Consider the following 60,948-nt stretch of genomic DNA (forward strand, 5'->3'; position numbering starts at 1 on the left):
TAACCTAGTATACCAGTGTAAGGATCTATTTAATGACAAAAACTTGCAAGTAACTTTTGTAAGCATTTTTGTAAGTCGCTTCCTTGCAACAAAGTATATTGATCCAATTGTACATCATTGGAGGGAAAAAAGCCAAATACTATAAAGTAATTATGGACTGCACCCCAGACATTAGTCACAATGAGCAGCTTTTTCTTGTTCTAAGAGGCCTCAAAAGATATCTCCATTCATTAACATTTTATTGGATTCCTTCAGGCACATGACACAACTGGCAAAGGCTTATGTGAGGCATTTGTACTGTAGGGCTCTTAGAAACGCTTAGTTTGGACCCCTCCAACTCATAACTCCGTCATATGATAATGGGAGTGCAGGGAAAAACGCAAGGGCTCCAAAATTGAGTTGGTGATGCAGCCAAGTCATCTGTGACTTCTGTGAGGTTTTTTTTTTTTTGGTCTGTTACAGCGACTTGAAACTTTGTTTATTTCCTCAGTTCACTGCTGGGTCATTCTGAGAGAACATCTCAAGGACCTCGGAGTGAAAACACTATGAACAACGAGATGGGAGTGTCAAGTTGAAACTGTTAAAGCTGTTTGCTACCAGATGGCTGGTATGATGACATCATGAGAAGCACAGTGCTGCTCCAGACTGGAGAAAACATTTCAGGATGTTTATGCTTATGACCTGAAGCTGGAGATCCGAGTGCTTTCAGATCCTTTCCCACACACATCTCAATACCACCTGAGATGCTTGATCAAATATACAAAGAGAATATCCTGGACATCTATCCAAATTTGAGTAAAGCTCTCAGACTGTTACTCACTCTTCCTGTCACAGCTGCTTCAGATGAGAGATGTTTCTAATTTTTGGAACTTACTTTATTAAGAAATACCACAGGTCATCAATGTCACAAGAGAGGCTGTCTGCACTCAAAAGTCAGAAAATGAGTGGATATGGAATCAGTAATAACAACGTCTGCCAAAACTAAAGCTTGCAGGGTCTGATTTTTGTATCATGACCTACATTATTCACCCCAGCCATGCAAAAATTACTATTCTTTTTAATTAACATTATTTTTATATTATTCTTGAGCCACGCCCACCAGAGAAAGAGTATGCTATTTAAAAAGTTAATAATATCCAAAAAGCAGGGAAAAGGAATAAAATCTGGAGAAATGCAATGCCAAAGAAGAGAACGAAACACATGGAAATAACATATGAGAAGGAGAAAGCAAAAAGACAACATGGGACAGAGGAACAAAGAAGAAAAGAGAGAGAGAGAGAGAGAGAGAGAGAGAGAGAGAGAGAGAGAGAGAGAGATCCAAATATAATAAATAAAGGAGAAGGAAAGATATATGGAAAAAAAGAAAAGGAAACAAGGATGACAGAAAAGAAACAGTGAAATGCATAAAAAGATTGGAAGGAGAGAACGAAAGCAGTCAAGCAGCAGGAGAAATACATAAAACTAAAACATTTAAGGGAAAGAAGAAGAGAGCAGAAAGCCAAACAGATTGTATTGATGAATTAGACAAATATTCTTTGGAATTATTTGTGTCACTCCATTGACCTAGCATGGGTTTTTTTACTTTAGTACGGAGGCCAGTTATCAACTATTGTCCTGCTGAAATATAAAGGAGCTGATCTGTAATTTCATATATGTAAATTAACAATGATGTACATTCTAATTGTACAGAAATCAGTAGAAAGTTTTAAAGTGCATTAGTTAACCCGTTAATATGTTTTGTTGTTGTTGTTTTTCAATCTACAGCGCTGTTCTAGACATCCGGGTCACATTGCTGTGGGTTGATGAGTGAAGAGAAGTTTAAGGTAGGATGTAAAAAAAGCAGGACCTATGGAGTGATGATACCAAAATTCACTTTTATGTTTGGGGAGTTGCAACAAGGCCTATGGTGAGAAGTACACCATCCCCTTTGTAGAGGATGGTGGTGGATATCTTATAGTTTGCGGCTGTGTGAGTGTTATTGGCACGATAAATGCAGCATGTTGTCAGAAAATACTGGCAGACATTTTGCATTCTACAGCATGAAAGCTGCACTGGAATGCTCTTGGATGTTCCAACATGACAATGATCCGAAGCATAAGGCCTAGTTAGCTCTCCAATGGCTACGACAGAAACGCTGAAAGTTCTGGGGGTGTAGAAGAACTTTGGGAAGATCTCAAATGTGCAGTTTATGCAAAACAACCAAAAAATGTACAGGAACTGGAGGCATGCCATTGGTGCTAAAAGGGACAATACGTGATATGATGACCTGCACTTTTTTGAACACAGATTATTTCCCTTATTTTATTTGTCATTCTGTTACCGCTTTACATTTGAGCTTGAGTCCCATGTTTGCTTAAAAAAAAAGTCACACATCTTGCAAATTCGTCCAAGGCAAGCAAACTTTTGAGTACAGTTGTGTTACATATATATCACGGGTCTATATTTTGGAGTTTTTATAGACCCTTGCAGTCAGCTAAAGTAATCATTATCTGTAGCCACACATACTCCCTTATCCTGGAGCTAAGAAAGTCAGAGTGTGCCAGAGTTTTGAACCCAAATCTGAACCCATAGCATTCCAAAGCTAATACTCTCAGAATGGATTATGGCCATAACTGTGCACACAATGCTATTTTGCAATGGAGGAACAAAGAAGTTGAACAGAAGAAAGCCTTGCACACTGGAGAACTTGGAAGGTTTTTAGCAACATCCCAAACTACTCCCATAAAATCTTTCCATTACTTCCATTCATGGCTATTTGAGGAAACAGTTTGACACCACAGGTGCTTATGTTGAAATTGAAAAATTTGCTTTCATTTCCCTATGTAATAAAGTACATATTACAATTTGTTTCAGTAAATTTATATTAGAAATATGGACTTTATTACCAATTTTTGATGCCTAGTTACTTTTCACCCATCCTGTATACTGTTGGTGCTGCACTGGTGTAGCCCTGCCGTAGGTCTTCTAGGGCTAGCTACAACTTCCTGAATTTGACTGTGGAAGGCTGCAAATCACCACGAATTATCAGTAATGGGTCATATATTTGGAACTGGGACAAGATGATAGGCTGGGCCAGTCCTGTAAACAGTATCCTGACTCTTTTTGTACATTATTGTCCTTGCTATGTCACTTGCTTCACTTATGCTTTGTTTGTCCCAATATTTATCACAATGCAGGATTAGTCAAATCTGTACAATAAATAAATAACTTAAAAAATTAAATACATATTAATAGAGTGATAGAAACAAAGATGCATAGATTTAAAGCATTTAGAGGGAAAGCATTTTTTTTTCTTTAATCATGCATATTTATGATTCAATTCCCGGTGTTTACCAGATGCTTTTAGTTGTGATCATTTCCTGGTGTTTTCTAACTAATTTTTTTTTCAACAACAACAACAAAGATATTCATGGTCATAAATCAATACAAGAGTAAACATACTAGAGAAACATTTAAATAACATTTTACATCTGGCACCTTCCTGCTTATAATGGTTGCAAATTTGTTTACCACATCGCTTTTGGAGTATTGTGTTTTTGCTGCTGCTTTGACTGTAACTGATAATGTTTGTATTTAGTTTTTGGGGGAATTTTGTGTGTCTAGGCAGAAAACACAAGATAGCAAATTCCAAAAGATATCCATAGTCTTGGACAGACTGTGGGATAAAAAACAAGTGGGACTGAAGATCATTTAATGGTCAAGCCAGAATGCAGAAGAGAACGCTAGGACGCACTCATACTGTGACAGCAATAAGTAAATAATGTTTTTACTTATTGCCTAAACGTTTTGTTGGTCACAATGCCTACTGCCAGTCAAACAGTGTTTTGTATATTAAAAAGGGGGTAGAAAAGTAGAAACAATAATGAAACCTTGCTCTGAAGCATTTACCATTGGACCATTAATATTTTACATTTTATAAAATGTTTTTGCCTGTTTTTCCTATATTTTTGACCCTGGTGTACCTGTGTAAAAGCAGTTGTGTTCTGTTTGAAAGTTATAATTGCACTAGGCACTTACAACAACATAAAGATTAAATGCATATGAATGCTGGTATGCAACATTATTAAAAAATTAATTTATTTTATTTTAAGTTACTGCAATTTATTCATAAATTTTGGAACAAATATAAGTTTATTTGCCATTTGGCCTATGGAAGTACTGTATAATAGTGTCAAATTTCCTTGTGTTAAAGTGTTAAATTACATGAATTGGAAAAAAAACCTTTATGCCTTACAATTTGATCTGAATGGGAAGAAATCCCTACAGAACGTACAGTATAATGCTGCAATTTACTGTGGTTGTATATTTCAAATGAAAATGTAATTTAAGTATTTAAAATTCAAGATAAAAATATTCACCTTACTAAATTGATGCTCGAACATATACAGTATTTTATTGTTAAAACTAACATCTTTACCACGTTAGGAAGACCAGTGGATTGCTGATTGCTGTGGTCTATTCTGCAGTGTTCTTTAAAGCCTGCTCCCTTCCTTTTGTTCCCTGTGCCGTCTATTTGCCAATTAGAACCACTTGCCAATCAGAAAGCAGCTTTTTAATTTAAACGCATTAGGTTTAATGAAATTAGGTTTTTCTTTACGAGAAGGTGGTTGTATAAAAAGATTAAACAAAAGTAAAAGAATTAAAGAAAAATAAATACAGTATGTTAAAAGCAAATAAATATTGTTTTAAAAACAAATCTGACAATAGTCTTGTACAATAGAATTTAAATTCTTCTTCTTCAATGTTCCCCACTTTTTTTTCTATCCTTTCTCTTTCTTTTTCAAATGCCACACCCCTAAAATAAACCTTTTTTTTTAAAAGGAGCTGATGCTTAACAACTGTATCTATTTTGGCCATACACACACTCAGTGTGTCTGTTTCCACATCATTACCCAGGATCGCTGCCAAACAATTCCTTTCTGACTTATTCATTTTGACCTAATGTAATGCCCTGTAGCTACACGACTGATATGGCAAACAATACACACTGAAAATTCATGATGGTGTGTGTGCCTTGATGGCATCACTCCATTCTGTCCATCCATTCTGACATCAATTTATTTTCTCAGGTTTCCTGTTATCATGATGCTCTACTCTTTGTGTGTGACGTGATTCATCACTAGATGGCCCGGTGACCTGCCAAGGAGACTGTAGGCCAAAATAAATAAACTAAATAATGCAACTATTCCTGAACTTGTAGACTTGGGCGTCACTCTACTTCGCACAAAATTCTTTTATCATGTGCGCAATCTGCGACCACAGACTGAGCAAAACGGATGCTGGGCGACGCACTCATGCCTTTGTTCAGCTGATAGTGGCAACTTGGGATGTTTCTGGGTCGTATTCCGAGGAGAAGTTTGTGGACAGACCTCAGTTTTAGGGGAACTTTTTGGTTGAAAACCATTTTGCTCCTACTCCCCGCCCTGTTCGTGAACCGAGGTTAGAATCCTGAAGTTACTATGACTTACGGTATTTTATCATAGGACAAAGTGTAATAAAAAAAAAACTGTGATATTAAGTGTTCAATTAAATTGTAAAAAAAAAAAAAAAAAAAAATTAAGAACTTCATTACACTACTAGATAATATTATAATCTGTATAGTCTAACAGTTTAAATCCATCTACTATTTATCTTCTGTATTATATGTCAACTTTTTAACTTTCTTATTATTTATTTTATGACTAACTCAGAAAGCTTCTGCATAAAAATTTCAACGCACTCATACTTTGGGAATGTAGCTCCTGAAATTAAACACCTCAACAAAGTGTGTGTGTGTGTGTGTGTGTGTGTGTGTGTGTGTGTGTGTGTGTGTGTGTTTGTTTGTTTGTGTGTGTGTGTGTGTGTGTGTTTGTATATATATTATTATATATTATTTTTACACACATACATTAAATGTAGGCTGTGATAGTGGTGGCTAAGGCTTTAGTTGTTGGTTTTCAGATCTGAGGATTCTGGTTTGAGCCCTGTCGTTGGCAGGTTGCCACACCCCATACCATGCAGCCACTGCATGTACAGGTAGTACCAGTCCCATTTCATAGATTTTAAATTCAATATTTGATAAATGTTTAATGTTTAACATATTATAAAACTGCATAACCAGTTTCCTTATTTCAACATTGCACAATATAAGTAAATAGGAGTATATTTTAAACTTGTGATTAATCACAGACTGATTAACTACATTCAAAACCTTAATCGATTGACAGCACCAATAAAAATAGATAGATAGATAGATAGATAGATAGATAGATAGATAGATAGATAGATAGATAGATAGATAGATAGATAGATAGAATAAAATAGTCATGGTCATGGAGTCATAAAGATGAAACACCTAACCATGCAAATGCTTATCAGAAATTTATGAGCCCTTCAAAATATGTGTGTGTGTGTTTGAAAAATGTAATTCAGGCTGTAATTCCTGAATGGTTAATGCCAAACTTGTGTCAAACCTCCTCTTCTTCTCTTTCTTTTATTTATATGATAATAGTAGTAATAATATATTTCTATATGTTTTTAATATTGGTTGTGTCGGAGCTCATAAGTGTTTATATGCCACGCCCCCAAAAATCAACCTGTTTTTAGAATTAACTGCTGATCAACGACAGTATCACTTTCTGGTGTACACAAATTCGCTTTCTCATTATTACAACACATCTGCGGTCTAATCATTACTCAAGATCACTGCCAAAAAAATCTGCTAGTACCAACACAAGTTCCTCAAATGCATTGGATAATTATATGAAATTATATAATTATAAATCTGATCTTATAATATTATATACTTATATAAAATTATGCAACAGAAACCTAAACATGACTATGATGGTAAATGGCCAAACTTGGCAGTTTATGTTTTCAGGTTTCTTACAACGTTTGATGTAGTCCAGAGTCTAAAATGTTTTATTCATTTATTGTGTGCTTCCAACTTTGCGGCAACAGTTTGAATAAGGCTGAGATATGGATATGATGAGCCGGTGTTCCAATACTTTTGGGCCTTAAAGAAACAGAAAAAAAAGATTGATCTATTGATTGTTTTGTGCATGGCCAAATATATTCAGATATATGAAGAAGCAGAATTTTAATGCTGGAGATATGATAGTCAAACTGATAATTACCATACATAATGTAATTTGTAATTTTACTAATTTTTGGAAAAGGTAACAGCCCAAACCTAAAAAAAATAACACTTATGACCAGAACTATGGTTTTTAAAAAACTCTTTAAATATGTCCAGCAGATAACTTAACAAGGTATGACTTACAGTATTTCTGTACATTACATTATAAATGCCTGATATCCTGTATCACTATTACTCTTGATTTGTACCTATAAAAAAAGGACTTTGGGTGTACAGTATATGCAGAAATAGCACTTGTTAATCTTAAAACCAAAGATAAAGCAGTAACTGTATCAGGGAGGGGCCTAGGCTGAGAAATGCTATTAAGCTGGTTATTCTCAGCCACTGGGCTGGTTTTCAGGGTATAAATACTGCATACCTGGCACCCTTTAGTGCAGCAGTCTATCAAGCACTGGCTCTTCTTCAAGTCAGGTCAGTCTTGTGTTATGTTTTGCATGACACTCTCACATAAAATCTATTTTCAGAACATATAGCATGTTGGGTGCATTAATGTTATAAATTCTTTGTTGAGGTTTAAATCTTAAGTAATGTTATAAGCTGATTTTGGTGTAAAATATATGGAAATACAGATGTTTAATTTTACATCTTCTCATGGGGCAGAGAGAGAGAGAGAGCTTAATGCGATGCTCGCTCTTACATTTTAATGGGTCTGTTTGTCTTGCATTTCCAGCAAGACAATTTAAGTATTTCTTTTCACCTAACAAATAGTTTAGTTTCAAATGTAAAAAATTTAGTTTGGAGAGTCTTAATGTGTGTGCGAATGTTTAATATTAGTTTTTTAAGGTTTACAATTAGACTTTAAGAACAATTACATTTATTTAGATTTATTCATTTATTTATTTTTGCATTTGAACAGTGAAAGGGAGATTTTAATAAGTGCCCTTTGAACTTACAGAAGAAGTGCATAACAAAAATCTTGTTTCATAACAATAACTACATCTGCATGCTATAAGCCACAAGCAATTGCATGCTACAAAAATACAGTACTAAGCACTACATCACCATTTCATCACCCATGGTGTTGTTTTTCACAAGATTAAATTTAACCAGTCAATCAAACTACATTAATAGTATTTACATGTTAAGGCTCAGGTGTCAACTCAGTTACAGTTTACAAGTGACATTCAGACCCGAGTCTTGACACTATTCCCTAAAAAGCATATCCTTTCATTCCTAGTTCCCTTAAAATATGGGACCCACTCCTAAACCAGAGAGAATGAACGCGTACCTGGAGGTCAGCGGTGGAAAAACTGCCCACATTGAGCCAGTAAGAAAGACATCGCAAGGAAGAGCTTATCAAATAGTTTTTAAAAATTCACAGGTTCTAGTCTGTGACGGAAAGAAATCAAAGAGTAAGTTCGGACCCTATTTGTTTGTAAAAGGTATAAAGTATAATATCTGATATTTTGATATTGACAGTGATGTTGCATGTCTCTCTATGGTTCAGTGCATTTGTACAGAGTATTTAATAAACAAAGAAATATCCACATGGCATTCTGCTTTGAGCTGCAGGACAAGGAGTATTTTCTCGCCGTGGAGAGGGACTCGGAGCAAAAGGTCTATATCAAGGTAAATTAAAATAAACATAAACTGATTTGGTATTATTTAAAAATATATTTATATTAAGCAGACTTTTGTGTAGCACTGAAATTCATTTAGGTTTATGATTTTTAATGACACTTTTGCAGTTACAGCCGAGGGATAAGTCTGACATTTTCAGCAACAGATTCCTGTTCAAATGGGCTGAGGATAATGGAGAATATGGAAGCCTGTGTTTAGTGGAAGAACCTAATCTGTACCTGCATGTGCATGACGACAAGGTCACCCTGAGCTCTAAACCAAACCTTGGATTCAGAGTCCAGGTTCTTTAATCAAACAATGTTATAATCAGAAAGCTCAGCATGCACAACCGTGGTGTAGGAGAAGTGAGGTATGCAGTGCAGAAGAAGGCCTAAAGCATGTTTAGATTATAGTTACAAATGAAACACTTGAAACTCTTTTTATTTACAAATGTGGAAGCAGCTTTTATCAGGTAAAAAAATTTACAATTGGAGCAAATACAGTTTATGATCACTACAACATTTCTAACAACCCCTAAAAAAAGTGTTTTCAAATGTATATCTTTCAGCATCTATGAAGGCTGTCCTCAAATCACATGTATTCTTGATCTTTTACTTGTACACTACACATAATTTTATAAACTTATATTCAATATATGAAATATATTACACAGCATAAATGATGTATATATTTACAGTATTACACCGTATTTGTTTAGATTACATTAGTCTGCTAATATACATTACCTGCTAGTTTTCTGAAATGGATTTTTTTTGGAAAAAATATAACCGTCTCTTTTTTTATTGTTCATGTGTTTTATTAATCAGTGTTGGGTGTAAAGCGTTAGAGTACTTGGATTACTTTTTTGATGTAACGAGCAGTGGTGTCAAAAGTATTCACATTCATTACTTGGGTAGAAGTATAGACACTAGGGTTTAAAAAGACTTCTTTAAAAGTTGAAATATCAACTCAAGCATTTAACTCATGTAAAAGTGTAAAAGTACTGGTTTTAAAACTACTTAAAGTATAAAAGTAAAAGTAACGTGCGGGGGAAAAAAGCATTAAGGATAAAAGCTTAGGCTTTCTATACTGCATTATAAAAGCTTTATAAAAGCTTAGGCCTTATATACCCCGGGCCTATATACTGCACTAACACCTCATAAAAAAAAAGAAAAATGTGTTGTTTTTTTTGTTGTATTTTTTAATGGCCATAGTGATTTGGGGTACTGTACGGCAATTGTAAAAGAATGCATTTTAGTACAATGCAAATACATTAAAGAACCATATATGTGTACTACTGAGCATTAACATGTTTCATGGAGAAGAAGATATGAGAACTAGTTGCCTATAAGTATTTTAAAGGTGCAAAAAGTCAAACTTTAGAGGCATGTCATCGGTAACCTTTTTCGGAATGTAAATGTACATCCAAGCTTAGCTGCAGGAATCTGTGAGGGCAAGATACATGAAAATTAGTGCACCCAGGGCAGGCTTAGTAACAATTACCCCTGTATGGTTGTCTACAATAAACATAAGTGCTGTCAGAATGAATAATTTATCCAAGTGATTAATAAAAAAATATATATATATATATATCATTCCTGTTACCTTCCTGGTGCTGTTACCTTCCTCGCTGGTGTTTGACATTTCGCTCAAATCTTGAGTCTCTATCACGGACATCTTCGTCTAATTATCACAACCTTATCAACCGAAAATGCTATTTTATTCAAACGTCCCTGCTGGAGTGTGTGACGTGAAGTCATGTGCAGGGGCGATTAGTCGCGTACCAACCAATAAGGTGTCGAAATGGTATGTTTATACTTCTTATCCAACCACAATCAAATTCGCTTCATCCGGATGGTGCGATTTCTTTTTTGTTTTATTTTTGAATGACAAGCTGAAATAAAATAGGATTAACGAGGCTATTTTTAAAATGTAAGGAGTAGAAAGTACAGATAATTGCGTGAAAATGTAAGGAGTAGAAGTAAAAAGTCGGCTGAAAAATAATTACTTCAGTAAAGTATAGATACCCAAAATTTCTACTTAAGTAAGGTGACAAAGTATTTGTACTTCGTTACCTGACACTTCTGGTAACGAGTAACGAGTCCGCCATTTAAGTACTCAGTTACTTAATTACATTTTTACAAATGTAATCCATGAGCCACACAGCAGTCATTCCCAATCAGTTATTGTGTGGGTGTGTGTGTGTGCGTGTGTGAAAGTCGTTCTACAAGCCCCGCCCCCAATAACCCGCCCCCCTCTGTTATTCCTGCTGTTATACCTCTATCTCACCTATGCGGTTTGACTATGCCAGGACCGATGCGCGAAAAGATGGAAACCTAAACACAGCGGCAAAACTCACGGTAGGTGAGATGGGGTATTAGTAGTTAACAGATTAAAGGCCAAACTTCGCTGAGTAATGATAGGAGAATAATTATAAAGGTCTAGACTAAAACATCATGCATGAGGAATCACAAAGGAGTTTTCGTTTTCTGCAATGTAAAAGTACTCGAACTAGTTACTTTTATCAGAAAGTAACGCTGTAATGTAACTGATTACTTTTTTAAGACAGTTATTTTGTAATGTAATTAGTTACTATAAAAACACTACAGGGTGTCCCAGAAAATTACATCATTTCAAATATAAATATCTGAGTAACTACATATCGTAGACAAACGAAATTAAGAGCTTCATGTTGAAAAAAAAATATATTTATAAAAATTCCAATCACATATTCAAACGGATATAGATTTTATAACTGATTTCACAAATGTATAATATGCACACCGTCTGTGACGTGACACGTCAAGTGGGTAGTCCAGCTCCTGTCAAACACACTGTAGCACATTTTGTGTAACATTCTTCAGCACCTCAATGATTTACGTTGAATTGAATTGGCTGTGTTGTTAGACTACAAAAATGATGTCCAATTTTTTGGTACACCCTGTCCAAAATCTCTGGCTTACTATTGTCTTTATTTTCTTGTGCATTTAATATCCATGCTTATATCGAGACACTCTTAAGATCAGTTAGAAGAGATGTAATTTGTGCTGTATTATGAATTATGTATGTACCGGGCTATTTTTGATATAATAAAGCATTTATTATATTTTAATCATATTCTCTTTTGTACTGTAATGTCAGAATCACGTGACGTAAGTATTTATGGTTGATCACCAATTAATTAATTATCCTCTCTATACAATAGTCACAAAAAGTATTTGGACACCCAAACCCATTTCAAAATGTATGAATTTCAATTTTCACCAAAACAGATTTTGTTAAATAACTAAATAAATCAATCTAGGCAAAAAGTATCTGAGGACTAAATTGTGGCTTCATTAAAGATCATAGTTATAGTGTGATAGTATTTAGTTCATCCATCCTTTGTTGTATGCAGAACGTCTAGACAATGTCTGGGCATTATTTGAATCAACCAATCAATTAATAGTTTGGTTAAACTATTATATATATATATATATATATATATATATATATATATATATATATATATATATATATATATATATATATATATGGCCTTATCCACTGAGCTACCCCTGGCCATATATATATATATATATATATATATATATATATATGGCCAGGGGTAGCTCAGTGGATAAGGCATTGAACGGCGGTTTGGAAAATCCCAGGTTCAAACCCCACAACCACCAAGTTGCCACTGTTGGTCCCTTGAGCAAGGCCCTTAACCCTCAACTGCTCAGATGTATAATGAGATAAAAATTTAAGTCGCTCTGGATAAGAGCATCTGCCAAATGCCTAAATGTAAATATATATACAGATAAAATAATCAGCTTAGATCCCCGGGGGCATAACAGACTCGCCCTATTATCCAGAGACTTTGACTCCTAGGTGATACTACCCCAGTGAAAAAAATATATACTTCAGTGTATCACAAATATATTGGAATCCTCGATAGTACATTGCAAATATACTAGCAAAAATTTTTACCACCAGTTAATATATAAAAAGTATACTAATATCATGCTTTTACCACATTTTGAAATTATACTTTAAAAATACTTCAAAATAATTTATTCTAATAGACTTTCCAAAAATATATTATTGGAAAATATATTTAAAGTGAAAGGGTTGTTTAATTTCCAAAGTATACTTACATGAACTTGTTTTGTAATGTATTTTTGGTATATATATTTTTTTATATTGTAGCATTTTTTCACCACTAGGAAGGAACTTGGAGAAATGAGTGAGCTTCTTTGCTGCCCAATGCAAATAGCTAGGAGTACTTTATTCAGTATGCACATACAAAAACATGTACAACAAAACCACATTCAATTTAGCCTTAGCATAAACCAGAACACATTCAATAAAACACACATCTAACACAAACACCTTTCCCCAACAGGGTGAACACACACCAGCCCCTCCCGCAAGGCATGATGGTCGCCAGCCGAAACCCCGCCTACGCCACAATATTTAAAATAATCATTGTACAAATGTACAGAAAGTACACATTATAATACAATTTTTAATATACAGTGATCTCAGTATATTATCAGTTAAATTTAAATGTACTTATTCATATGTACTTATATTTAGTGCACTACTATCTCTCGCGCGTGCGTTTTTGATGCGTTTAGACTCGTTTTTGCACGCTGAAGCTTTCTCTACCGCACGCTGAAAATCACTTTTGCACGTTCAAGATAATTTCTGTGTTTAAACTTTCTTTTATGCGCTCACTGTCATAAAGCGACACTTGCACGAACTGCAGCAGTGATACAGTATAGCTCCTCAACTATCCTAACCAACCAGTGACTAGAATCGGCGCGACATTAGCCAATCAGAAGCGGGAGGCGGGCAGATTCGGACTGTCTGATTAGTTCTTTCCTCCAAGTCTGTTAGACCCTCCTCAATGTTGAGTAAGCATCAGTTTAAAAAAGATGCATTTCCCAATATATAGCACCTAAAAATACCTGCTTCTCGTCTGATCATCAGATGATACAATAAAGGATGGTTCGACTACTGACATCTTTAAAGATAACATAATACTACACATATGCTGCTATAATTAAATTTAAAAAGGGGAATGAATAACAACTGTTGAAGTGTGAATTCTGTACTTTTTTGGGCCCCTCTGTACATGTTATTTAAAAAATACTTCAAAAGGTTGGGAACTCCTGAACTACAGTATAAGGTTTAAGTCAGTGCTTTGGGATACCATTTTTGGTTAAATTTGATTTAGATTGAAGTGTCATTTTAAAGGGCAGAAGGGTTTGCCTTGCATTATTATCCTGCTGATTTTGCACTTCTATAATATAAGTTTATATTTACATAATATAAAGTACATATAACCTGTCCTAACTTCTACAGGAACAACTTATTCACAGGGACATAATCTTAGACTAATAATAAACAATGAATTATTTTATTCTACCAGTTATACAGTTATATTCCTTCCTGTTTCTGTGATTAGCAGTTTGTCATGAGGGTGTGCCCCTTTCAGAGGTGCACCAGTCATCATAAGAGGAAGCTGTGCCTCAGAATGGATCCAATGAGCATACAATCCACACATTCCAATTACTCCCAGTGAAACTGGCGTCTATGCACAAGTCCAAAAAGGGTACAAGTCAAATGAGTGGTAATGTTTGTTCCTATCAAAACAGTGAGTACTGGAACAACTGCCCGACTAAATCAGCTGAATCACAGGCATTCCTTGATTCATGAACACAAATAAAAAACACCTTGATTAATGAGCCATTAAACACTCTGGTGAACATTTGGTGAGCATGCTGTGTAGTCACATGTCGTGCAGATTAGCTTGCTTCATAGAAATAATCTATTGACCGAACTGGAAGTTCTTTTATTGTAAAAGTTCTTACTCTTTTGTCCAAACAGATGAAGCTAGACCAATTCTGCATTCTGCCGAAGCCATCTGGTAGAGAGCACAAGACACTGACATGAGTAAGGCATCCAGGGAAAGCTACTCACTAGACTGATGTATGGCTGGCCTTTAATAGGTAGCTGTGAACATCAGGACAGTAGATAATAATTCACTGAAAGCTTTTTGAGCACATGGCGGAGCTGGCCATGGTGCTGAGCAGGTTCCTCCGCTGTGTTTTCCCAGTCAAGTGAGGCACTTGTCTACAGTATGTGGCGCTGGTTATGGTATACAGTATACTAAATCCATGTAAAATTTCCACCCTCCACAATAAACTACTAAGTAATCCACTCTAATAGACACTACAATGCAGAAGTGGCATTTTGCATGGAAGTACGCAGCAGATTTCAAAACGTCTATAGTCACAGGTATCCAAAACACAGGTTTGTAGGTATGTAAGTTCCAGGTAAGAGGTGAAGAAATTAAAACAGCTCTTAAATGGTTTTGGCAAGCCATAACAAATTGTAAAGTGTAATAGGTACTTAGTTAAACTTTGTTGAACATTTCGACAGCAAAATGAGATATCTCAATTTTAGCAGTTTTGAAAAAATCCTTTTTTCAGAAAAAGCAAGAGGTAATAGTGTATTGTTTTTTTGAATCACAAGATAGTTAAAATGCACAAATGGCAAAATTCTGTCATTTTTTGTGTTATGTTAGTGTTAATGATTTTGCAAAACACCTCACTGCACAGTTTGTCCCAATGGATACATCAGCTTGCATTTGTGTCATGCAAATATGCAATTTAATATCAATAATATAAGCTGTGACTTTAAATTATTAATTACATATTTAATGTGTTTTTGTAGCAGGTCATGGCAGCAGCTTGGAACTTTCAGAAGTTTTTGTTTTATTGATGCATGCATCTTTAGCCTCTTTTCCAGGGGCGTAGCAAGCTTTTCAAAAGTGTGGGGGATGAATGTGGCATGTTTGTTAACAATAAAAATGATGAATACAATGACAGAAGGGTACAAAAGGTATTAACATACAAGATATAAAAAGCTTTCAATTTAAATGAGTGATAGTGATACTAGAGTGATACTAAAAACACACTTGCTAGACTTGCTAAAGATTTAGAACCAGAAATGCTTTAATAATCTTAGGGAGAAAATATTTTGTTACTCCAAATATACAGACAACATTACATGCAAACAACATACTGTACATTTGGAACAAAAATATAAACAACTATGTACATAATGCATAAAATGCATAAATGCAACCAACAACAACTGACCAAATAATATATGACCAACTACAGGTATATCTCTTAATGTTAAAAGAACCAAAAGTGCCCTTTCTGTTCTCCTTACAAGAGACAAACTGCTCAGCAACCTTTTTTCTGTTTCCCCTGTCCAGCTTGTCTTTATGTACATGGCACACAGCAACATTGTTGAGGCGAGTTTGGGTGAGTGAATATTGAAAAGTAATACAAGGAAATAAATGCAAACAGCATCTAATGGTAATAGGCTACTGTTGTTTAATGTCAACATTTTTCAACTTCACTTACAGGATTTCTCTTGAAAAAGGTGTCAGTCTTCTCCTGCCTCTTTCTTTTCTGCATCTTAATGATACTGTGTGACAAAAGGACAGTGTTAAGCTTGATAGTGGCATGGGTCTGACAGGACTGGGACTGCTACATTTTGCTTACTTGCAGATCATTTATTATATGAAGATATAATAAATAATATAATAATATAAATAATAATAATATAAACAAAAGTATAATAATAGAAATAATAGTATAAATAATTTAACAATTTACTGTTTTTAAACATTAAAATAATATACACATTAAAATAATATTCTTCCATAGTTAACAGGTATGCAAACTGACATTATTTCTCACTTTTTTCTCCTCAACAGATACAATCAAACACAACAGGCAAGTCAGCTAATGAACAAGCAATGCTCAAAATATCAAAATCAATTGCACTGACAATAAACCCATAAATACATTGCTTAACATTGTCATCATCAATTTCCTGCCTTCTTCATCACAGTTACTTTATGCATTGCATGCCACACACATAACACAATTAAGCTAAGTTAGCTACTGAACACTATCCCAATTAGCAATTGCCATTAGTCTAAAAAACGTAATATAATACAGAAAACATTGGACATGTCAACAAAACATCTTCCCAAACATATATCAAGCTTATTTAAAAACCTTAAAAGCATAAACATTCAAAGTAACTGTAAAACGGAGATGTAAATAATCATAACAACCATAAGTTGGGGGACTTAAGGCAGAACAGCCAATCATCAGCCGGTGTCATATTTGAGAGGGAGGGGAGAGGAGAGCTGAAGCGAGCGTTGACACAGAGCAGCCAGAAAAGCGGCGTTTGTTGAAAACTGCGGGAAAAATGTAGAAAAAGAGTGGGTGTTGAACCCTCTCACCGGGAAAAGTCTGGGTGTTAAAACACCCACATCCCCCACGGGTGCGACGCCCCTGCTCTTTTCCTACCAGTTTAAGTATTACTTCAGTAGTTGACAACAGCACTTTGTCATAGTACAGGAATCTACCCTATACAGTCAGATCAGGTGGATCTGTGGACTGATGGCTTGGTGTGCAGGAGAACAATCTCTCCTTAAATGTAAATAAGACCAAGGAGATGATTATTGATCCTAGGAGAAGGAGAAAGAAGCCACATCACTCAATTTAAAAAGGAACTCACATGGTGCAACAACACTTAACAGCTCCTGAGAAAATCCCAGCAACGTCTGTACTTTTTAAGAAGTTTGAAGAAAATCGGCATATGAACCAAAATCCTCAGAGACTTGTACAGAGATATAGCTAAAAGTGTTTGTGAATTGCACTTTTCCGTTAAGGAAAAATCTCCAATAGGTGATCGAAACTGCACAGTCCATCTGATCTGTGGGGTAGCCCTCCCTGTACTTCAAAACACCTAAAATACCAACGTTCTCAAGAGGTCTCACCACACTATAAAGGACAATACATATCCACAACACAAATTATTATTACATTATACCTCTGAATATGCAACTGCAGATACAGCTCTGGCAAAGCACAGCATGCTTAAGTAAAGGATGTGACTCAGGGAGTTCAGAGCAGACAGGAAGCATGTCAGTGCCAAAAGATCTAACAAAGTTCAGAGCTAACAGGAATCTCTTACATACTGATAAGGTGAGATAAGAAAAAAGTTTATTGCCATTGTAGTTATATAATTACATTTAGTTTGCCAGCTCTTAGTGAGACCATCAGCAAAAAAAATATACTGTAAGAATATAAGAATAAGACAAAAAGAAAAAATATTACAAGTATAGTAACATATACAAGGCCATATATATACACAGTGGGACTTGGATGAGGCAAACAGTGCAGTGCAAACAGATAGACAATAAGCAGGTATTGCACAAATAATAATAATTGTATTTAGTCCAGGATGCAAACTGTTCAGTATGTTGATAGAAGCTTGTGGGAAAAGGGGGATTTGGCTTGCTGTCTTCAGTCTTCGTGGGTATGTGTGTGAGAGGACGGGGTGTAATGAAAGCTCTGGGATTGTTCTGTATCTTTTACCACCTGGACATTTCTTTTGTCTGTTTGTGAAAAGGTCGAGAATTTATGAGCAGTGTGTGGTTTTTAATCCCAGGTTGCTGGGCTTGTTCATCAGTTTAGGTGGGAGGTTATTGTATTAAGCAGCACTAATGCCAACAAACAATATAACCATGCTATGTGTTGGGATGGTCCCGATGGGACAGGGTTGTGTGATGTGCAATTTCAATTGTATTCTCTTTCCATCAGAAAGCAAACTGGTGGCTGTCCAGATAGATCCTGTGTGGATATTCGAGTTGATGAGGTAAAAGGAAATTGACTACTTGCCTTTGGGGCACTGGGATATTAGTGGTAGCTAATTGGTCAGCTCATAACGTCAGGCTGTTAACGGCATCACACAGCTCCTCCAAAGATAACTTAAAATTAATCCATGGTGGATTAAACAGCTTTAATTTAGATAGTAGTAAACTCTCAGGTCTGTATATTAAAATCAGATATTCAATGTCCTGGGAGCAATGTGTCATAAAAATGTCCGTAGATGTACATTAATGAAGGATGCACACTCTTTTGCATTTGTTCTTAAGCAGATAGATTTGGCAGTTCTATCTGCTCTGGCCCGCCAGCTCAAAAGCCGCGTCTGGGATACAGCTATCCCACTAAGTCTCTGTAATGCTATCCATGCAGCGAGAAGTAATCGTCCGTCATATTATGTCCATCATATTGGAGAGGAAAAGACTTGGCAGGGTTCTCTTCTGTGGGGATTAGCCCACAGGGGATTTTAGGGTTTAAAATACATAATAGACTCATTAACAAAATAAAAACCTAATGAAAACTAATAATTTAAATAACATGAATCAAAGTAGCAGCACACATGTGGCAGACAAGCACATCAAAATCTCTCCCCAGCTCCCTGTGAAAATGTTTAAGGTCAAGTTTCTCCTACTTGCTGAGGATCAGAACTGTAAACAATAAAAACAATAAAAAATTATATCAAGCAGCCAAAACAAAACTGACAAAGCTGGGAAACACTGCCACCCTTAGGAAAAAGAGGGGCACAACACCCTTACACAAAAATAGGGACACCAAAATAGGGACTCCTATATATATATATATATAACTCCATTGATGGAAAAACCTGGTCATTCAGTATATTCAGGTAGTTAACTGACCTAGATTTTTGGGCACATAATGTAACATTGCTGAGCCTAGGACACCCCCACAGTCATGTATGGTAGGCACTGTTCATGTCCAAAACTACAGATGTGCTTAATTTTAAAATTCCACTGCTTATTCGTTCAAAGTTCAAAGATCTTCATTGTCATTCCAATACACAAGCACATCTACACAGGAGCAAAATAAAGTACTCCAGGTCCCAGTGATTAAACAAGGTGCCCAGAGTAATCTCATACATCCCCAAATAATCCCATAACAAATAAATAATATATTCATATTATTAAATTAGGGCCGGGACTTTAACGTGTTAATTTCGATTAATTAATTACACAAAAATAACGCGTTAAATTTTTTTAGCGCATTTTAATCGCACTTATTTTTGCACCGCGGCACCTTTCTCACTGGATGAGTTTCGGTGGACCAATTATACTGGAGCACCAACTAGTGTTCAGACAAAAACAAACCACAGTGAACATGGACAAAGAAGCTGATGAGACCGCTTTGGTTGGCCCTGTGGATAGGAAATTTTGTTATAAAAAAACGAATGAATGAAAGCGTCGATAAGAGCATGGTTGTGTGCAAGCTATGCAACAAGAAATTTGCATATCACCGCAGCACATCGAGCCTCAAGTATCACCTCAATGCTAAACATATAGAGTTGAAGAGTCATTATTCAATGTTATACTAAAAATCCATATGAAAAAAACTTACTTCTCACTGTTTTCAGGACAAATATTTATATGCGATTAATTTCGATTAATTAATTACAAAGCCTCTAATTAATTAGATATTTTTTTTTAATCGAGTCCTATATTAAATATATAAGTTAAGAATCTGAGAGAAAGTCCTGTAATTTAGCAGCACTAAGGAGGTAGAAGTGGAATAGAGAGTGTATTAAGTCAGAGTATAATATGTGCAGTAAGGCTTATTCATTCATAAGTCTTATGGTGTCAGGGTAGAAGCTATTCCTCAGCCTGGTGGTACTAGCCCATATGTTGTGTAACCTCTGGCCAGATGGGAGGGGGCAAACAGGTTATTAGCAGGATGAGTTACAATTCTCATGATGCAGGAGACCTTGCACTTGGACCTACTGATGTAAATGTCCTCAATAGTGATACACTGCTGTTTAAGATCCACCGAGTAAACCTCATCTCCAAATCCAGAGCAGCTGCTATGCCACATTGTGATGCGGGTGGTAAGAGTATAAAAGGAGGTGATGATGAAAGGGCCTATTTCAGTCTCTTTAGGAAGTATATGTGATGGTTGAACTTCTTAACAGGACAAGCCATGTGTAGCTCCAGGTTCGGTCATTCACATTGATGTAGAGGGGAAGAAAGGAATGGTCCGTTCAATCATCTCCATAGTTCTTTTTACATTGACGCAGAGGTTATTGTGCTTGATATGTCTTCTGCAAATGTCACTATGTGGGTGTTTGGATAATGAGATTTACAGTCATGTGTCAGGAGTTCGCTGGAGACGGATCCTTGAGGGGAGCTGATGTTGAGGATGATGGCAGTAGATGTAACACAGTACCATGGAGTCTGACAGACTGGGGCTTGACCAGAGTGTTGTGTTAAGTCCAAGTTGTGATATATGTTCACCAGCATTTAAGGGATTGTGGTAGTAAAGGAGGAGCTGTAGTAAAGGAAGAACATGGGAATATTTCTTCTCAAGCAGAGTGAGAGCCATACACATTGCATAGGCATGCGTTAAGGGTATCAGGTAGAAACAGGTGTGTGGGGTACTCTGTTTTATTGTTGTTATAATCTGTGATGCTCTTAATGTCTTTCCATATACTCCTGGGGTCACTGGTGGCCATCTCTATTATTGACAACAGGTTTCACTTCCATGCCTCGAGTGCTGTGGCATCTCCATACCCTACAGTATACCCCATACTCTGCCTCTTGTTCTGGTGACAGTAGTATCCTTTAGATGCTAATGTAGCTTATGAATGATGAGCGACAAGCACTCACTGGGGATGTAAATAGCAACAATAAACACAGCAGCAAACTCCTGCAACAAATAATGCTGTCTGCATTTTACTGTTAGTTGTTCTACAGCTTCTAAACAGTGGCTTCTAAGCAGATCTTTGTTGATATCCAGTATATCCAGAGTCTTCCAGCCCATAATTACCCTGACAGCTGAATCCTGTCTGCTCAAAACAGAAGCAGCTCCTCAAGTTGGAACGCGAGTCCAGCATGTTGCTAATTAGCCAATTGTCAGTAAAAAACAAGAAAACAACATTTGCTCATCTACTGATGGTCTGGTCAAATTAGATCTATTTTGATATCCAGTGCATGTGCATGGGACAGGAAGAGTAATGTTATAGCTGGCATGCTAGCATTAGCATTTAGCATACAGTAGCAAGCAACCCAGCGCACTTGCCCAATTGCTTCCTTGCCTCTTAGCCACTGTAGTCTGCTGTGCCAGTCCACTGTCCTCAGTAGCTGCAGTGTACAGAGACTTGCTCTAAGCTTTAGTGGGAGTTGGGGTGTCAGCAGTATGTTCTTAATGTCTGGAAGTACAGCTGGACTATTCTTTTAATGTTTGAGTTTTGTGCATGTTCTCCCTGTGCTTGGTGGGTTTCCTTCAGGTACTTCGGTTTCCTCCCACATTCCAAAGACATGCAGGTAAGGCTAATTGGCGTTCCCAAATTGCCCATAGTGTGGTATTTGTGTGTGCCCTGCGATGGATTTGCAACCTGTCCAGGGTGTACCCCGCCTTATGCTCTAAATCTCCTGAGATAGGCTCCAGGCCCCTCGCGACCCTAAATACTGGAATACATGAATTAGTGGTCTCCTTCTACAAATCGAACATTGGCCAAGCAATATGATGTGTGTGGCTCCTTTGCCTTAGATACTATCTTGGCCACATGATAGCTTGCCTCCAGTGCTTTCACAAACACTTTTGCACACTTCATCATGACATGAACTTGTCAGTTGTTTTGACTTTACAAATGCATAAGATATTCTTGCTAGCTAGTGTTGGATGATTTGTTGTAAGGTGTATTTTAAATGTGCTTAGAACCATTGTTTGGTTGTTTTACTCCATATACCAGGGATATAGGGAGAGGGCATGATAAACGTCTGTGTTTGTGTTGATTTATGTTTGCTCATATTAAATGAATCACTGCTCATTGTTAGAATTATTATTTTCTTACTTGGCCTACATCTCTAGTTTCTTTACCTCCAACATCATGCTGAAACACACAATACTTTACTTTCAATGTGCAATTCTTTTCTACAAATCGAGAGTTCTTTTAAATGGATTGGTGTCTTTCTATGTAGGTTTCACAATAGATAGTAGATTAGGTTGCACAAAAGACTTTCATAGCTTGTCAACTCAACATACAAAATATCTCAATTTCTATATGGCCACTTCTCAAAGTTGGAACTAACATGTGGGGAGAGAAGGGGGGGGGGGGGGGGTTGAATAGTTATGCACAGTAACGTTTTCTGTTATTTTGTTGTTTGCTTCACATTAAATAAAAAACAACAACACATCTTTAAATTTGTAGGCGTGTTCTCTAAATGAAATGATGCAAACCTTCTACTAATCCATTTTATTTTCAGGTTGAGGCAACAAAACAGGAGAGAGGAGAGAGCTGCAACAAGGCTGCTATTGAATTTATTACACATGTACAGTATTCCTACCAGAAATGGTCTGTTCTTTTGGAATTGTGCTGCCAAACATATCACACACATACTTACAAGAAATGAATCAGAAGTGTGAAGTAATACGCATATCAATAATCAATATGAGATTGATTTTAAGCTGAAGGAGGTTGCATTAAGCAATCAAGCATTTTAGGATGACCATCTGGAGCTGCTCTGTGAGACAACAAGGAAAACTAAAGCTATTATAATGAACTAAGGAGTCAGACCATAAATTTTAGACACAAAAGAGAAAATAAATCAATTATTTACGCTTACATTTATACTAACGGATTTATCCTGTCACAATAAAAAAAAAAAGCCTATGTTACAGGATACCAGAGAACTTTTATCGCTGTGCCGTTGAGAGCATTCTTACAAACAGCATCTCAGTGTGGTACAGCAATTGCACTGCTCAGGACCTTTAGAAGGTGGATAAAAAAATAAATAAATAAATTTTAAAAACCGTCCAATAAATCATTGGCACCCAGCTACCCACCTTCTGTTTGTATAACACATTGTTATTTATTATAAATATGCCACTTCTGGTTATATGCTAACTGCTTTTCATTGGCTACATGTACTTTCCATAATGATAATAAAGTTGAATCGTGTCTAATCTAATCTAATCTGGATGTGAATATGGAAGATACAAAACAACTCTAAATGTTATTAGAGTACCTCATTTTTTTGTGTGATTGTGCAGCAAACTGTTAGTAGTGTGGTCTAAATGTATTACGTAATTTATCATTTAATAACCTATTATTATATACATTATTATACTGTAGTAAACTACAATATCAAGTTTTAAGTATAAGCACATTAATGCCATGTAATGTTTACTTTCTGTGACGTGAAGTATGGGATTTTTAATGGTACCCAAGGTTCACATTGTTTTTTTTTTTAAACAGCTTTTTAAAAGAAAAAAGAGTCTTTCTGTGAAATAAACATGTATTATATGCTTTATTAAATAACCACAGACCTTAAATATTCATTCTTTGTCAGTTTCTGCATTAAAAATATATATACCTGGATATTCTGATTCCTTTCTAATAAAAAAAGACATGATTTAATGAAGTATTTAAGTCTAGTAATAAAAAAAGTGATTGTGGATGTCTTAAAAATAAAGATATATACATACAGCATTTCATAATTTATATATTTATACGGTTTACATAATAATAAAAAATATTTACAATGCCACACAATAGTATGTTACATCATCACCATTATTATTATCATCACAATTGTAGTATGTAATCATAATGCTATGACTAAAATTTCCAACAAAATATGTTACAATAGTTTAGCTATGTTTGCCATTCACGAAAAAAAGTCCTTTGTGCCTTCCTTCAAACCCCCATATATACATGGTGGCGACAGTGGAATTTCGTTGTCTTCCATCGTGTCTGTATATGTAATCCTCTTACAAATGATAAAATGAGGCTTTGAGATATAAGGTTGGAAACTGACAATCTTATTGCTTTCCACATTGTTTAGATTAATTCTGAAACTTTCGTCTCGAAGGGAGCTGAGGATGATGATGCTGTCTTTAACAGATAGATATTGTCCAGGTTCTTCCATTGAGCAGAGGCTGCCAAACTGACCATTTGAATCCCATTTGAACAGGTATCTCTTAGGGAATTCGGCCAGTGGCTTGGTTGTGGGCTCAAGCTGAAAAATTTACATTGAAATTCAATTTACACACCTTTTCAATCAATATACCTATTTATAATAAAGTATGCAAGTTTTTTTTTTTTTATAGATGCAGCATATAATTACCCTCATTGAGACACTTTCTGTGACCGTGTCCCGCTCTACTACAGGATAATATATATTGTCTTTCATCCTCAAGCAGATTGCCACATAGACATTTTTGTCTTCGCTGCTTGGTATTAAGTGCACAGTCGCTAAAGGATTAAAAGACACAACAAATACCAATTATTAATTTTAATAATGTTGTAGCAACCAGATAGTAGTGATACCATATAGTATAGAGGTTATATAACAGGACTTAACACAACAAAAAAATTATTAATAAATTATTTGCTTACAGTCTTGCTCATTAGTCTGTGTATGGTCAACGATTAAAACAGCCCCTTTGGCTCTTGATGACTGAATCTTGGCGAATCTTCCACCAATGACCTCTAAATGTGCTATGATTTGGACTTTTGAAGGAGTGATCATGTTTCTGTAAATTAGAATTAAAATAAAAAAAACACATTCACTCAACATTCACAACATAAATCAACTAAAAGGAAGTAAATAAAAAAAAAGAAAAGTAACAAAGTCCTTAATGCATAATTCACACTGCTAAAACGTCATTTTCACTGTGTGCCTCCAATACAAGTAACACTGCAGCCAAAAAAATCTGAAACTCAGCACCTTGGTCAGCAGCCAAAGTACCACAAAGTTTAGCACTCCTAAAGATAATCATATCCTAAGATAATTATAGCACTTGTTTTTCCCGCAGATCTAAATAAGATTGTAATGTAGATGGTAATCTGTACAAATAGATTGTGTAAAATATAGGATGTATATATATATATACGAGTATATATATATATATATATATAATGTGTGTGTGTGTGTCTCCGTATATCATGTCTCATATTAAGACTTTCAGCAGGGTAATAGTATGCAATAGTACAGCAACTAAAGATATGAGATATCTTATCTTTTATCTAGACTTCACACGCAGCACACACTTTCTCTCTCTCACACACACACACACACAGTAGTTGCTTAAACGTTAAGAGTTTAATAAAGCGTGTTAATAAAATATATCAGACGTTATTATGTGTATAAGAGCGACACTGACCTGCTTTAGGTGAGCGTTTCTGTGAGTGAAGAAGAGCACGCGCAGCCTCACCAGCTGTTCAGGCGACTTGCAAAATAGCGCGCACTTCACGGTTTTAAACACCTGCTCGCCCACCCCCAACTAGTCAGTACAGCATGTTTTATATATAATATAGATAGATAGATAGATAGATAGATAGATAGATAGATAGATAGATAGATAGATATGCAGTGGCAGATTTAGCAATTTGGGGGATCAAGGCGAACATGGATATGGGGCCCTTTGCATTCAGTGCTATTTTAAAAGTCTTACCTTAAACTTCCATTCACTCGTCATCCCACAGCAATCTTATCCACAGTAGATGTCTAGAACAGACCTGGAGAAAACAAAACAACAACAAAACATACAATTTGTATTTCAACATGATCAGCAGATTAATAGTTGACGATTGGCCTCTGTCTTCTATGCTGTTTAAGTAAAGTAAGAAAACCCATGACAGGTCAGTGGAGTGACACAAATAATATCAAAGAATACTTATTAAAATGATTACCTCTTATCCTTACTCTTCTTTACTCTGTTTGTCTGTCTTACTTCTTCTGTCCCTTTAATGCTTTTCATTTTATGTATTTCTCCTGCTACTTCACCTTCTCCTTTCAACCCATTTAATGCATTTTACTGTTTCTCTTCGACATTACTATATTTACTCTCCTCTTTTTTGTATTGTCTTTGCATCTCTCTTCTTTTCCTTTATTGATTTTATTTGATTTGGATGTCTCTCTCTCTCTCTCTCTCTCTCTTTGCTTTCTCCTCCTTAAATGTCTTTCCTTCTCTTCCAAGAGAATTAATCAAATCAATTAATCAAAGCAACTGTAACCAAGACAAAGCAATTATCCTCTCGGATTAATAAATTTTATAAAAGTCTTGAATCAAATGAGATTTAGTGGGTGGGAAAAAGATATGAATATTAGGGTGTTGGATTAAGAATAATATGAAAACTAGATATAAAAGTTTGTTTAGACAAACTTTAAGTTGGCTTGAGAAAGCCGGAGATGGAAGTTTTGAAGTGTGAATTTGAATGGGTTAGAAATAGTACATAGAAGAGAAGTTTGATTGAGTCTAATTGGCATTAGTGAGGTGGGGGTTGTGGGGGATGGTGGTGTGGGGGGTGGTGGTGTGGGGGATGGGTCGTGCATGCGCACGCACACTCTTCTGTGACAGACACAGAGAACCGCAAACTGTAATAATTAAGCTCTCAAACAAACGCTTCCCAACCGAGAACCGTAGGTCCGATCGCGAAAATTCTTTCACCGTAAGTGGCAGGAACTTCCTGACTACGACATATTGAATCCTCATGCCCGTAGAGTGTATTATATTGACGTGGTGACAGTGTAAAGACACCCTCCGATTCACACTCTGTGAATATGGCAGTTGACAGTGGCACGCATGGTGGAAAATCAAAATTTTCATCAAACTTAAGCTGCTCTCGTGAAGCAACCGTGAAAGTTATCAAAACATGGACCCAATCCGTAAAAGTCCAAAGTCTTGTGACCCGTTTAAACTTTGAATGATGTTTCTACGACAAATTATGGCCGAACGGTAAGCTTTCAAAGTGACCCATGTTTTCACCCTTTTTCGGGCCATTTCCCCTTGAAATGAATAGGGGAAAATAGGGTGGTTATTTGGGAATTTCGGGAAAACCGTGCGACGGATCCCTACCAAAAGTCATAGCACACCATTCCCGAAAAAGGCGCACGGTTTGACACCTCACTCATGGCACTCGGGCAAAGTTAGTCTCAATGTTAAGTCTGTGGGGGGTTAATTGCCCCCTGCGAGGGCAATTGATCACCCACCCCTTAGAAAAGTCACAGCACCCCATTCCCGAATAAGGCGCACAGTTTGACACCTCACTCATGGGACTTGGTCAAAGTTGGTTTTAATGTTAAGTCTGTGGGTGGTTAATTGCCCCCTGCGGGGGCAATTAACCACCCACCCCTTAGAAGAGTCACGGCAACCCATTCCCGAATAGGGCGCACGGTTTGACACCTAACTCATGGGATTCGGTCAATGTTGGTCTCAATGTTAAGTCTGTGGGTGGTTTATTGCCCCCTGCGGGGGCAATTAACACCCACCCCTTAGAAGAGTCACAGCACCCGATCCCCGAATAAGGCGCACGGTTTGACACCTCACTCATGGGACTCGGGCAATGTTGGTCTCAATGTTAAGTCTGTGGGTGGTTAATTGCCCCCTGCGGGGGCAATTAACCACCCACCCCTTAGAAAGGTCACAGCACCCCATTCTTGAATAAGGCGCACGGTTTGACACCTCATTTGTTGGTTTACGATGAACGGTGCGGGACCAGTTATAATTCGCTAAAATCCCCATTATAAGTCAATGGGACGGTTAATTGCCCCCTGCGGGGGCAATTAACCGCCCACCCCTTAGTAAAGTCATAGAAAACTATTCCCGAATATTCTGCACGCTTTGACACCTCACTCATGGGTCTACGATAAATGGTGCGGGACTAGTTCATCGCCAAAATCCCCATTATATGTCAATGGGGCAAATTGGGGACCTCTCTTGCCCCGGGGGTAAAACTTATACCCTTGTGCATGGTATCTTTTGACAAAGGCTGCAAACATCTTCAAATAGGGTTAATTTAACGTTTCTACAAAATTCCCTCTCTGCGCAACAAACCGTCAAAATTCTATCAATGTTAAGTCAATGGGATTTTTGGGGCGGTTAATTGCCCCTGCGGGGCAATTAGTAAGTCCAATCAGTTAGAAAAGATATAGCACACCCCGTGAGATCAGTCTGAAGGTCTGGGCTGAGTTTGGAGTTAGTGGAGTTAAAGCTCTAGGAGGAGATGCGTTTGAAAATTTTAGTCTCAGAATAATAATAATAAGTTTAAGTCGGATATCAGTAAGTTGGCTTTCTCAAGCCAACTTAATTATGTCATTATTTTTTTTTTTAATAATTAGTCTTATTGTGTGCATGGCTGGGGTAAATAGTGTAGGCCAAGACACTAAAATCTGGCCTTGCAAGCTTTGGCTTCCACAAACTTTGTTATTCCTGACTCCATATCCACTGGTTTTCTGACTTTGTGCTCAATGGAGAGAATAACAAGTGCAGACAGCCTCTCTTGTGACATTGTTGACCTGAGGTGAGTTGTGACTAAGCACAGGCAAAATTCGTTCCGGAAGTGGGCTCGTATTCCAAAACACTCGTAAAACAAATTTAATTTTCCCATAGGAAATAATGGAAACTTAAATTATTCGTTCTAAAATAAAAATAAATACATAAAAATAATTAATCCAAAATATTAAGTAAAAATAAAACAAATTGACCTGCCCTTTACCTTTGTGCGTGTGTGTGTATGTGTGTGTGTATGACTTAGTGTAGACTCCTGCTTTTAGCCCCTCCTGTCTTCCCCTCCTCATTTTACACATTAAAACTTTCTCCTCTCGTTTAAACCTTGTTCTCTCGTTCGTCTTGTACAAACTTTCGGGTGGATCCTGCACTTAAATCCAACAAAAAAAACATAGGCTCCATATCCTAGCTTAAATCTCGCATTCGCTTTCACACACACCGGACTGCATTACCCACAATGCAGCTCCCGCACTGGACTACACTTCTGTAAACAGCGGCCATAAATCAACGTCTCTCTCCCGCTACACTGTTTTATCTAAAAAAAAAAAGCAATAGACATCGCTAATGACACTCGTGTGAGCGCAAACTAACAGAATCACTGCTGTAAAGTTAAACAAACAAATGGCCCAGCACCTTACCTCTGAAAAGGTTTGCGACAAAGTTTCTTCAGAGAGCAGAATGTGTGTCTCTTGCCTTCATTTCTGTGCGTGTGTGTTTTTGTGAATTGGGGTTTCAAACACAAACACACACACACACAGCCAGCACAGTGTCTAATTACGCTCGTCGCACGCACACACACCGCGATGAGAAAGAAAATAGATTTTTAACATCTGTATTGAGAATTTCTTTTGCCTTACTCATGCGCACACACGTGTGTTAATAAAAACAGTACACGTGCTGTACACACGCGCTTCCGAACACAAAATAAAATATGTTTTACACACACACGTGGTCCAGTGTTACAGTAAACATTTCACGCGTGCATAAATGTTGAATATACCAGTAAGAAACGAGCACTAAGACCCAGCAGGGTGACGATTCCGCAGCGCAAGAGAGAGAAAACCCGTTGGCTCAGTTGTGATCACGTGACGCTCGGCGTTAAAACAAGAAGAGCATGCGTGAAACATGATACTCGTTGCTCGTAAACCAGTACAATGCTCGTTTTTCAAGTTACATTTTATTAAAAATCTTTGCTCGTCTTGCGGAACACTCGTAAACCACGTTACTCGTAATCCGAGTGGCTTGCAAAAGTATGGTGTTCCTAATAATCCTTTAGTTGGGGGTAGGCAGGCTTAGCGTGATATATACACGTTTTATTTATACACACACACACACACACACACACACACACATATATATATATATATGTGTGTGTGTGTGTGTGTGTGTGTGTATAAATAAAACGTGTATATATATATTTATGCACAGGGACGTTTTCTGTTATTTTGTTGTTTGCTTCACATTAAAAAAAAACACATCTTTAAATTTAAAGTGTGTGTGTGTAGGGGTGTTCTCTAAATGAAATTATTTTATCCATTTTATTTTCATGTTGAGGCAACAAAAATGAAAAATGCCAAGGAAGGTGACTGGGCAAATGTTATTCTAGGGTTATAAGAGAGGAGAGGGATGTAGCAGTCGTTAATTCCTACAGTCCACATTGCTGGTGGCTCGTTGGTGGATCATGAACTGACTGTTCCCCATGTGGGACTTTCTCTAAAATACCCCCAGGAAAAAAAATAAGATGAAAGAGCTCATCCGCAGTGCTAAAGTATAGGTCTTGTATTCTGTAATAATTTATAAGTCGTAGACACAGCACAAGTCTACCTACTGATATAAACAAACATAAACACAAAAAAATAACTTGAATGGGAATTACAACAGAACAGGGATCAAAAACAGCGACAACAATAACAGAAGCAAGTCAAAGAGACTGTGTAAACCTAAGACTCAATTTTTAACTCTAGTCACCTGTGAGCAATTAACATGAAGGACAATACAGTGCAACGGAATATCACATAAAAAATACCAACACTAAAACACAGAAAAAGGAAAGCCAGGAAAGCATGTTTTACATATATATGTAAAATATTTACATATATATGTAAAATACATATGTGTTTCTTGGAGTGTAGCCATCATTATAAATCTAGTTATATCAAATACAGTGAAACCTCAGATTGTGAGTAATGCGGTTTGCGAGTGTTCTGCATACAAAAAAATCCATTTTTACTTGGAAACAGTAGTTGCTTAAATGTTAAGAGTTTAATAAAACGTGTTAATAATATAGATCAGACATTATCATTTGTATAAGAACAAAACTGACCTGCTTTAGGTGAGCGTTTCCGTGAGTGAAGAAGAGCACGCACAGCCTCACCAGCCGTTTAGGCGACTTGCAGAATAGTGTGCGCTTCGCTGTTTTAAACACCTGCTGCCAAACATATAACACACATACTTACAAGAAATTAATTAGAAGTGTGAAGGAATACGCATATCAATAATCAATATGAGATTGATTTTAAGGAGGTTGCATTAAGCAATCAAGCATTTTAGGATGACCATCTGGAGCTGCTCTGTGAGACCTGGTAGGAAAACAAAGAAAACTAAAACTATTATAATGAACTAAGGAGTCAGACCATAAATTTTAGATACAAAGGAGAAAATATATTTATTATTTGCACTTACCTTTATACTAAGCCCTTTATCCTGTCAGAATTACAAACAGCATCTCAGTGTGGTACAGCAATTGCACTGCTTAGGACCTTTAGAGGGTGGATAATTTTTTTTTAAGAAAAACTGTTTTTCTGGTTAGATGCTAACTGTTTTTCATTGGCTATGTACAGTACATGTAGTTTGCACAATGACAATAAGGTTGAATCTAATCTTATCTAATCTAATCTAATCTAGCTGTGAATCCATAGCCTACAACAGACCCAGAGAACACAGGTGAAATTCATGAAAATAAAACCAAGCTTAGTATTAAACTGAGATGGGAATACTGCACTGGACAAACAGTTTTCTATTATATTTCTCTGACTGAATTATTTGATTATTATATAACTTTTTTAAGCAATGGCATCACCAAGGTGGCACGCCTATACTATATGAACAAATCCTGTATTTGGCCAAACCTGTTATTTGTTGAATTGAGGTGTTTCAATCATATTGCAAGCCAGGTCTTCTCGTCCAACATCAGTGCCTAAGCTCATAAATGCTCTACAAAATGGATGGGGACGAATTCCCACAGAAACACTCCAAAATCTTGTGAACAGCCTTGTAAGAAGATTGGAAGCTGTTATAGCTACAAAAAGAGGATCAACTCCACATTGAAGTGTATGTTTTTGCATACAATGTCATTGCAGCATTGGCCAAATAATTTTGTTTATATTGTGTAGTTCAATAGACACTTACCTGAATGTGAAAGATACAAAACAATTAGAAATGTTATTAAAATAACAATTTTTTTGTGTGATTGTGCAGCAAACTGTTAGTAGTGTGGTCTAAATGTATTACATAATTTATCATTTAATAGCCTATTATTATAAACATTACTATACTTTAGTAAACTACAATATCAAGTTTTAAGTATAAGCACATTAATGCCATGTAATGTTTACTTTCTGTGACGTGGAGTATGGGATTTTTGATGGTACCCAAGGTTCACATTGTTTTGTTTTAAGAACAGACTTTTAAAAGAAAATAAGAGTCCTTCTGTGAAATAAATATGTATTATATGCTTTATTAAATAACCACAGACCTTAAATATTCATTCTTTGTCAGTTTCTGCATTAAAAATATATATACCTGGATATTCTGATTCCTTTCTAATAAAAAAAAAAGACATGTATTTAAGTCTAGTAAAAAAAAAAAGTGATTGTGGATGTCTTAAAAATGAAGATATATACATACAGCATTTCATAATTTTTATATTTCTACGGTTTACATAATAAAAAAAAAATATTTACAATGCCACATGATAGTATGTTACATCATCACCATTATTATTATCATCACAATTGTAGTATGTAATCATAATGCTATGACTAAAATTTCCAACAAAATATGTTACAATAGTTTAGCTATGTTTGCCATTCACGAAAAAAGTCCTTTGTGCCTTCCTTCAAACCCCCATATATACATGGTGGCGACAGTGGAATTTCGTTGTCTTCCATCGTGTCTGTATATGTGAGCCTCTTACAAATGATAAAATGAGGCTTTGAGATATAAGGTTGGAAACTGACAATCTTATTGCTTTCCACATTGTTTAGATTAATTCTGAAACTTTCGTCTCGAAGGGAGCTGAGGATGATGATGCTGTCTTTAACAGCCAGATATTGTCCAGGTTCTTCCATTGAGCAGAGGCTGCCAAACTGACCATTTGAATCCCATTTAAACAGGTATCTCTTAGGGAATTCGGCCAGTGGCTTGGTTGTGGGCTCAAGCTGAAAAATTTACATTGAAATTCAATTTACACACCTTTTCAATCAATATACCTATTTATAATAAAGTATGCAAGTTTTTTTTATTTTTATAGATGCAGCATATAATTACCCTCATTGAGACACTTTCTGTGACCGTGTCCCGCTCTACTACAGGATAATATATATTGTCTTTCATCCTCAAGCAGATTGCCACATAGACATTTTTGTCTTCGCTGCTTGAGATTAAGTGCACAGTCGCTAAAGGATTAAAAGACACAACAAATACCAATTATTAATTTTAATAATGTTGTAGCAACCAGATAGTAGTGATACCATATAGTATAGAGGTTATATAACAGGACTTAACACAACAAAAAAATTATTAATTAATTATTTGCTTACAGTCTTGCTCATTAGTCTGTGTATGGTCAACGATCAAAACAGCCCCTTTGGCTCTTGATGACTGAATCTTGGCGAATCTTCCACCAATGACCTCTAAATGTGCTATGATTTGGACTTTTGGAGGAGTGATCATGTTTCTGTAAATTAGAATTAAAATTAAAAAAACACCTTCATTCAAAATTCACAACATAAATTAACTAAAAGGAAGTAAAAAAAGACAAGTAACAAAGTCCTTAATTCTGAATTCACACTGTTAAAACGTCATTTTCACTGTGTGCCTCCAATACAAGTAACACTGCAGCAAAAAAAAAAGCTGAAACTCAGCACCTTGGTCAGCAGCCAAAGTACCACAAAGGACTTGTTCTACCAGCAGATCCATAAAATAAAAAAAAAATAAAAAAAATTAATCTAGATGGTAATTTGCACAAATAGATTGTGCCTGAAAAACCATAGTCCGGGAAGAAATAAGACTTCTTTAAAAAACTCAAACTCACTAATTCTCAATACCACTTGTCCTGTATAGGGTCATAGGAAAACTGGAGCACTCAGGGTTTGTTACATTATGGATGGGGTGCCAGTCCATCGCAGGGTACAAAAACACACAAACTAACTACTTGCAATTTGGAAATTCCAATTAGTCTATCCTGCATGTTTTTGGACTCTTGAATCTGAGTACCTGGAGAACTCAATATACATGCGGATACAAACTTCATGCACACAGACCAAAGTGAGGAATCGAACCCTTGACCCTGAACATGGAAAGCCACAGTGATAACTACTACACCTCTATATATATATATATATATATATATATATATATATATATATATATATATATAAAACACTAAACCTGTTTTAGTTAAAATCAATTATATATTTATATATATATATATATATATATATATATATATATATATAAAGTCAGCAACTACTGTGTGTGTGTGTGTGTGTGAGAGAGAGAGAGAGAGAGTGTGCCGCGTTTGAAATCTAAATAAAAGTTTAGATACGTCATATCTTTAGTTGCTGTATTATTGCATTACTATTACCCTGCTGAAAGTCTTAATATGGGACATGATATATGCACAATGTGCATATATCATGTCCCATATTAAGACTTTCAGCAGGGTAATAGTAATAGTAATGCTAGTCTCTATCTAATCTTTTATCTAGACTTCTCTCTCTCTCTCTCACACACACACACACACACACACACAATAGTTGCTTAAACGTTAAGAGTTTTAAAAAGCGTGTTAATAAAATATATCAGACGTTATTATGTGTATAAGAGCGACACTGACCTGCTTTAAGTGAGCGTTTCTGTGAGTAAAGAAAAGCACGCGCACTCTCACCAGCCGTTCGGGCGACTTGCAGAATAGCGCGCGCTTCGCGGCCTTAAACACGTCCGCTGCCCACGCGCTCATGTTACGCCCGCCCACCCTCAACTAGTCAGTACAGAATCGGGCGTTCTCTAAATGAAGTGATTTTATCCATTTTATTTTTATGTTGAGGCAACAAAAATTAAAATTGCCAAGGAAGGTGACTGAACAAATGTTATTCTAGGGTTATAAGAGAGGAGAGGGATGTAGCAGTCGTTAATTCCTACAGTCCACATTGCTGGTGGCTCGTTGGTGGATCATGAACTGACTGTTCCCCATGTGGGACTTTCTCTAAAATACCCCCAGGAAAAAAAATAAGAGGAAAGAGCTCATCCGCAGTGCATAAAAAATACCAACACTAAAACACAGAAAAAGGAAAGCATGTTTTACATATATTATACTGTATATATATATATATATATATATATATATATATATGTATATCAAATTTATTTTTCCCCAACCATAATTCCTCCATTAAGTTAAGGGCTCTGCACTATGCTTGGTTTTAATGTATCGATTATCCCTCTTACTTGTAATTCACACAATAAAACACATACTGTTTTCATTGCCTGATGCAATATCACTGAAACAGCTTTGACTCGTTAAGGCACAGATGTAGACTTAAGGGGAATTCACATATTTGTAAAACACTTTCCTCGGATTTATTGTCCGCACGACTATAGCAACACCTCTATGACTGGATTGACATTATCCATTCGGCATTGTGTTTCTTGGAGTGTAGCCATCATTATAAATTTAGTTATATCAAATACAGTGAAACCTCAGATTGCGAATAATGCGGTTTGTGAGTGTTTGAGTGTTCTGCAAGACTAGTAAAGATTTTTTATAAATTTTGACTTGAAAAAAGAACAAGTCTTGGTTTACGAGGACCGAGTATCATGTATCACACATGCGCTTCTTGTTTTGACGTTGAGTGTCACGTGATCACAACTGAGCCAACGTTTTTTTTCTTCAAGTTTAGGCTCAAGTTTAAGTAGGCTTTATTGTCACTTCAACTATATACAGTTAGTACACAGTGAAACGAAACAACGTTCCTCCAGGACCAAGGTGCTACATGCAACATAAAATCCTAAGATTCTACATCTAAACATAAAATTACAACATAAATTAACAGAAAAACTAAACTAACTAAGGCCTAGATTGCAAAGATTAGATACGTCATATCTTCAGTTGCTGTACTATTGCATACTATTACCCATATTATATATATATATAATTGAATATACGATATGGATTGTGTGCAAAACGCATATCTATATATATATATATATATATATATATATATATATATATATACATACTCAGCAAAAAAAGAAACGTCCTCTCACTTTCAACTGTTTTTACTTTCAGTAAACTTAATGTGTAAATATTTGTATAAACACTAAAAGAGTCGACACCATAAGACATAAACTAAAAATGTTTCACAATGTGTCCCTGAATAAAGGGAGGCTCAAAATCAAAAGTACCAGTCAGTATCTGGTGTGGCCACCAGCTGCTTGAAGTACTACAGTGCATCTCCTCCTCATGGACTGCCTATTGCGGACAGTCTGAGCACTGATGGAGGGGTTGTGTGTTCCTGGTGTGACTCGGGCAGTTGTTGTGGCCATCCTGTACCTGTCACGCAGGTGTGATATTCGGATTACACGTGGTCTTCCACTGCGAGAATAGTCAGCTGTCCTTTCTGTCTCCCTGTAGCACTGTCTTAGGTGTCTCACAGTGCGGACATGGCAATTTATAGACCTAGCCACATCAGCAGTCCTCATGCCTCCCTGCAGCATGCACATTCACGCAGATGAGCAGGGACCCTGGGCATCTTTCTTTAGGTGTTTTTCACAGTCGGTAGACAAGTCTCTTTAGTGTTCTGCGTTTTTAGAACTGTGACCTTAAATGCCTACTTTCTGTAAGCTGTAAGGTCTTAACGACCATTCCACAGGTGCATGTTAATTAATTGATTATGGTTAATTAAACATGCATGGAAAACATTGTTTAAACCCTTTACAATGAAGATCGGTAAAGTTATTTGGATTTTTACAACATTATTGTTGAAATTCACAGTCCTGAAAAAGGGACGTTTCTTTTTTTTGCTGAGTATATATCATGTCCCATATTAAGACTTTCAGCAGGGTAATAGTATGCAATAATACAGCAACTAAAGATATGACGTATCTAATCTTTTATCTAGACTTCTCTCTCTCTCTCTCCTCCACACACACACACACACACACACACAGTAGTTGCTTAAACGCTAAGAGTTTTAAAACTCTCTTGAGGCTGCGGAACTGTGGGTAATTTTTTCCCCTGAAAGGTTTTAGTGTGCGCTTGTACTGTTTACTATAACACTATGACCATGTGTGTGTGTGTGTAAAACATATTTTATTTTGTGTCTGTATGCGTGTGTGTACAGTGCAAGTGTGAAGCAAAATCGAGTTTTATTAGAGAGGATAAAGATCCATTTTCTCTCTGTGTATCAGCCTCAGCATAATGTGCCTGATTATTGATCTGAAAGGACAGAGCAGAATGGTCAGATTGTTAAAGTTGACAGGAAGAGTGCAATGTTCTACAGTCTTCTATGGTGAGCAGAAAAGCATCTCAGAATTCAAAACATCCTAAACCTCAAGCCAAATTACAACAAGAGGTTATACTCCCGTCAGGAACCCAAGGCAATAGTGAGAAAAGACTAAATGAAAATGGCCAGTTGAAGGGCAATATATATATATATATATATATACGAAACAAAAATATAAACGCAACACTTTTGTTTTTGCTCCCATGTTTTGAGATGAACTCAAAGATCTGAAACATTTTCTACATACACAAAATAACCATATCTTTCAAATATTGTTCACAAATCTGTCAAAATCTGAAGTGAGCACTTCTCCTTTGCCGAAATAATCCATCCCACCTCACAGGTGTGCCATATCAAGATGCTGATTAAACAGCATGATTATTGCACAGGTGTGCCTGTAAAAGGCCACTTTGAAAGGTTCAGTTGAATCACACAGCACAATGCCACAGATGTCGCAAGTTTTGAGGGAGCGTGCAATTGGCATGCTGACAGCAGGAATGTCCACCAGAGCTGTTGCTCGTGAATCGAATGTTCATTTCTCTACCATAAGCCGTCTCCAAAGGTGTTTTAGAGGATTTGGCAGTACATCCAACCAGCCTCACAACCGCAGACGACGTGTAACCACACCAGCCCAGATCCTCCACATTCAGCATGTTCACCTCCATGATCGTCTGAGACCAGCCACTTGGTCAGCAGCTGAAACAATCGGAGTGCATAACCAAAGGATTTCTGCACAAACTGTCAGAAACAGTCTCAGGGAAGCTCATCTGCATGCTCGTCGTCCTCATTGGGGTCTCGACTTGACTCCAGTTCTTCATCGTGACGGATTTTGACAGATTTGTGAACAATATTTGAGAGATATGGTTATTTTGTTTATGTAGAAAATGTTTCAGATCTTTGAGTTCATCTCATTAAAAATGGGAGCAAAAACAAAAGTGTTGCGTTTATATTTTTGTTCAGTATATATATATATAGATATATATATATATATATATATATATATAGATAGATAGATAGATATACACACATATCTGAAATATATCTAGTGAATCTGAATTCTGTTAAGTATACAAGGTTAAAAACTTTAACAGCATGAGCATCAGCATCATAAATCTATGTTTGAAATAAACCATTGTAAATTAAACTTTTTACATTTTTTTAATTGAATTAATTAAGGCTGCTCTTTGAATATATTTTTTCATATGATCTTACAATTACTGAAAAATGTTCTAGCATTTGATAATCTCAAATGACTGTACTAAATAAAAATAAATAAATAATAAAAAAGGATGAATCCACTTTGCAAAAACGTTATTTATTTCATTCTGAAAGTGTACATTATAAATACCTAACTAAAAATTTAACCCAATGCAGCTCATCATAGACACCTACACAATCCAATATCCTGTTCCCGGCTTTTATCTTCAGGAGTGCCTCAAGCCGTTCGGAAGTGACAAGCGACCGATATCATTTAATGTTTGTCTTTGTGGGTGTGTAAAACTTGCTGTTATCTCTTGTTGCTCTGCATGTTCAAGCAGTTATAATTAATCATTTTAAGATCTTTAGATTCTAAGCAGCACCAAATACAATGTATACAATCTGTAGAGTTAAATTTACATGACATTCCTGCTTAAGATGCATCTTAATATTAAAATAAAAACCAGAAAATGGGTAAACTGTGCAAATGGAGTAAGAAAAAAAATTGTGAAATAAAAAACTGTAAGGAGGAAATGCTGGTTTATTATTTGCACAATTATATAAACTGTATAGTGAAAGTCATGGGAAACCCTTCATTACAGCCTGAAGCATCACCTGTCTGAACAAGTAGCACTGCGTGCGTCATAAGCACATTCTGAACGTTTCATAAGCACGTTTGCTGTTGTGAAAAATCTGTTTGTTAAAAAAAAATTATTTCCTCTTAGGTATTTCATATTGTCCTTATTCCTTGTTGTCATCATAAACCAGCTGAATTTGGACTTGCTCCTTCAGGGCTTCATTCTCTCTGTATACATAGAGCGGAGAGGGTGGTGTTTCTGGTGAACTTGTAATTTGACTCAGGCTTTTCCCCTCAGCCAAGAGTTCATGGTAAGAGGTCACACAAGGATCGTGCTCTTGCAGGACTGCGGGGTAACGCGAGGCTGACTTCTCAATACGTAGAGAACGGCGTACTGGAGTGAGGAAACGGATTTCATGGCCATTAAAATGCCCTGGCCTCTGCTGGCTCCTTTTCCCTCTAAACAAACAAATATGGCACATATTTCAGGACGTTCTATTTCCTGGTACACTGGCATGCATTATTAAATACTAAGTATTGTTAAACATAAAAATTAAGCATAACTTATGCTGGAGACAATTGTAGTTTTGCTTGTTAAAAATGCAGAGGGGGTATCAAAAAGTTTCGAGATCATGTCACTTTCACTGTACATCTTCCCTCACACGCCTTAAAACCTTATCAATGGAATTTGCTACCGGCGGTCTGGCTCCTCTGGGGACGAAGTCTCATTGCATACTGTCGTATGCAATGAGACTTATTAGCATGCACTTGGTCGAGCTGCGGATATGCGTCTTTTTTGGTTGTGGAGATGATGGGCTTTTTCACTGTGAAGACTGTTGCTTCGTCTCAGGGTCAAACCCCTACCCCCAAGTTTAGTCACTTGTAACAATCCTTTACATGGAGTACGGGTCATCCACAGCACGCTGACAGCGACCTTGGCTGACCTCGACATGATGTTCCCTCTGCCTCTGGGTCAGCAGCCTGGAGATGAACTCAGCAGCAATACCGCGCATGATTAAATCACACTCATTGCAGCATCACTGTAAGAAGGCCAGTGCTCCCTGAGCAAAACTGAATTTGTGCATGCAGCTTTATGCTGCCATAGTTGGCAGGTTACAAACTAGTCTCGAAACTTTTTGATACCACCTCATACAACAATGTTGAAAGCTCAAATCCGACTGGTCAGATGATGCTGATTAATGTAGCACATTAGTATTATAACCTATGTAACACAATAATAATAAAATTGGTAGTTATAGAAAAAAAGCCAATAATTGGTGAATTGTTCTATTAAAAAAAAAAACTAAAAACAAACAGACTTCAAGTCTTTGTATCTTTTTCCCAGCATGCTCTAAATCAAACCATACACAATGGAGAATGTTAACGTACCCAGGAGTAGCTGTGATCTTGTATTTGATCATGGCAGAGTCTCCTTTCTCTCCACGGATCAGTGCGCCCACCGCTTTAGGAGTGCACGTGTTGAGGACATGCTCCCCATCTTCATCACCGCCTAGATCATTCTGCCTCTCTGACAATGAAGCTAAAAATACAATCAAACTCTTTATACTAGTGTTTTAAAATCATCACTTTACTTTTATACCCACATTACTTTCTATTTCTAGCATATATATATTTATATATAAAAACATAGACTACAAAGTTTTTTTTTTTTTTTTGGTCAGATCACATACGCGTGTCATAAGAGTTCATGTTTATAATTACAAGTGACTTTTATCTGACTTTAACATGTAGAGTTGAGAAGGAGGCATTTAAGCTGTTTAGTTGTTTCTGCAGCTGTTGCTAGAACTGACATCAAATCGCTGTAAGCATCCCATGCATGAAAAAGTCACAAATCTGAACACTTCAGGCTGGTAATTTGGGCAATTGATATAATATATATTTTTTATACATACTTTATATACACACATACACTGATTGGACACTAAAATTGAAACATTAAATTGGCCAATGTTGGTGGTTTCATGGCTAAATTTGACCAGCCTCGTTGGGGCATTTGTGACCAAAACAGCAAGCCTTTGTGATCCACGGTATACAGGGTAATGTCAGCATACCACCAAGAAAGACAAAACACATCCAACAGGAGTAACTGTGGATGCAAGAGAAAGCTGTCTAAAAGGGATGTCCGGGTACTAACCCAGATTGTATCCGAAAAACATAAAACCATAGCTGCCCAACTCCATGCAGAATTAAATGTTCACCTCCACTCTCCTGTTTTCATCAAAACTGTTCGCCGGGAGCTCCACAGCGTCAATGTACATTGCCGGGCTGCTATAGCCAAACCTTTGGTCAATCGTGCCAATGCCAAACGTCGGTTTCAATGGTGCCAGCAGCGAAAATCTTGGGCTGGGACAATTAAACATGTGTTGTTCTCTGATGAGTCCACCTTCACTGTCTTTCCCACATCCAGAAAAGTAACAGTGTGGAGAAGCCATAAAGAAGCCTACCACCCAGACTGTTGCATGCCCAAAGTGAAGCATGGGGGTAGATCAGTAATGATTTGGACTGCAATATCATGGCATTCCCTAGGCTCAATACTTGTGCTAGATAAGCGCGTCACTGCCAAGAACTACCGAAACATTTTGGAGAACCATGTGCACCCAGTGGTTTAAACATTGTATCCTTTAGGATACATACACACACACTCAATATATAGACACACACAAGTATACAGGGTGTCTCAAAATTTTTTACATAATTAATATAGGCAATTCTAGCTCAATTTTTAATGAAATGTCTACAAACTAAGTTTAATGTTTTCTTTTTTCTACCAGGGAGATGGATCGGGCATGCCAGTGATAATGACAAGGTGCTGTGGAAAAGGTGCCACCATGTACTCCTGACTTAAAGGTCTGGTCCTTACCCTCCCTCTTCCTACAAGCCTGGAGGAACTCAAGCAGCGAATCATTGAGGTGCTGGAAAATGTTATGCAGGATATGCTACAGCATGTTTAGCAGGAGCTGGACTACCGACTTGCCGTGTGTCGTGTCACAGGCGGTGCGCATATTGAACATTTGTGAAGCTTTGTGAAATCGGTTATAAAATCTATATCCATTTAAACGTTGTTGGAATTTTGAAAAACAAATAGTTTATTTTTCAACATGAAGCCTATTCAATTTAATTTGCCTAGGACATGTAATTACTCATTCAAATCCAAATTATGTGAAAAGCTTGGGACACCCTGCATGTGTATTTACAGTACATATATATTTTTTCTTTTAATTTCTTTTTTTTTTTTTTTACCTTTTACATCTTTCTTCTTAAGGATCTCAAATACCACAGAGCGCAGTTCATCAACAGGCTGTAAAAAGACAATAAAAGTTATTACTCTATAGCTAGATATTACTCTATAGTAACGCCTTTGTATAGATATGATGAGAAAAAAAAATATTGTTATATGGCACATACAGATAGCATCCAGATCATATAAAAATTAGAAACATCTCAAACTAGACAGAAATGCTTACACCATTATTTTCTCTCTCTGACTTAATATAAGGAAATAAGTCATCCATTGGTAGTTTGTCAAACCCTCTCTTTAGTGCTTTATGATATCAGGCAAAGACCAGTTCTCTCTAGACAGAATCTTTCCACATCCTCCAGGGCACTAGATCGTCTCATGTGGACCCTCATCTCCAGCTCACTCCACAGGTTTTCGAAAGGGTTTAACTCAGGGGATGTTTCTCTAATCCATATCAATATATTTTTTATCTTACCTCTTACCGGAATTTAATTCCCAATAAAAGGTCTGGTGTTGTCTAGTGTTTGTAAAGACTTTCTGGAAACCAACAGGCATGAAGAAATATCCTTCTAATTGGAATGTATGATGTAATGTAATTGTAACGTATGAAAAGACAAAATGTTCACTTGTGTCATCACCAGTCAGGTACATTAGGCTACATCTTACTGTTACAACAGAACATCCTTTTAGTTTTTATTTTGATGATTACAGTTTCCATAAAAAATTAAAAAAAAATCAGTATTTCAAAATATTAGAATATGTCAATAATAATAGAATAGAATAAGTTTGAATTACTTACTATTTAGACAGTATAAAAACAGTGCATGTCTCAGTTTAGTTCATTACAAACTGCTGACTTGGCAGATGTCCAGCCAAAAACTGGTTAAATAACTAAAACTAATCATGATCTGTTAATAATAAATGGTGTTTGCAGGTCTGTTGTATAAAAGCAATATTACACTTAAGGTCTTTTGTTGTGCTGAATACAGTATCAGTGATGTACTTCGGTATAATAGCACAACCTCGAGTGTTATTTTGCTAATTAACACAATCGCCAAACAATATCACTTACGTACGTTTCCCTTTAAAGTGTCTTAACAGTTTCATTTATCTCGGCATAACCATCACACACAGATTCTAAAATATCTTTAATGCTTACTTTCTCCCACTGCTGTCTACAGTTCAGGATGATCATAAATGCTGGTCTACTTTAGATTTCTCTTGGCAATCACACCAAATCCATTTACTGCTATTTTGGGGTCTCCTCTTCAGCTTCTCTTTTTTTTTCAGTTTGCAAAGGAATCCATAGGTTTTGTTACACTGTTAGCCTTTCAGTTTATATTACTCATTTTTTTCTTGGTTAAGGATTGTAGTCATGTTAAGTCATTAATTACCACATAGCCACAAACCTGAACTATCCCTTTAATGAAATAAATACATGACTTTATGCGACCCATGTTACTCTCATGTCAATGTCTTGCATCCATTTTCTGTTGTTCTACTGTTTTATTTGAAAATTCACAACTGAAAGGGAAAAAAAAGAATTCTTTCTTTCTTTCCATTACTATAAGATGCTGCAAATTAACAACAACAGACAAAGAACCTATACAGTGTTCAGATAGTACACGTGGGATTTGCAAAACCATACCAAGCTGATTTACTGGAATGCGGAAATGAATTAAGGTGTGTTTTCCGGTCTATTGCTTCACACATTGCTCAAACTCCTTTTCACACCTTTTATAGGATTACTGCTAGAATTATTAACTAGAGCCTATGATCTGACATAACATAATAATTAGATAGCGGATCACACTGTAATCTTTTTTGAAAGCTTCCGTGCATGAAAAGAATAAAAAAGGACCTTATCTTAGTAAAAATTAAATTTTATTGCTAACATTTCATCTGTTACATGAGTCCAAATCAGGTAGGTAAATTGAAATGGCCAGGAAGGTAAATGAAAGTGAACAGTAATCATTAAAAAAAAAAAAAGAAACATTTTTTGAATGGGTGTTTTGGAGTGTGGAGGGTAAGAGGCTAGGGGTGTATGCATACCTTTCTAAGCAGAAATACTGGTGCCCACTCCGAAATCTTTTATTTTTTAATACAAGTACATACCTAAGCCTTTTAATTCCTTTACGACTCAGGCATTTTAAATTAACGATTTTAACACTGTGTAAACACTGTGTTACTGTGAATATAGAAACGATAACATCTCAGAATGAGTGTGCTCATATAAACCTGTACTTTGAACTGCAGTCTTCTTTAGTTTCTTATAGCAGCCATATACATGATTTGCTTTAAGGAGGAACGACCGGAGATCTGCACTTTCTCATGACCATTTAAATGACGGGGAAAAAAACATCCTGCTTGTCTTAAGCTGAAAGCCTGGATCTCAGCCAGATCTGGGCTGTTCGCCAATCCATACACATGAAACTTGTATTGCATAATCCACTTTGCAGGAAAACATATAGAATGCACACATGATGATCCCCTAATACACTGAAATAACTCTGCTAGAATTTACACTCTGCTCAGGGCAAGGTTGAAACCTGATGAACAAATCCACAGCCACAATCCACAAGTTCCTTCGCTCTTTATGAAGCAGCATTGAAATACTGAACAGTGTAACATAGCCATTTTTTACATCAATTTTGTAATGTATGTGATTCTTTTGAGTGGTGAGTTGCTTTAAAAATCTATTTTTTAAAATGATTTATACATTTTATATATTTACACATGCACATACACACACATACAGTACATACACACACACACACACAGACACACACACACCATCTAAGGCATAAACCAGTGAGAGACAGATTATCAGGCTAGTGATTAGTATACTAGTGATACTAAGTGCTTAGTGGTTGGAACAGACGAGAGGGGAAATGAGGTTGCTGCTTGAGTTGATATATAAACAACCAATATTTCCATTGTATCTTTAGGTACTTCGGAGCCTGTCAAAGTGAAACATTTGTTCCCATTTCTTTTAGTTAATCTACATCATTTTATTTAATATAATATGAAGAAATGAGGGGTGGTTCAAGAATTTAACTTTTCCGAGATCGCTACTTACAAAGCTGGATAGAAAACACAGAGTGGATCTCAGTGTATTATGGCAATTACAGAAATACAGTGGGGCAAAAAGTTTTTAGTCAGCCACCAATTGTGCAAGTTCGCCCACTTAACAAGATGAGAGAGGCCTGTAATTTTCATCATAGGTATACCTCAACTATAAGAGACAAAATAAGAAAAAAAAGAAAAAAAACCTGTAGAATTTTTTTATGAATTTATTTGCAGATTATGGTGTAAAATAAGTATTTGGTCATCTACAAACAAGCAAGATTTCTGACTCTCACAGATCTGTAAATTCTTCTTTTAGAGGCTCCTTTGTCCTCCACTCGCTACCTGTATTAATGCCATCTGTTATACTGTAAGTATAAAAGACACCTGTCCACAACCTCAGACAGTCACACTCCAAACTCCACTATGACCAAGACCAAAGATCTGTCAAACAAAATTGTAGACCTGCACCAGGCTGAGAAGACTGAATCTGCAATAGGTAAGCAGTGATCAAAAAGATCACAAGAACTGTGAGCAAAAATCCCAGACCTAGTAAATGAGCTGGGACCAAAGTAACAAAGGCTACCATCAGTGCCAGACGTGTCCCCCCGCTTAAGCCAGTACTTGTCCAGGCCTGTCTGAAGTTTGCTAGAGAGCATTTGGATGATCCAGGAGAGGATTGGGAGAATATCATATGGTCAGATGAAACCAAAATAGAACTTTGTGTTTGAAGGAGAAAGAATGATGAGTTGTAGCCAAAGAAAACCATACCTACTGAGAAGCATGGGGGTGGAAACATCAAGCTTTGGGGCTGTTTTTCTGCAAAGGGACCAGGACAACTAATCCTTGTAAAGTAAATAATGAATGGGGGCATGTATCGTGAAATTTTGAGTGAAAACCTCCCTCCATCAGCAAGGGCATTGAAGATGAAACATGGCTGGGTCTTTTAGCATGACAATGATCCCGAAATCACCACCTGGGCAACGAAGGAGTGGCTTTGTAAGGAGCATTTTAAGGTCCTGGAGTGGCCTAGCCAGTCTTCAGATCTCAACCCCATAGAAAATCTAGGGAGTTGAAAGTTTCTGTTGCCCAGCGACAGCCCCAAAACATCAACAACAATGGGCCAAAATACCAGCAGGATTGTGTGAAAACCTTGTGAAGACTTACAGAAAAAAAATTTGACCTCTGTCCTTGCCAACAAAGGGTATATAATAAGTGCTGAGATGAAATTTTGTTACTGACCGAATACTTATGTTCCACCATAATTTGCAAATAAATTCTATAAAAATCCTAGTATGTGATATTTTTTTATTATTTTGTCTCTCATGATAAAAATTACAGCCCTCTCCCATCTTTTTAAGTGGGAGAACTTGCATTATTGGTGACTGACTAAATACTTTTTGCCCCACTGTATAAAAAAAAAGCTACAGCAACAGAGGAGAGATGCAATTACATTGTTATTTTCTTCAGGAGAAAGTGGACACCATCCACTCATCTCTATCAAATTCCTCTGCACTGCCTGTCTTGAAGGATAACCCACAGTCAGGGATTTTGCAACCTTTTTGCTGTTTTTCCGACGTTTCGCAGCAAGAGGTTGAGATCATCATCAGAATGATGAAACCATCAAATTGTGTGATCCTTTTCCAGCAGTTCTGGTTAAAGTCATTGCTGCATAGCTTCAGTCTCACCTAAAACAAAATGATTTGTTTGAGATATTCCAGTCTGGTTTCCGCCTTAGCCACAGCATGGAAACAGGTCTGATTATAGTCACGAATTACCTGCTGATGTTGGCTGATGCTGGCTTTCAATCACTTCTCATCCTGTTGGACTTGACTCTGTTTACAATTGTTAAAAACGCTATACAAATAAAAAATTGAATTGTTCCTCAGGGCTCAGTGCTCGGCCCCATTTTGTTTATATTGTATATGCTCCCTCTGGGCTGTGTCATCAGCTGGCACAAAATTTTATTTTATTGCTATGCTGATGAGACTCAGCTTTACCTCAGAAAAAAATCTACCTCCTCATGTATTCAGCCACCATCCACTTTGACCATCTGTTTGAAGGAAATAAATTTCCTGCAGCTGAACGGCTCCAAGACTGAAGGTATTTTAGTTGGCACCCCACACCAGGTTAGGACATTGAACATCACTAGCATCACCTTTTTTGGTCAGAATATTCCATTGTCAACATTTGTTATTTACCTCTGGGTTAAAATAGACTGTAAACCACTGTAAGCCTTTTTAAGGCTTCTGTGCATGAAAAGAATAATAAAAATGATTTTATCTTGCTAAAAAAATTATTTTTATTGCTGACATTTCTGTTGCATGATTCCAAAACAGGAAGGTAAATAATAGTAAAAAGTAAGCATTAAAGGAAAGTAGGAGTGTGTGCATGGGTGTTTTGGGTTGTGGATGGAAGGTAAGAGCCTCGGGGAGTAAGCATACCTCTCTGACTAAACGAACAGCTTCCTCAAATGTTGGCAGCACATCAAGGTTTCCCTCTTGCTCCATCAATCGCACCTGGCAGATCCAGTATTTCGCAAATTTTTGTGCTATTGGTACACGAGACAAAACATCTCGCACATGCCCAGCAGGACAGCCCTATTAGGAAGGACAAAAAGAAAATTATAAGGAACAAAGTAGGCATGCAAGAATCAACAAATCTTACCCGTTAGTGGAACTGTGTTACGAAACGTTATTGTGTGATTTTTAGTCTTTTCAAAAGAATAAAGAGGTGCTGGAGAATGTTACACAAGATATGCTATAGCGTGTGTGGTAGGAGCTGGACTACCAGCTTGACGTGTGTTGTGTCACAGGCAGTGCGCATATCGAACATTTGTAAAGCTTTGTGAAATCGGTTATAAAATCTAGATTCGGTTGAATAGGTTGTTGGAAGACTAAAAATCAGAGAAAGTGTGATTATGAGATTAATAAGTACTTTTTTAAACACTAGTCATGACTTAATGTGAGTTTTAAAGCAAGTAATACTTAAATTTTGCAATCGTCTGTGAGAAGACTTTCTGTTTCAAATAGTCAGTATCTACTGAATTCTGATTCACCTTATGCTTGCACAAGGCAATCACATAATTCTTGTACACAATTCTGTACAATAGTCTTATGCCAAATATATTTTGTATCGTGTATACTTTGTATAGATGTATTGTGACTCTTTTGAGCGGTGATGTAAAAATCTTTGGGACACTTTGTATATCATTTCGTAGTCTAACAACATTGCCAATTCGCGCTCAAATAATCTCAAAGTTTTACGAGATGTGTAAAAACTACCTAGGTTTAATGTTTTACTTTTTCCAGTGATAAGGACAATGAAATGGCCACCACGTTAAACTGATTTGACACCTTGCGATTTATTTTATGAGGCTAAGGGAAAGGACTGGTCTTTATCCCGCCTCTTCCTACAAGCCTGGAGGAACTTACTGTAAGCAAAGAATTACACACAAGTCTTGTTGCCTATCCAAGTTGAAAGAGCAACAAATAACTTGACTTCTAGTTGATTATTTGGAATCCATAAGAAACTGAACCCATAAGACTGTTCGAGAGGACTGTTTGTTGGTTCGACAGTCCAGGGCAAGCCTTTTTTCAACTGCAGCGAAGCTACATAACAACTGGTCACCAGAAACCCCTGTATCTACAAGAACAGTTTGTCAAATTCTCTCACGCAGTGGTCTCAATGGACGAATTAGTGCTCAGAAACCAGCATTAAACAGAAGACAACTAAAAAATCGTGTTTGTACTTGTAAGGCCCACAGCTTGCAGGAAGGATGGACTGTGGGAAAGTGGAAGAAGGTTGATTTTTCTTAAAAATCATTCATTGAACTGCATCCCAATTGTCGCAAATACTGCAGAAGACCTGTTGGGACGCGCATGGACCCAAGATTCACACAAAAAAACAGTCAAGTTCTGTGGAGGAAAAATCATGGTTTGGGGTTACATTCAGTATGGGGACGTGTGAGAGATCTCCAGAGTAATCCTCAACAGCCTGAGGTATCAAGACATTCTTACTGGCCATTACAATCCAAAACACAGGAAAGGGCATATTCTTCAGCAGGACGGCGCTCCTTTTTATACTTTACCCTCCACATCAAAGGTCCTGAAAGCAAATAGGGTCAAGGTGCTTCAGCCCAGTCACCAGATATAAACATTACTGAGCAAGAAGAAAGAGGAGGCATTGACACCAAAGAATCTTGATGAACTCTGCAAGTCCTGCAAGAATGCTTTCTTTTCCATTAAAGATGACTTTATTAATAAGTTATTTGAGTCCTTGCCGAGACGTATGGATAAGTTATTTGTTATCCTACAACTTGGATAGGCAACAAAACTTTGTCAGGGTGTGTGTGTGTATATAAAAATGTGATTTATTTAAGAACTGTGCTTGTATATCAAATAGGGATGGGAACTTACTTGATATACAAGCATAGTTCTTAATTAAATCTCGAACCTTGACCATACTGATCAATGTTTGTGTTAAACTGATTATTTCTTATAAATAACTATTTATTATAGTCCTGTAACTGTAGAAGTGCAGTGAAAGTTCAGACAGAAAAAAAGGAAGAAAGATGTGTTTTTGTGGAGGAATTCTTCACTGTCAGATATTCGTAACATTCGTAGCACGTAGACAAAACCACCATTCTTCACTGTAACAAAGTGGCAATTCATTTACATTGTATTGTGCAAAGGTCTTGAGTCATCACTGATTTCTTCATATTTTGTAACCAAAGAGTCAGACTTTCGTCTTAGCAAAAGTATTAGTTAAGCCACACAATGACCTATGAATCACTCAAACAAAAACCATCTAACTTAAGGCATACCCCGGGGAGAAACAGATGATCAGGCCGGTGATTACTACAGTATACAGGTGATACTGAATGGTGGAACAGACGAGAGGGGAAATGAGGTTGCTGCTGTGATTGATACATAAACAACCAATATTTCCATTGTATCTTTAGGGACTTTGGAGCCTGTCAAAGTGAAACATTTGTTCCCATCTCTTTAAGTTAATCTACATCATTTAATTTTATTTAATCTGAAGGAACGAGGGGTGGTTTAATAATTTTTTACACTACTTGTATATGCTGCTATGTGGGAAGAATAAATAATCATGAAACCTCCACTTGACCAGAAATGTTAACAAAATGGAAAAAAAGAGAATCTTAAAAAAAGAAAGAAAGAAAGAAAAAGAAAGAACCAGCCTTATAATTACACAGTGTAAATATAACCCCTACTTACAGTACTAGGAACACCGTGTGTTATTATACCCCAAAAAATAATTTTGCTTTACAATGTATTGTCTTTAATTTAGGCAGGTTTGATTTGCTCAATAATAGCAGCTTTAAAAAGCATACCGTAAATCTGAATTAATAAAGATGGACAAGATCAAGACTATTCATTCAGATTCTCATTCTTTCATTATTCTCATAACAGCTCCACGGGCAATTGGGTTTTTTATTAATGCGTGACCTTGTCATGAAACTGTGTTACACAAGATCTGTGTGATTCATGCTGAATCTCAAATGTGGCACTGAGACTTTGTTAGAGCTTTAAATCACAGGTTGGATTTTTGGGCAATGTTTACATTTCAAGAAGCTATATTTCTTACAGATTTAAAGTATTACAAATGGCTAAAAATATGTAATAAGCGTTAAGAAGCTGTGTACCTTGTGCTGTCAAATGTTTAAATATCATGTCCTATACAAAGCAATATTTCTTTTATTATTTCAACCACCCATAAACTTAAAAGAAAAAAGCAGCAATACTCTCTTAAAATGTGAGTATTTGCAGAAGATGTGAGCGGCTTCTATTTTCTGTAAAAGCTCTGCTATGTTTTTAAGCAATTCATCCTTTTTAGCCCATAGAACCGACGCATCAAATAAACTGCATAATTGATTAAACCACAAGCTCCAGATAACGCACAAAATAGGGCTTTTGCTACACTTTAAAATGTTATAATGCTCACTTTTACTTATCTAGTTCTACAAATTTCCTCCATCATGTTACCTGCTGAAGAAGTTTGATGCAATCGTTCAGAGACTGGTCAACAGCACAGACAAAGCCATGGACTTCATCCTCTCTCTCAATCGTACTCCAGTAGCCCTGAGGAGGAAGAACGGTCGTCTTCCTCCTCGCTGGTTGTACAGGCATCGGTGGACGTTTATACGTGATGCCTTTTGATTCTCGCCAAGCTTGAAGTTTACGCCTGTTCAAGATGTGCAGTTAGGAAATATACTGTTATACTTTGTATTTTCTTCAAGACAGCTTAATCCACGTAATAAATTTGATTAAATTAAATTGAACCACTTGAATAAATTTTAAACCTTTGGTCCAGGACTGGGCGATATGATAATATAATATAAATAAACAATTCACTGCTATTCTCAGAAGAGGTTTTGTGGGTAGGGCAGGTACATTCCTAACACACTCCGATTCCTGGGTTAGGCGTAATTTATACTTCTGTGTCTTTGTATATGCAAGCATGCACAGCTGTCATGCACATACATTAACTGACTGTACAAGTGTCACATGGAACACAAGAACATACAAGTCTCACCTTTCACTGCAGTGAGGAGATAAGAACTAAACCATCGAACGTAATAAAGGCTTGTCTAGACAGTACTTACGGATAAGTTCTTGAAATACTGGCCTAAGATAATCCCCAGCATAAAACAGACACATGGAAAGTTTATCACATAAAAATCTGTGTTTAAAGAGATTATCTTAATCCCTGTTGAAAGGAAATTCTTTTTCTTTTAACATCACATCCTTCCTTCAGTCCACTTAACTGGCTTAATGTACTTAGATTTTTTTTTCACATTCTTGGCCCATTTCCATAAAAGAAAGACGGAGACCCTTAACACTGTTTAAATTACTTAATGCTATTTTGTTTATATCTGGTGGAATTTGATCGACTTTGCTCATAAGGAAATATAAAATATAAATTACGTTGTACATCGCTTTGTCATTACCTACCCACAATCCCTTTCTCTGTGCCATAAAGCAGATGATCTTACACGCAACTACAGTAAAGTAACACATTTATCTACCTTATTATAGCATAAATAGCACATCAGAAAGTTTGTTTTCTCCTATCAATATGTTATTTTATCAAGGACAATTAAAGGGATAGATTTTTTTCTTATCCCTTATTTTCTCCCTAATTTACTCGTATCCAATGCCTATCCGTCGCTAGGAGTCTCCTACATCAAGGCTACTACTCAATCAGGGAGGGCCGAAGACTGGCACGTTTTCTCCAAACCACATGACGTTAGTCGACCCCATCTTTTCAAACTGCTCACTCATCCACTGTTGGGGGCGGCATGACACACTCGGAGGACAGCGCTATCTTCTCCTTCCATTTGCGCAAGCTCATAGACGCCCAGAATTGGCTGTAGACCCGTGATTGATGTGAAAGCGCCAAGTAAGCGCCATCAGCTCTCTCCAGGCTCTCGGCTGCCGGAGGCTACGACATTACCCGGGAATTAAACTTGGGATCTCCAGATGATAGGGCGGGCACTTTACCACTGCGCCAGGAGCAGCCGAAAGACCGACAACAACAAATTGTGTTTCAGTTTATCCACTATATCGCCCAGACCTGTTTTATTTTTAATCAATTTAAAATATTTAACAAAAACTTCAAACTCACAGTCTCTCTTCTTGAGCGGTGCTTAGTTTAGTTCTATCATCCAAGGGGACAGTCCTGACCCCATCTGTCCCAGGATTGACTGTTGACTTGGGAGTCTTTAGCTGCACAGGCCCTCTGGTCAGGCTGGACGTCTTGGTGGGGCGTGGAAGAGTCTGAGGCACTGGAGCTGGAACGTTAGGCTTAGAGGGGAGTATAAACGTGGTACGGCGTTGCTGTCGATGTGGGGCTAAGTTTTTAACTCCAGCTACAGCCACAGTGATAGACTTTCGTGCATTTTCAGTTTTAGAAATCGCCGACAATACATCTGATCTTTGCCTGGCTGTGACTGGGATGCTACTCCTTTGCGTGCGAGTAAGCCTTGGATTATTTTCTACCTTGTTCAATAGTCTTGTATTTTGGGAATTAGTTTGTGTCTTTTCTGACCTGTCTGGCTTACCGACTGGATACCTGTTCAGTGGTTTCTTGACATCAAAATTATTTTTATTTAAATTATTAGTCTCTCTAGTGTTCTGTAGCGTCACTGCGGCCCCTTTAATAATTGAAGATTTTGTGTCCATACAGCGTGGAACAGTGGTAGTGAGGCGTCCTTTCATTGTGGGACAACTGATCTGAGATTTCTGCACTAACTTTTCTGATCCAGTGACCAAACGCCTTTTTTGAAGGTCTGTCTTGATGGTGCTTGTACGGGCATTCATCGAAGCCCGGTGTGAAGGCTGTGCTTGGATAGACACTGATACTGGACCCTTTTTAACAGTCTTGTCTTGCCTTTGAGTCGTGACACTCGTGTGTACATCTGGTTTAGTTTGCTGTTCTTTGACAGAAGCATTTCTAACTACACGTGCTGTTTCTTTGCAGCGAGTTCTTGCCTGCTGAGAGAGTGTTTGTGCAACAGTGGGTTTGAGTGGTAAGCATGGAAGAACGGCAGACGGGGCTTTAGGGAGGATTCTCAAATTTTTGTTCTTTTCTACCGGTGCATTTCCTTTTGATATGTCTTTTTTTGCAGTTGTGGCACTGGGGGCTGAGTTCTCCTTTCCTTTTACAGACTATGGGAAGAAAAATGAGAAAAGACATTAAAGATCTGCTGAAAAAATCTACTGCTCTTTAAAGAAAAGCTTTCTTTTTTTTTTTCTTTCTTTAACTAATTTGAGCATATCATATCATTTCACGTTTGATTGACCATATCTAGCTTAAGAAGAATAGTTTACGAACAAATAACCAGAACAGCTCCTTCAAATATGGTATATAGAACATGGCTTTAGATGAGAGATTCGAATTCATGAAAATTAAGTAATTAGGGGTAAATGCACACTATATAATGGAAACCTTAACTTGCATGCCTTCAAACTGAACATTCTACATATATGGTGGCACTGGTGTAAATGGAATATCATAAAATAAAATACAATTAAATCATTGTCATTTTAGTATTATTGATAATAATAAAGACTAAAAACATATATATTTAAAGCGAGCCAAAAAAATTAAATGTCCAAGAAAAACAGTGTCATCCATAAATAAATAAATAAAAATAAATAAATACTTTTTAAAATAAATGATGAATAAATAAATTGTTGTAAGTCGCTCTGGATAAGAGCATCTGCCAAACGTCTAAATGTAAATAACACCCAGACTTCTTCCTTTCTTCTCTGGGCAGAACAATCTTTGCCCTGGTTTTTCACAACGCACTGACTCAAAACAGTACGAGTTTTGACTGCGACATTAGACAGTGAAATCATGGTGGGCGTTTTATTGGTCAGTACGTGAAACTTTTCCAAATGTTTCTGTGATGACTGTGCACTGTGCACATATTTAGTCCCTGATCTAGCCCCAGCAGTCAATACCGGACCCTGTATTAGAGCACAGGTGGTCATGCTCGTTTGTCCTATTTTCTAAACAAGGCTGATCATATATCAAATCAGAGACTGCTATAAATAGCAAATCATTGCCATGTAAACCATATCATATTGTATTGAAACCTGGGTTTAGTACCTCTACTGAGAACCTATTGTGTTAGTTTTCCCCCTTACAAAATTTTGAAGGCCACTGTATCGTACTATCTGCTGGAAAAGTCCTTCCATTTTCCTTCCATGTGATGGCTGTGTGAAAAAACACTATCGAAACAATCGATTTCGACACTGCGGTACCCATGAAATAAACCATATTCTGCATTCGACAGGGGAAACCACAACAAAACATGGAATTATGAATCATCTTAGTGAGTAATTAAAGCCTGTAACTTTTTTTTTTCTCCCTAGATTGCAGTGGAATGCTGTTGCTTTATGCCTGCGGTGTACAGTATAAACTTACAGTGTGAGATTTCTGTGCACCGCCAGGGGCCTTTGTCAGAACAGCACTGCTCTTTAGATAAGGCCTAAAAAAAAAAAAAAGATAATCAGAGGCTTGTCATAATTTCAAAGAATTCAGGATTTGAACCCTGAAACCATATTAACTTACTTCGGATTAGGTGGTTGTAACCTGCCTTTCGCCGCCAGATATTCTGCAAGTTTCTGCTTGCGTATCTCTGTAAATAAATAAATAAATACATTTGCTTTCATAAATTATTTCAGGTATGGCATCTCAGGTTTACTCAATCGGTGTGTTGCACAACTGTGTACTGATGACAGTTGCGACTAATATTCTCTTGCCAAGAAAGAGATCATTACAACAATGTTAACGGTAAAGACTTCCATGTTTAATGACGTTTTATAATATGATGTAAACTTTCCAATGCCTTTATGCCCCTAATAACCTATGCCCCTAATAACCTTATTATAGCCTTAATAACCCTTCATTGCACTTCCTGATTCCTTATGTGGTAACACTTCCTACAGCCCGTATCCAGATGCATATACATATACAATATGTACTATACAATATATACAATCTACATCTTGTGCGCATCACCCAGTTCAAACATCAGGCAGTAAACGCATCAAAGTCATCATACTCTTCTTCCTAAACCCATCAATAAGTTTCATAGTTTTAGTAAAACTATTACCATAATAATTGGTTCAAGTCTTCAGGTGTACAATGTATTAGTTGGGCCCTGGCCTGAATGTATACAGCAAAAAAATGGATGACTACCCCAGTTTCTTCTCTATATTAGGCAAAAATCTACATCTATATAGACCAAAGGATTTGGCCAAACCTGTTAATTATTGAATTCAGATGTTTCAATCAAGCTCCTTATCCCCAATAAAGGGCAATCTTAACGCTTCAGCATACAAAAACATCTTGGACAACGCTTTGCTTCCAACTTTGCAGCAACTTTGAAGGCCCTTTTCTATTTCAACATGACTGTGAAAGCAAGGACTATAAAGCCATGGTTTGAGAAGTTCGGCATGGAAGAACTTGACTGGCCCAAACACAGAGCCCTGACATCAACCACATCGAGATGAGCTGCAACGGAGATTGTGAGCCAGGACTTCTCATCCAACATCGATGCCTGACTTCATAAATACAAAAGAAAGCTGTTATAGCTGAAAAAGGGTGGACCAAGTGCATATTGAATTCTATGCATTTGGATACATTGTCACTTATTGATTCTTATTGATAGGTTTATGAAGAAGAGTGCCTGATTTTTTTCCAGGACATGGCCATGTGACTGGTGTAACCAGGGTGTAACAAGAGTTAAATGTACATTAAATAAATCATAACTCTAAGAAATACAAGCTCAGTTTAGTTTAGTGTGACTACAGACGCTTCATGTGTCTCAGGTGACTCCATAGGTTTTTGTAAAAAAGATATATTAAAGCAGATTTTCACTAAATGCTGATAAAAATTAAAATCACATTAGATGATATAACACAGATTGAGGCATTTCCCTATCTTAAGAAAAGAAATAAATGATTTTCCATCAAAGGTCAATCACTTGTTTGGCTGTGAAATAATACTAAAATAAATACTTCAATTCTAACAACATTTTTAAATTAAAGGGGTTCCCATGTGCAACATGCTCGAGAAGTTTTGCATTATATTACACTGCCTGGTGAAAAAAAGGGTCGCCATTTCAGAAGAGTCAAATTATTGAGCTGCATCAAGCAAAGAAAACAACTAAGGAGATTTAAAATCAATGGAACTGGGTTAAGAACTCAACATTGTGAATGAAATGCTGTTGGGAAAAAAAAAATCATGAACGGAGATCATGAACACTTGAACTCACAGGATTTGGACTAAACAACTGTGTCAATAAAAAACTACTTTGTTAGTAAGTCTCAACGTAAAAAGGCTTCAATTTGTTAGGCAGCATAAAGATTAGACTGTGGAGCAGTGGAAAGAGGTCATGTGATCTGATGAGTACAGTTTTACCCTATGCCAGAGTGATGGGCGTGTCGGGGTTAGGGGGAAGAGCATGAAGCGATCATGCATAGTGTCAACTGTATAAGCCACTGGAGGCAGTGTTATGATCTTTGCTTCAGTTGGTCAGGTCTAGGTCCAGCAACATTATGTAGCAATAAAATTAAGTCAGCTGACGACCTGAATGACCAGATTATCACATGTATTGATTTTTTGCAGGACTCAGAAAGTGATTCTGAGAGCATGAGAATCATTTTCAGACTTGAACTGGCCACCACATTGTGCACTGCAATCAAAGCTAAATGTTTGGACAGGCAGTATATGTGTGAGTAATTATATATACAGTCTTATGCAAAAGTTTGGGCATCCCTTGATAAATAACAGATTTTGGTGATTCTTTTTTTATTGGAAAGATGTTAACACAGTCTCTCTTGGAAATAATTTTTTTTAAGCAAACATTGATGCATAGCTAATTTTTTTAAACATTATTGTGGCACTGTGCAAAAGTTTAGGCACCCTACATAATAAGTACTTAGTAACACCTCCTCTGGCAGATATCACAGCTTGCAAACGCTTTTTAAAGCCAGCTAAAAGGCTTTCAATTCTTGTACTTGAGATTTTCTCCCATTCTTCCTTGCAAAAGGCTTCTAGTTCTGTAATATTCTTTGGTTGTCTTGCATGCACAGCTCTTTTAAGATTTACCCACAATGATCAGGAGACTGTGATGGCCATGCCAAATCATATCACATATATATACCATCACATCATATATATATGATGTGATGGCTAGAGGACTGGGTCAGAACAATTTAAAAACTGAGAGTCTTGTGAGATGTTCCCAGGCTGCAGTGGCCAGACCATACTAAAAGTAATCCAAGGAAGGAAAACGTTACCCTTACTCATTCGACAAGCTCCATCAGTGGCCAAATCTCTTTTAAAAACTCATGTGTGAAGAATTTTATTGAGATGTTTTGTGTTTTGTATCTTGTTTCTACTTTTATGATCATTATTTTTTATTATGACTATTATTAGTAGTAGTATGTTATTTGTGTTATGTTATCTTTTTCTTCGTACCATCATTTTATTTTTATTTTTTTATTTTATTAAATTATTTATCAATTTAATTTTTCATTATAAAACACCCTGCTGTTTTATGGCCTAAATGTTGACTCTTTGTACAGCACTTTGGTCAGCTTTGTTGTTGTTTTAAAGTGCTTTAGAAATAAACTGGTATGGTAAAACTGGTGAACTGGTGAGAGGGTCATGGGTGGCCAAGGCTCACTGATACAATAGAAGCGCTATGTGGATCAAATTGATGAAAAGGCTAATGCTGGGTGAGATAGAAATGTGTCAGAGCACTTGTGTTAGTACTGTTATGCTGGCAAAAAGGAATATTAGGGAGGTGGTCATAATGTTATGGCTGATCGGTGTATATAGAGGATTAGATCAAGCTGACAATGTGTTAGTTCATGGTCATAACAGTAATGTAGATGGAAGTGTTATAGAAACAGCTGTTGGTCAGAGAGCTCTCTCGGTCTACCAGACTAGCGTTTAGCTTGTTAACTAGTAAATCGGAACATTAAAATGCATTATTTAAAATAGCAACACCGTATAAATGACAAATATCACACAAACCTACGATGGGTGCTGACCGGAAATGGAATATTTCGTATTGTATAAACGGCCGTATATTGGTGTGATCAAACCCGCAAGTTGTAATTACAATCAATCTAGGAAAAAGTTTAAAACATACCTATTCGAGAAAGTTTTGCTCTGTCCTCATCTGTCATACCCATTCTCCTGGATTATGGTGTTTTATTATTGATTTTGTTGATCAGCAGCTTATCGCGTGCACGCCAGTTACCAAAACACTGACGGTTGAATATTGCGGGGTTACCACCCACTTTAACCTTATTGGTCAGTTCAAAGATTTGAACCGTCGGTTGTTTGAACCCACCCGCATAGCGACTTTTCAAACAACGCGCTGATTGGATAATGTAGAACTGTGAAACCATTAGCCAATCACAGTGCAGAAAGAGCAACAAGTCTAACCAATCCTAGTGCAGGGGGCTGAACAAGTCTGAAAATGGGTAGGAGAACAACTACTCATTTTTTTGAGAAGCAAAAACGCCAAAACACGATCTAAAAATGTGTAATATAAAGTCCAAATATATATGAATATAGTATATTTAATCAAATCAATTAAATACACACATATATAAGTTGATTTTAATATATAAAATGAGAATTAGTTTATCTATTCTATTCAGGCAGGGCACAGTGACTTAGTGGTTAGCACTGTCCTCTTGCACGTTAGATTCTTGTGTCTTTTGTGCACAGTTTGCACGTTCTCTCCGTGCTTTGTGGGTTCCACCCAAAGCCATGCAGATTAGGCTAACTGGGGTTCCCAAATTGCCCGTTGTATGTGCCCTGCGATGGGGGGGGGGGGGGGGGCGCAATCCAGTGTCTTCTTGTGCCAGTCCCAAGTCTGGATAAATGCAGAGGGTTGTGTCAGAAAGGGCATCCGACGTAAAACATTTGCCAAATCAATGATGCGAATCAAGAATATAATTCCCATACCGGATCGGTCGTGGTCCGGGTTAACAACGACCGCCACTGGTGCTGTTGACCTACAGGGTGCTGGTGGAAATTGGGCTACTGTTGGTCGAAGAAGGAGACGAGGAAGGCGTGTTCGTAAGCAGAGAGAGAAGAGGAAAGGCAATAGTTTAGGAGTGATAGTAGGGACTTTGAATGTTGGGACCATGACAGGGAAGGGAAGAGAGTTAGTTGATATGATGCAGAGAAGAAAGGTGGATATACTGTGTGTCCAGGAGACCAGGTGGAAAGGTAGCAAGGCTAGAAGCATAGGATCAGGTTTCAAATTGTTTTACCATGGTGTGGATAGGAAAAGAAATGGAGTAGGAGTTATCCTAAAAGAGAAGTTTGTAAGGAATGTTCTAGAGGTGAAGAGAGTATCAGATAGGGTGATGAGTCTGAAGCTGGAAATTGAAGGGATAATGTTCAATGTTGTTAGTGGTTATGCCCCACAGGTAGGATGTGAGTTAAAAGAGAAGGAGAAATTCTGGAGTGAGTTAGATGAAGTGATGCAGAGCATCCCCAGAGGTGAGAGAGTGGTGATTGGTGCAGACTTCAATGGACATGTTGGGGAAGGGAACAGAAGTGATAAGAATGTGATGGGCAGG

The 60,948-nt window shown here is 36.9% G+C and overlaps 3 protein-coding genes across 3 annotated transcripts; all 3 read right to left on the minus strand.

The window, feature by feature from the left end:
* Window positions 1-24,153: 24,153 nt before the first annotated feature.
* LOC128508950 (uncharacterized) lies at window positions 24,154-25,840 on the minus strand. The gene is made up of 4 exons (XM_053480435.1): window positions 25,786-25,840; window positions 25,019-25,155; window positions 24,747-24,874; window positions 24,154-24,638 (listed from the first exon to the last, which is right to left on the minus strand). The coding sequence occupies exons 2-4, from the start codon at window positions 25,149-25,151 to the stop codon at window positions 24,288-24,290; spliced, it is 612 nt and encodes a 203-aa protein (XP_053336410.1). The 5' UTR covers window positions 25,152-25,155; window positions 25,786-25,840; the 3' UTR covers window positions 24,154-24,287.
* A 6,884-nt stretch (window positions 25,841-32,724) lies between these two features.
* On the minus strand, window positions 32,725-35,097 carry LOC128509788 (uncharacterized). The gene is made up of 4 exons (XM_053481624.1): window positions 35,030-35,097; window positions 33,732-33,868; window positions 33,460-33,587; window positions 32,725-33,350 (listed from the first exon to the last, which is right to left on the minus strand). The coding sequence occupies exons 2-4, from the start codon at window positions 33,862-33,864 to the stop codon at window positions 32,988-32,990; spliced, it is 624 nt and encodes a 207-aa protein (XP_053337599.1). The 5' UTR covers window positions 33,865-33,868; window positions 35,030-35,097; the 3' UTR covers window positions 32,725-32,987.
* Window positions 35,098-38,996: 3,899 nt separating this feature from the next.
* ckap2l (cytoskeleton associated protein 2-like) lies at window positions 38,997-59,634 on the minus strand. The gene is made up of 9 exons (XM_053480436.1): window positions 59,499-59,634; window positions 55,904-55,970; window positions 55,757-55,820; window positions 53,450-54,492; window positions 51,808-52,006; window positions 48,241-48,396; window positions 42,733-42,790; window positions 40,861-41,011; window positions 38,997-39,930 (listed from the first exon to the last, which is right to left on the minus strand). The coding sequence occupies exons 1-9, from the start codon at window positions 59,539-59,541 to the stop codon at window positions 39,636-39,638; spliced, it is 2,076 nt and encodes a 691-aa protein (XP_053336411.1). The 5' UTR covers window positions 59,542-59,634; the 3' UTR covers window positions 38,997-39,635.
* Window positions 59,635-60,948: the final 1,314 nt, after the last annotated feature.

This window comes from Clarias gariepinus, chromosome 21 (assembly GCF_024256425.1).
Source record: "Clarias gariepinus isolate MV-2021 ecotype Netherlands chromosome 21, CGAR_prim_01v2, whole genome shotgun sequence".
NCBI lineage: Eukaryota > Metazoa > Chordata > Actinopteri > Siluriformes > Clariidae > Clarias > Clarias gariepinus.

What these genes read in the sequence shown, in the direction of transcription:
- LOC128508950 (XM_053480435.1), bottom strand. Translation starts at nt 25,151, where the DNA reads ATGATCACTCCTTCAAAAGTCCAAATCATAGCACATTTAGAGGTCATT. An exon ending in ACAGACTAATGAGCAAGACT is followed by an intron (nt 24,875 to 25,018) that starts GTAAGCAAATAA and finishes TTAATCCTTTAG; the next exon opens with CGACTGTGCACTTAATACCA. An exon ending in CAGAAAGTGTCTCAATGAGG is followed by an intron (nt 24,639 to 24,746) that starts GTAATTATATGC and finishes TAAATTTTTCAG; the next exon opens with CTTGAGCCCACAACCAAGCC.
- LOC128509788 (XM_053481624.1), bottom strand. Translation starts at nt 33,864, where the DNA reads ATGATCACTCCTCCAAAAGTCCAAATCATAGCACATTTAGAGGTCATT. An exon ending in ACAGACTAATGAGCAAGACT is followed by an intron (nt 33,588 to 33,731) that starts GTAAGCAAATAA and finishes TTAATCCTTTAG; the next exon opens with CGACTGTGCACTTAATCTCA. An exon ending in CAGAAAGTGTCTCAATGAGG is followed by an intron (nt 33,351 to 33,459) that starts GTAATTATATGC and finishes TAAATTTTTCAG; the next exon opens with CTTGAGCCCACAACCAAGCC.
- ckap2l (XM_053480436.1), bottom strand. Translation starts at nt 59,541, where the DNA reads ATGGGTATGACAGATGAGGACAGAGCAAAACTTTCTCGAATAG. An exon ending in GTGCACAGAAATCTCACACT is followed by an intron (nt 54,493 to 55,756) that starts GTAAGTTTATAC and finishes TTCTTCCCATAG; the next exon opens with TCTGTAAAAGGAAAGGAGAA. An exon ending in AAGATCACAGCTACTCCTGG is followed by an intron (nt 39,931 to 40,860) that starts GTACGTTAACAT and finishes TTGTTTGTTTAG; the next exon opens with AGGGAAAAGGAGCCAGCAGA.